This window comes from Coffea arabica, chromosome 7e (assembly GCF_036785885.1).
Source record: "Coffea arabica cultivar ET-39 chromosome 7e, Coffea Arabica ET-39 HiFi, whole genome shotgun sequence".
NCBI lineage: Eukaryota > Viridiplantae > Streptophyta > Magnoliopsida > Gentianales > Rubiaceae > Coffea > Coffea arabica.
Window position 1 is genome coordinate 7,163,250 of NC_092323.1, and position 60,948 is coordinate 7,224,197.

Consider the following 60,948-nt stretch of genomic DNA (forward strand, 5'->3'; position numbering starts at 1 on the left):
TTTGAAATTGATATGGATGTAAGTATACGTTCCACGATTGGAATCAGTTTCCGCTGCATTTGTGATATGTAATCATTGGAGAATTTGATGTAATTTTGAGATTTATATAGTAATTGGGTTGAGGACTGTAGTGTGCGACTGAGTCCCGGCGAGAGCTGGGCAGGCGGTCCGCCGAACCCTCTGGTTCGCCTTAGGGGAAGGTGGGGTCGTCACAGTTGGTATCAGAGCTTAGGCTTCAGATCTTTGTAGTGTATCCTAGGCTTGAAGTTTGGGATGCCGGACTGTGGGTTTGGTTTGAAATATCAGTGATTCTTGCGGGATGTTTTGACTTGATTAGTACAAGATGGAATGTCGAGGACGACATTCTTTTAAGGAGGGGAGATTGTAACATCCCGATTATTAGGAGGTTGTTTGTGAAGAAAATATTAAAGTATATTTCTTCGGGTTTGATTTAAAACCTTATTTTGTTTTAAAAGACTAGAAACCCCAATATTTTAGTCAAAAACCCTAGTTTACTTGTGACTAACCGGTTTTCTTAAATCTCTCACATTTTAATTGAAACCCTAATTTTAATCACTGGAATTGGAAAATTCCTCACGTTTTCTTAAAAATTTCCTTTTATTTGGAAATTATTATTTATTAAAGCCCTACTATCCAATTATTCCATAATAAGTGCAAATGAGCCTAGAAAGTAGGGTTTCACTCTTCATTTTCAAGATTGGGCAAATTAGGGTTTTCGTGATTTTCCACCGGATGAATTTTCGGTACTGACCAAGGATCAATTTGGTGATTAAAAGTGACTCGTAAGTGATAAATAATATGTGATTAGGAGCAATGAGATGAGGTTAGTGAATAGGAAGTAAAAACCCTAGTACGTGTGTTTTTAAGAAAAACGGCGCGAACCGGCGGGACCCGCGCATTACCGATTGAACGCACCAATTGACCACCACTTTCTTACCATATAAGTTTATTGATATTTGAGCAAAATATCTCCTCTCTCATGATGACTTCTTGACCAAAAATTTGTGGCCAAAATGCAAGGAGAAGAAAGAGAAATTCTTGTGGTTGTAATTAAACCAAGTGTTGGCCAAACTTGTGGCTTAGATTACTCCTAATCTCTTGTCTTCTTAACTACTCAAGAACAGCCTTTCTTCTTCATTTTTCTGCCCCATAACCGAAATTAGAGAGAGAGAGAAAGACAAAGAGAGTTCATCTTGTTCTTCTCCAAATCTTGAAAAGTTTCTTCTATTCGCGCAAATCTACTCCGATTAAGTTGTTATCTAGCACAAAGGCTACCTACCGGTGTAATTTTCTTGAGGAGCAAAGGCCTTGAACACTTGTTTCTAGTTTCCTTGGAAAGGTATACATGCTAGAACCTTGATTCTCCGATTAAATGCGTGATTAGTTGCTAAATATGTCACATATGGTTGAATTATTGATGTATGTGGTGAAATAGAGGCTTGGATCATGATTTTCCATTTTATTGGAATTTTTACAGTTTCCCTATGATTCTTCTAGTGCTTACAATTTGGGGCTTTGATGTTTAAAGTTTAATATGGGAAGTTAAGATGGTGAAGCAAGCCAAAAATAAAGAAATTAGCATTTGATTTCAAGAATTTCCAGATTTCAGGAACTTGAAAATTCAGTTCTGCCCGTTTCTGTATCACCTAGTTAGAGGCCGAATTTGGCTTGGAATGAAACATGAAAGTTGTAGATAATGGTATTTTATAGGTGCCTACAAAATTTCAGCTCAATCGGAGCAACGTAGGACATGAAAAGTCCAAAATACCCTTACTGTTTTAAGTATTTCCCAAGCAGTCCGTGTGATCAGTTAAGTCCAGTTTATCACGTTTTTCGACTAGGATCCATTCTGATTTAGCTTTTTGCCGAAACATGAAAGTTTTAGTATTCTTACTTAGCTTTCAAACGCCTCTAAGAACAACTGAATCGGACTTTTGTAACCTGAGATATGACCATTACAGTACAATGCGGTTAGACAGCCAACGAGTGAGATTTTGGTTCTGTAAATTGAGGATTTGACTATGTTGCATTGGAAACTGGACTAAGTGATTTTCATGAACATTGTAGCCTTGTGTCTTAGCTTCAAAACGGTATATGTTTCACCTCAATCCGATAAGCGTAGCCTCAGATGTACCCATTCCGTAAAAACCCATCAAAACTGTCTTTTGTAAACTTCGTTTCCACACTTGTTGTTAGCTTAAATTTTGTCCTTGTATTGTTATGAGCCTATGGAACGGCTATTGACTTGCATTATGATATATATGACTTTGGGATTGGCTGAGGAAAAATAATGAAGCCTAAATGGCTGGAAAATTAGGTAAACACAAAGGGCATGCTGCCCAAATTTACGCTTGAGGGAATGAATTCCGGTTTCTAGGGTTTAATTGGGGGTTTTTCTAATGGTGGCTTTTAAGCTTCTAATTAGCTTTGATTGAGGGATATTGTGGCCTAATTAGATATATTTTATTGCTTATTAACCGTATGTGTGATCGGTAATATATTGTAGGTTGGAAATGAAGCATTTATGGGGAAATGTTGTCCAAACTTTGAGAATGTATGATTGCTTTGAGTTTGTGATTTAGAGCTTGGACTCGGGCAAGGTAATGATATATGATGGATGGTTTCTGAGCCGTGGAGGTGAGTGACCTCAAACTACTTCTAAAGTTATTTATGAACCGTTTCTTACATTATTTACTTTTGAACTGTTTCCAAAGTTACTTTTGAAATGTTTTCTTGCATATCATGTGTGCTGGCATTTGAGTGTGCCTTGTTTGCTATGTTTCTTGACTTCATGACTTGTATTTTGGTTGATAACGTGTTAAGCGCTTATAATGATTTCCAAAACGAGTTTTCGAGGCGAGTGTGTACTTTATCGCACTCGACCTAAATAGCTGTGCAATTTTCAAGGATTTAATTATTGAAATGCTAGTTGCGCATGATGTAAGCCTTTTGGGCTGAACTGGCCATTGCCCCTTGTTACCGGTCGTCTTGAGCCAGAAGCGGACTCGGTCAGGCGATTAGGAACTTGGGTGAACGTTTGGTATACTCGAGTATTACCTATGTAGGTTGGTGGAGCCTGGCCAAAAGCCAGGGACGGGGTGAATGAAATAAAATGAATGACCAAATGAGCGAGGAAATGTCAGGAGAATGAATGTATCCTTTCATGAATGTTACTATCGCTTTCCATTGTAAATGTTTCTTGAATTATTGATAATCCATATTTACTGTTTTGCAAATGTTGTAGTTGTTTCCGGATTTATCATTGCTATATGACATCATTGAAATGAACTATTGTGAAACCGATTTGATTACTGATTTCAATGGTTACTCGCTGAGCTTCTAGCTCACCCCAAAAAAAATGTTTTATTTCCCCCCCAGGGCTCAAGGCGAAGAAAAGCTTGGAGTGCTTATTCACGTGACTGGATGGCTTATATCGTGTACAGTTTAAGTTTGGATCTATTTTATGTACGAATTGGTCTTGTATAAATATTTGAAATTGATATGGATGTAAGTATACGTTCCACGATTGGAATCAGTTTCCGCTGCATTTGTGATATGTAATCATTGGAGAATTTGATGTAATTTTGAGATTTATATAGTAATTGGGTTGAGGACTGTAGTGTGCGACTGAGTCCCGGCGAGAGCTGGGCAGGCGGTCCGCCGAACCCTCTGGTTCGCCTTAGGGGAAGGTGGGGTCGTCACAGTTGGTATCAGAGCTTAGGCTTCAGATCTTTGTAGTGTATCCTAGGCTTGAAGTTTGGGATGCCGGACTGTGGGTTTGGTTTGAAATATCAGTGATTCTTGCGGGATGTTTTGACTTGATTAGTACAAGATGGAATGTCGAGGACGACATTCTTTTAAGGAGGGGAGATTGTAACATCCCGATTATTAGGAGGTTGTTTGTGAAGAAAATATTAAAGTATATTTCTTCGGGTTTGATTTAAAACCTTATTTTGTTTTAAAAGACTAGAAACCCCAATATTTTAGTCAAAAACCCTAGTTTACTTGTGACTAACCGGTTTTCTTAAATCTCTCACATTTTAATTGAAACCCTAATTTTAATCACTGGAATTGGAAAATTCCTCACGTTTTCTTAAAAATTTCCTTTTATTTGGAAATTATTATTTATTAAAGCCCTACTATCCAATTATTCCATAATAAGTGCAAATGAGCCTAGAAAGTAGGGTTTCACTCTTCATTTTCAAGATTGGGCAAATTAGGGTTTTCGTGATTTTCCACCGGATGAATTTTCGGTACTGACCAAGGATCAATTTGGTGATTAAAAGTGACTCGTAAGTGATAAATAATATGTGATTAGGAGCAATGAGATGAGGTTAGTGAATAGGAAGTAAAAACCCTAGTACGTGTGTTTTTAAGAAAAACGGCGCGAACCGGCGGGACCCGCGCATTACCGATTGAACGCACCAATTGACCACCACTTTCTTACCATATAAGTTTATTGATATTTGAGCAAAATATCTCCTCTCTCATGATGACTTCTTGACCAAAAATTTGTGGCCAAAATGCAAGGAGAAGAAAGAGAAATTCTTGTGGTTGTAATTAAACCAAGTGTTGGCCAAACTTGTGGCTTAGATTACTCCTAATCTCTTGTCTTCTTAACTACTCAAGAACAGCCTTTCTTCTTCATTTTTCTGCCCCATAACCGAAATTAGAGAGAGAGAGAAAGACAAAGAGAGTTCATCTTGTTCTTCTCCAAATCTTGAAAAGTTTCTTCTATTCGCGCAAATCTACTCCGATTAAGTTGTTATCTAGCACAAAGGCTACCTACCGGTGTAATTTTCTTGAGGAGCAAAGGCCTTGAACACTTGTTTCTAGTTTCCTTGGAAAGGTATACATGCTAGAACCTTGATTCTCCGATTAAATGCGTGATTAGTTGCTAAATATGTCACATATGGTTGAATTATTGATGTATGTGGTGAAATAGAGGCTTGGATCATGATTTTCCATTTTATTGGAATTTTTACAGTTTCCCTATGATTCTTCTAGTGCTTACAATTTGGGGCTTTGATGTTTAAAGTTTAATATGGGAAGTTAAGATGGTGAAGCAAGCCAAAAATAAAGAAATTAGCATTTGATTTCAAGAATTTCCAGATTTCAGGAACTTGAAAATTCAGTTCTGCCCGTTTCTGTATCACCTAGTTAGAGGCCGAATTTGGCTTGGAATGAAACATGAAAGTTGTAGATAATGGTATTTTATAGGTGCCTACAAAATTTCAGCTCAATCGGAGCAACGTAGGACATGAAAAGTCCAAAATACCCTTACTGTTTTAAGTATTTCCCAAGCAGTCCGTGTGATCAGTTAAGTCCAGTTTATCACGTTTTTCGACTAGGATCCATTCTGATTTAGCTTTTTGCCGAAACATGAAAGTTTTAGTATTCTTACTTAGCTTTCAAACGCCTCTAAGAACAACTGAATCGGACTTTTGTAACCTGAGATATGACCATTACAGTACAATGCGGTTAGACAGCCAACGAGTGAGATTTTGGTTCTGTAAATTGAGGATTTGACTATGTTGCATTGGAAACTGGACTAAGTGATTTTCATGAACATTGTAGCCTTGTGTCTTAGCTTCAAAACGGTATATGTTTCACCTCAATCCGATAAGCGTAGCCTCAGATGTACCCATTCCGTAAAAACCCATCAAAACTGTCTTTTGTAAACTTCGTTTCCACACTTGTTGTTAGCTTAAATTTTGTCCTTGTATTGTTATGAGCCTATGGAACGGCTATTGACTTGCATTATGATATATATGACTTTGGGATTGGCTGAGGAAAAATAATGAAGCCTAAATGGCTGGAAAATTAGGTAAACACAAAGGGCATGCTGCCCAAATTTACGCTTGAGGGAATGAATTCCGGTTTCTAGGGTTTAATTGGGGGTTTTTCTAATGGTGGCTTTTAAGCTTCTAATTAGCTTTGATTGAGGGATATTGTGGCCGAATTAGATATATTTTATTGCTTATTAACCGTATGTGTGATCGGTAATATATTGTAGGTTGGAAATGAAGCATTTATGGGGAAATGTTGTCCAAATTTTGAGAATGTATGATTGCTTTGAGTTTGTGATTTAGAGCTTGGACTCGGGCAAGGTAATGATATATGATGGATGGTTTCTGAGCCGTGGAGGTGAGTGACCTCAAACTACTTCTAAAGTTATTTATGAACCGTTTCTTACATTATTTACTTTTGAACTGTTTCCAAAGTTACTTTTGAAATGTTTTCTTGCATATCATGTGTGCTGGCATTTGAGTGTGCCTTGTTTGCTATGTTTCTTGACTTCATGACTTGTATTTTGGTTGATAACGTGTTAAGCGCTTATAATGATTTCCAAAACGAGTTTTCGAGGCGAGTGTGTACTTTATCGCACTCGACCTAAATAGCTGTGCAATTTTCAAGGATTTAATTATTGAAATGCTAGTTGCGCATGATGTAAGCCTTTTGGGCTGAACTGGCCATTGCCCCTTGTTACCGGTCGTCTTGAGCCAGAAGCGGACTCGGTCAGGCGATTAGGAACTTGGGTGAACGTTTGGTATACTCGAGTATTACCTATGTAGGTTGGTGGAGCCTGGCCAAAAGCCAGGGACGGGGTGAATGAAATAAAATGAATGACCAAATGAGCGAGGAAATGTCAGGAGAATGAATGTATCCTTTCATGAATGTTACTATCGCTTTCCATTGTAAATGTTTCTTGAATTATTGATAATCCATATTTACTGTTTTGCAAATGTTGTAGTTGTTTCCGGATTTATCATTGCTATATGACATCATTGAAATGAACTATTGTGAAACCGATTTGATTACTGATTTCAATGGTTACTCGCTGAGCTTCTAGCTCACCCCAAAAAAAATGTTTTATTTCCCCCCCAGGGCTCAAGGCGAAGAAAAGCTTGGAGTGCTTATTCACGTGACTGGATGGCTTATATCGTGTACAGTTTAAGTTTGGATCTATTTTATGTACGAATTGGTCTTGTATAAATATTTGAAATTGATATGGATGTAAGTATACGTTCCACGATTGGAATCAGTTTCCGCTGCATTTGTGATATGTAATCATTGGAGAATTTGATGTAATTTTGAGATTTATATAGTAATTGGGTTGAGGACTGTAGTGTGCGACTGAGTCCCGGCGAGAGGTGGGCAGGCGGTCCGCCGAACCCTCTGGTTCGCCTTAGGGGAAGGTGGGGTCGTCACAGTTGGTATCAGAGCTTAGGCTTCAGATCTTTGTAGTGTATCCTAGGCTTGAAGTTTGGGATGCCGGACTGTGGGTTTGGTTTGAAATATCAGTGATTCTTGCGGGATGTTTTGACTTGATTAGTACAAGATGGAATGTCGAGGACGACATTCTTTTAAGGAGGGGAGATTGTAACATCCCGATTATTAGGAGGTTGTTTGTGAAGAAAATATTAAAGTATATTTCTTCGGGTTTGATTTAAAACCTTATTTTGTTTTAAAAGACTAGAAACCCCAATATTTTAGTCAAAAACCCTAGTTTACTTGTGACTAACCGGTTTTCTTAAATCTCTCACATTTTAATTGAAACCCTAATTTTAATCACTGGAATTGGAAAATTCCTCACGTTTTCTTAAAAATTTCCTTTTATTTGGAAATTATTATTTATTAAAGCCCTACTATCCAATTATTCCATAATAAGTGCAAATGAGCCTAGAAAGTAGGGTTTCACTCTTCATTTTCAAGATTGGGCAAATTAGGGTTTTCGTGATTTTCCACCGGATGAATTTTCGGTACTGACCAAGGATCAATTTGGTGATTAAAAGTGACTCGTAAGTGATAAATAATATGTGATTAGGAGCAATGAGATGAGGTTAGTGAATAGGAAGTAAAAACCCTAGTACGTGTGTTTTTAAGAAAAACGGCGCGAACCGGCGGGACCCGCGCATTACCGATTGAACGCACCAATTGACCACCACTTTCTTACCATATAAGTTTATTGATATTTGAGCAAAATATCTCCTCTCTCATGATGACTTCTTGACCAAAAATTTGTGGCCAAAATGCAAGGAGAAGAAAGAGAAATTCTTGTGGTTGTAATTAAACCAAGTGTTGGCCAAACTTGTGGCTTAGATTACTCCTAATCTCTTGTCTTCTTAACTACTCAAGAACAGCCTTTCTTCTTCATTTTTCTGCCCCATAACCGAAATTAGAGAGAGAGAGAAAGACAAAGAGAGTTCATCTTGTTCTTCTCCAAATCTTGAAAAGTTTCTTCTATTCGCGCAAATCTACTCCGATTAAGTTGTTATCTAGCACAAAGGCTACCTACCGGTGTAATTTTCTTGAGGAGCAAAGGCCTTGAACACTTGTTTCTAGTTTCCTTGGAAAGGTATACATGCTAGAACCTTGATTCTCCGATTAAATGCGTGATTAGTTGCTAAATATGTCACATATGGTTGAATTATTGATGTATGTGGTGAAATAGAGGCTTGGATCATGATTTTCCATTTTATTGGAATTTTTACAGTTTCCCTATGATTCTTCTAGTGCTTACAATTTGGGGCTTTGATGTTTAAAGTTTAATATGGGAAGTTAAGATGGTGAAGCAAGCCAAAAATAAAGAAATTAGCATTTGATTTCAAGAATTTCCAGATTTCAGGAACTTGAAAATTCAGTTCTGCCCGTTTCTGTATCACCTAGTTAGAGGCCGAATTTGGCTTGGAATGAAACATGAAAGTTGTAGATAATGGTATTTTATAGGTGCCTACAAAATTTCAGCTCAATCGGAGCAACGTAGGACATGAAAAGTCCAAAATACCCTTACTGTTTTAAGTATTTCCCAAGCAGTCCGTGTGATCAGTTAAGTCCAGTTTATCACGTTTTTCGACTAGGATCCATTCTGATTTAGCTTTTTGCCGAAACATGAAAGTTTTAGTATTCTTACTTAGCTTTCAAACGCCTCTAAGAACAACTGAATCGGACTTTTGTAACCTGAGATATGACCATTACAGTACAATGCGGTTAGACAGCCAACGAGTGAGATTTTGGTTCTGTAAATTGAGGATTTGACTATGTTGCATTGGAAACTGGACTAAGTGATTTTCATGAACATTGTAGCCTTGTGTCTTAGCTTCAAAACGGTATATGTTTCACCTCAATCCGATAAGCGTAGCCTCAGATGTACCCATTCCGTAAAAACCCATCAAAACTGTCTTTTGTAAACTTCGTTTCCACACTTGTTGTTAGCTTAAATTTTGTCCTTGTATTGTTATGAGCCTATGGAACGGCTATTGACTTGCATTATGATATATATGACTTTGGGATTGGCTGAGGAAAAATAATGAAGCCTAAATGGCTGGAAAATTAGGTAAACACAAAGGGCATGCTGCCCAAATTTACGCTTGAGGGAATGAATTCCGGTTTCTAGGGTTTAATTGGGGGTTTTTCTAATGGTGGCTTTTAAGCTTCTAATTAGCTTTGATTGAGGGATATTGTGGCCTAATTAGATATATTTTATTGCTTATTAACCGTATGTGTGATCGGTAATATATTGTAGGTTGGAAATGAAGCATTTATGGGGAAATGTTGTCCAAACTTTGAGAATGTATGATTGCTTTGAGTTTGTGATTTAGAGCTTGGACTCGGGCAAGGTAATGATATATGATGGATGGTTTCTGAGCCGTGGAGGTGAGTGACCTCAAACTACTTCTAAAGTTATTTATGAACCGTTTCTTACATTATTTACTTTTGAACTGTTTCCAAAGTTACTTTTGAAATGTTTTCTTGCATATCATGTGTGCTGGCATTTGAGTGTGCCTTGTTTGCTATGTTTCTTGACTTCATGACTTGTATTTTGGTTGATAACGTGTTAAGCGCTTATAATGATTTCCAAAACGAGTTTTCGAGGCGAGTGTGTACTTTATCGCACTCGACCTAAATAGCTGTGCAATTTTCAAGGATTTAATTATTGAAATGCTAGTTGCGCATGATGTAAGCCTTTTGGGCTGAACTGGCCATTGCCCCTTGTTACCGGTCGTCTTGAGCCAGAAGCGGACTCGGTCAGGCGATTAGGAACTTGGGTGAACGTTTGGTATACTCGAGTATTACCTATGTAGGTTGGTGGAGCCTGGCCAAAAGCCAGGGACGGGGTGAATGAAATAAAATGAATGACCAAATGAGCGAGGAAATGTCAGGAGAATGAATGTATCCTTTCATGAATGTTACTATCGCTTTCCATTGTAAATGTTTCTTGAATTATTGATAATCCATATTTACTGTTTTGCAAATGTTGTAGTTGTTTCCGGATTTATCATTGCTATATGACATCATTGAAATGAACTATTGTGAAACCGATTTGATTACTGATTTCAATGGTTACTCGCTGAGCTTCTAGCTCACCCCAAAAAAAATGTTTTATTTCCCCCCCAGGGCTCAAGGCGAAGAAAAGCTTGGAGTGCTTATTCACGTGACTGGATGGCTTATATCGTGTACAGTTTAAGTTTGGATCTATTTTATGTACGAATTGGTCTTGTATAAATATTTGAAATTGATATGGATGTAAGTATACGTTCCACGATTGGAATCAGTTTCCGCTGCATTTGTGATATGTAATCATTGGAGAATTTGATGTAATTTTGAGATTTATATAGTAATTGGGTTGAGGACTGTAGTGTGCGACTGAGTCCCGGCGAGAGCTGGGCAGGCGGTCCGCCGAACCCTCTGGTTCGCCTTAGGGGAAGGTGGGGTCGTCACAGTTGGTATCAGAGCTTAGGCTTCAGATCTTTGTAGTGTATCCTAGGCTTGAAGTTTGGGATGCCGGACTGTGGGTTTGGTTTGAAATATCAGTGATTCTTGCGGGATGTTTTGACTTGATTAGTACAAGATGGAATGTCGAGGACGACATTCTTTTAAGGAGGGGAGATTGTAACATCCCGATTATTAGGAGGTTGTTTGTGAAGAAAATATTAAAGTATATTTCTTCGGGTTTGATTTAAAACCTTATTTTGTTTTAAAAGACTAGAAACCCCAATATTTTAGTCAAAAACCCTAGTTTACTTGTGACTAACCGGTTTTCTTAAATCTCTCACATTTTAATTGAAACCCTAATTTTAATCACTGGAATTGGAAAATTCCTCACGTTTTCTTAAAAATTTCCTTTTATTTGGAAATTATTATTTATTAAAGCCCTACTATCCAATTATTCCATAATAAGTGCAAATGAGCCTAGAAAGTAGGGTTTCACTCTTCATTTTCAAGATTGGGCAAATTAGGGTTTTCGTGATTTTCCACCGGATGAATTTTCGGTACTGACCAAGGATCAATTTGGTGATTAAAAGTGACTCGTAAGTGATAAATAATATGTGATTAGGAGCAATGAGATGAGGTTAGTGAATAGGAAGTAAAAACCCTAGTACGTGTGTTTTTAAGAAAAACGGCGCGAACCGGCGGGACCCGCGCATTACCGATTGAACGCACCAATTGACCACCACTTTCTTACCATATAAGTTTATTGATATTTGAGCAAAATATCTCCTCTCTCATGATGACTTCTTGACCAAAAATTTGTGGCCAAAATGCAAGGAGAAGAAAGAGAAATTCTTGTGGTTGTAATTAAACCAAGTGTTGGCCAAACTTGTGGCTTAGATTACTCCTAATCTCTTGTCTTCTTAACTACTCAAGAACAGCCTTTCTTCTTCATTTTTCTGCCCCATAACCGAAATTAGAGAGAGAGAGAAAGACAAAGAGAGTTCATCTTGTTCTTCTCCAAATCTTGAAAAGTTTCTTCTATTCGCGCAAATCTACTCCGATTAAGTTGTTATCTAGCACAAAGGCTACCTACCGGTGTAATTTTCTTGAGGAGCAAAGGCCTTGAACACTTGTTTCTAGTTTCCTTGGAAAGGTATACATGCTAGAACCTTGATTCTCCGATTAAATGCGTGATTAGTTGCTAAATATGTCACATATGGTTGAATTATTGATGTATGTGGTGAAATAGAGGCTTGGATCATGATTTTCCATTTTATTGGAATTTTTACAGTTTCCCTATGATTCTTCTAGTGCTTACAATTTGGGGCTTTGATGTTTAAAGTTTAATATGGGAAGTTAAGATGGTGAAGCAAGCCAAAAATAAAGAAATTAGCATTTGATTTCAAGAATTTCCAGATTTCAGGAACTTGAAAATTCAGTTCTGCCCGTTTCTGTATCACCTAGTTAGAGGCCGAATTTGGCTTGGAATGAAACATGAAAGTTGTAGATAATGGTATTTTATAGGTGCCTACAAAATTTCAGCTCAATCGGAGCAACGTAGGACATGAAAAGTCCAAAATACCCTTACTGTTTTAAGTATTTCCCAAGCAGTCCGTGTGATCAGTTAAGTCCAGTTTATCACGTTTTTCGACTAGGATCCATTCTGATTTAGCTTTTTGCCGAAACATGAAAGTTTTAGTATTCTTACTTAGCTTTCAAACGCCTCTAAGAACAACTGAATCGGACTTTTGTAACCTGAGATATGACCATTACAGTACAATGCGGTTAGACAGCCAACGAGTGAGATTTTGGTTCTGTAAATTGAGGATTTGACTATGTTGCATTGGAAACTGGACTAAGTGATTTTCATGAACATTGTAGCCTTGTGTCTTAGCTTCAAAACGGTATATGTTTCACCTCAATCCGATAAGCGTAGCCTCAGATGTACCCATTCCGTAAAAACCCATCAAAACTGTCTTTTGTAAACTTCGTTTCCACACTTGTTGTTAGCTTAAATTTTGTCCTTGTATTGTTATGAGCCTATGGAACGGCTATTGACTTGCATTATGATATATATGACTTTGGGATTGGCTGAGGAAAAATAATGAAGCCTAAATGGCTGGAAAATTAGGTAAACACAAAGGGCATGCTGCCCAAATTTACGCTTGAGGGAATGAATTCCGGTTTCTAGGGTTTAATTGGGGGTTTTTCTAATGGTGGCTTTTAAGCTTCTAATTAGCTTTGATTGAGGGATATTGTGGCCGAATTAGATATATTTTATTGCTTATTAACCGTATGTGTGATCGGTAATATATTGTAGGTTGGAAATGAAGCATTTATGGGGAAATGTTGTCCAAATTTTGAGAATGTATGATTGCTTTGAGTTTGTGATTTAGAGCTTGGACTCGGGCAAGGTAATGATATATGATGGATGGTTTCTGAGCCGTGGAGGTGAGTGACCTCAAACTACTTCTAAAGTTATTTATGAACCGTTTCTTACATTATTTACTTTTGAACTGTTTCCAAAGTTACTTTTGAAATGTTTTCTTGCATATCATGTGTGCTGGCATTTGAGTGTGCCTTGTTTGCTATGTTTCTTGACTTCATGACTTGTATTTTGGTTGATAACGTGTTAAGCGCTTATAATGATTTCCAAAACGAGTTTTCGAGGCGAGTGTGTACTTTATCGCACTCGACCTAAATAGCTGTGCAATTTTCAAGGATTTAATTATTGAAATGCTAGTTGCGCATGATGTAAGCCTTTTGGGCTGAACTGGCCATTGCCCCTTGTTACCGGTCGTCTTGAGCCAGAAGCGGACTCGGTCAGGCGATTAGGAACTTGGGTGAACGTTTGGTATACTCGAGTATTACCTATGTAGGTTGGTGGAGCCTGGCCAAAAGCCAGGGACGGGGTGAATGAAATAAAATGAATGACCAAATGAGCGAGGAAATGTCAGGAGAATGAATGTATCCTTTCATGAATGTTACTATCGCTTTCCATTGTAAATGTTTCTTGAATTATTGATAATCCATATTTACTGTTTTGCAAATGTTGTAGTTGTTTCCGGATTTATCATTGCTATATGACATCATTGAAATGAACTATTGTGAAACCGATTTGATTACTGATTTCAATGGTTACTCGCTGAGCTTCTAGCTCACCCCAAAAAAAATGTTTTATTTCCCCCCCAGGGCTCAAGGCGAAGAAAAGCTTGGAGTGCTTATTCACGTGACTGGATGGCTTATATCGTGTACAGTTTAAGTTTGGATCTATTTTATGTACGAATTGGTCTTGTATAAATATTTGAAATTGATATGGATGTAAGTATACGTTCCACGATTGGAATCAGTTTCCGCTGCATTTGTGATATGTAATCATTGGAGAATTTGATGTAATTTTGAGATTTATATAGTAATTGGGTTGAGGACTGTAGTGTGCGACTGAGTCCCGGCGAGAGGTGGGCAGGCGGTCCGCCGAACCCTCTGGTTCGCCTTAGGGGAAGGTGGGGTCGTCACAGTTGGTATCAGAGCTTAGGCTTCAGATCTTTGTAGTGTATCCTAGGCTTGAAGTTTGGGATGCCGGACTGTGGGTTTGGTTTGAAATATCAGTGATTCTTGCGGGATGTTTTGACTTGATTAGTACAAGATGGAATGTCGAGGACGACATTCTTTTAAGGAGGGGAGATTGTAACATCCCGATTATTAGGAGGTTGTTTGTGAAGAAAATATTAAAGTATATTTCTTCGGGTTTGATTTAAAACCTTATTTTGTTTTAAAAGACTAGAAACCCCAATATTTTAGTCAAAAACCCTAGTTTACTTGTGACTAACCGGTTTTCTTAAATCTCTCACATTTTAATTGAAACCCTAATTTTAATCACTGGAATTGGAAAATTCCTCACGTTTTCTTAAAAATTTCCTTTTATTTGGAAATTATTATTTATTAAAGCCCTACTATCCAATTATTCCATAATAAGTGCAAATGAGCCTAGAAAGTAGGGTTTCACTCTTCATTTTCAAGATTGGGCAAATTAGGGTTTTCGTGATTTTCCACCGGATGAATTTTCGGTACTGACCAAGGATCAATTTGGTGATTAAAAGTGACTCGTAAGTGATAAATAATATGTGATTAGGAGCAATGAGATGAGGTTAGTGAATAGGAAGTAAAAACCCTAGTACGTGTGTTTTTAAGAAAAACGGCGCGAACCGGCGGGACCCGCGCATTACCGATTGAACGCACCAATTGACCACCACTTTCTTACCATATAAGTTTATTGATATTTGAGCAAAATATCTCCTCTCTCATGATGACTTCTTGACCAAAAATTTGTGGCCAAAATGCAAGGAGAAGAAAGAGAAATTCTTGTGGTTGTAATTAAACCAAGTGTTGGCCAAACTTGTGGCTTAGATTACTCCTAATCTCTTGTCTTCTTAACTACTCAAGAACAGCCTTTCTTCTTCATTTTTCTGCCCCATAACCGAAATTAGAGAGAGAGAGAAAGACAAAGAGAGTTCATCTTGTTCTTCTCCAAATCTTGAAAAGTTTCTTCTATTCGCGCAAATCTACTCCGATTAAGTTGTTATCTAGCACAAAGGCTACCTACCGGTGTAATTTTCTTGAGGAGCAAAGGCCTTGAACACTTGTTTCTAGTTTCCTTGGAAAGGTATACATGCTAGAACCTTGATTCTCCGATTAAATGCGTGATTAGTTGCTAAATATGTCACATATGGTTGAATTATTGATGTATGTGGTGAAATAGAGGCTTGGATCATGATTTTCCATTTTATTGGAATTTTTACAGTTTCCCTATGATTCTTCTAGTGCTTACAATTTGGGGCTTTGATGTTTAAAGTTTAATATGGGAAGTTAAGATGGTGAAGCAAGCCAAAAATAAAGAAATTAGCATTTGATTTCAAGAATTTCCAGATTTCAGGAACTTGAAAATTCAGTTCTGCCCGTTTCTGTATCACCTAGTTAGAGGCCGAATTTGGCTTGGAATGAAACATGAAAGTTGTAGATAATGGTATTTTATAGGTGCCTACAAAATTTCAGCTCAATCGGAGCAACGTAGGACATGAAAAGTCCAAAATACCCTTACTGTTTTAAGTATTTCCCAAGCAGTCCGTGTGATCAGTTAAGTCCAGTTTATCACGTTTTTCGACTAGGATCCATTCTGATTTAGCTTTTTGCCGAAACATGAAAGTTTTAGTATTCTTACTTAGCTTTCAAACGCCTCTAAGAACAACTGAATCGGACTTTTGTAACCTGAGATATGACCATTACAGTACAATGCGGTTAGACAGCCAACGAGTGAGATTTTGGTTCTGTAAATTGAGGATTTGACTATGTTGCATTGGAAACTGGACTAAGTGATTTTCATGAACATTGTAGCCTTGTGTCTTAGCTTCAAAACGGTATATGTTTCACCTCAATCCGATAAGCGTAGCCTCAGATGTACCCATTCCGTAAAAACCCATCAAAACTGTCTTTTGTAAACTTCGTTTCCACACTTGTTGTTAGCTTAAATTTTGTCCTTGTATTGTTATGAGCCTATGGAACGGCTATTGACTTGCATTATGATATATATGACTTTGGGATTGGCTGAGGAAAAATAATGAAGCCTAAATGGCTGGAAAATTAGGTAAACACAAAGGGCATGCTGCCCAAATTTACGCTTGAGGGAATGAATTCCGGTTTCTAGGGTTTAATTGGGGGTTTTTCTAATGGTGGCTTTTAAGCTTCTAATTAGCTTTGATTGAGGGATATTGTGGCCTAATTAGATATATTTTATTGCTTATTAACCGTATGTGTGATCGGTAATATATTGTAGGTTGGAAATGAAGCATTTATGGGGAAATGTTGTCCAAACTTTGAGAATGTATGATTGCTTTGAGTTTGTGATTTAGAGCTTGGACTCGGGCAAGGTAATGATATATGATGGATGGTTTCTGAGCCGTGGAGGTGAGTGACCTCAAACTACTTCTAAAGTTATTTATGAACCGTTTCTTACATTATTTACTTTTGAACTGTTTCCAAAGTTACTTTTGAAATGTTTTCTTGCATATCATGTGTGCTGGCATTTGAGTGTGCCTTGTTTGCTATGTTTCTTGACTTCATGACTTGTATTTTGGTTGATAACGTGTTAAGCGCTTATAATGATTTCCAAAACGAGTTTTCGAGGCGAGTGTGTACTTTATCGCACTCGACCTAAATAGCTGTGCAATTTTCAAGGATTTAATTATTGAAATGCTAGTTGCGCATGATGTAAGCCTTTTGGGCTGAACTGGCCATTGCCCCTTGTTACCGGTCGTCTTGAGCCAGAAGCGGACTCGGTCAGGCGATTAGGAACTTGGGTGAACGTTTGGTATACTCGAGTATTACCTATGTAGGTTGGTGGAGCCTGGCCAAAAGCCAGGGACGGGGTGAATGAAATAAAATGAATGACCAAATGAGCGAGGAAATGTCAGGAGAATGAATGTATCCTTTCATGAATGTTACTATCGCTTTCCATTGTAAATGTTTCTTGAATTATTGATAATCCATATTTACTGTTTTGCAAATGTTGTAGTTGTTTCCGGATTTATCATTGCTATATGACATCATTGAAATGAACTATTGTGAAACCGATTTGATTACTGATTTCAATGGTTACTCGCTGAGCTTCTAGCTCACCCCAAAAAAAATGTTTTATTTCCCCCCCAGGGCTCAAGGCGAAGAAAAGCTTGGAGTGCTTATTCACGTGACTGGATGGCTTATATCGTGTACAGTTTAAGTTTGGATCTATTTTATGTACGAATTGGTCTTGTATAAATATTTGAAATTGATATGGATGTAAGTATACGTTCCACGATTGGAATCAGTTTCCGCTGCATTTGTGATATGTAATCATTGGAGAATTTGATGTAATTTTGAGATTTATATAGTAATTGGGTTGAGGACTGTAGTGTGCGACTGAGTCCCGGCGAGAGCTGGGCAGGCGGTCCGCCGAACCCTCTGGTTCGCCTTAGGGGAAGGTGGGGTCGTCACAGTTGGTATCAGAGCTTAGGCTTCAGATCTTTGTAGTGTATCCTAGGCTTGAAGTTTGGGATGCCGGACTGTGGGTTTGGTTTGAAATATCAGTGATTCTTGCGGGATGTTTTGACTTGATTAGTACAAGATGGAATGTCGAGGACGACATTCTTTTAAGGAGGGGAGATTGTAACATCCCGATTATTAGGAGGTTGTTTGTGAAGAAAATATTAAAGTATATTTCTTCGGGTTTGATTTAAAACCTTATTTTGTTTTAAAAGACTAGAAACCCCAATATTTTAGTCAAAAACCCTAGTTTACTTGTGACTAACCGGTTTTCTTAAATCTCTCACATTTTAATTGAAACCCTAATTTTAATCACTGGAATTGGAAAATTCCTCACGTTTTCTTAAAAATTTCCTTTTATTTGGAAATTATTATTTATTAAAGCCCTACTATCCAATTATTCCATAATAAGTGCAAATGAGCCTAGAAAGTAGGGTTTCACTCTTCATTTTCAAGATTGGGCAAATTAGGGTTTTCGTGATTTTCCACCGGATGAATTTTCGGTACTGACCAAGGATCAATTTGGTGATTAAAAGTGACTCGTAAGTGATAAATAATATGTGATTAGGAGCAATGAGATGAGGTTAGTGAATAGGAAGTAAAAACCCTAGTACGTGTGTTTTTAAGAAAAACGGCGCGAACCGGCGGGACCCGCGCATTACCGATTGAACGCACCAATTGACCACCACTTTCTTACCATATAAGTTTATTGATATTTGAGCAAAATATCTCCTCTCTCATGATGACTTCTTGACCAAAAATTTGTGGCCAAAATGCAAGGAGAAGAAAGAGAAATTCTTGTGGTTGTAATTAAACCAAGTGTTGGCCAAACTTGTGGCTTAGATTACTCCTAATCTCTTGTCTTCTTAACTACTCAAGAACAGCCTTTCTTCTTCATTTTTCTGCCCCATAACCGAAATTAGAGAGAGAGAGAAAGACAAAGAGAGTTCATCTTGTTCTTCTCCAAATCTTGAAAAGTTTCTTCTATTCGCGCAAATCTACTCCGATTAAGTTGTTATCTAGCACAAAGGCTACCTACCGGTGTAATTTTCTTGAGGAGCAAAGGCCTTGAACACTTGTTTCTAGTTTCCTTGGAAAGGTATACATGCTAGAACCTTGATTCTCCGATTAAATGCGTGATTAGTTGCTAAATATGTCACATATGGTTGAATTATTGATGTATGTGGTGAAATAGAGGCTTGGATCATGATTTTCCATTTTATTGGAATTTTTACAGTTTCCCTATGATTCTTCTAGTGCTTACAATTTGGGGCTTTGATGTTTAAAGTTTAATATGGGAAGTTAAGATGGTGAAGCAAGCCAAAAATAAAGAAATTAGCATTTGATTTCAAGAATTTCCAGATTTCAGGAACTTGAAAATTCAGTTCTGCCCGTTTCTGTATCACCTAGTTAGAGGCCGAATTTGGCTTGGAATGAAACATGAAAGTTGTAGATAATGGTATTTTATAGGTGCCTACAAAATTTCAGCTCAATCGGAGCAACGTAGGACATGAAAAGTCCAAAATACCCTTACTGTTTTAAGTATTTCCCAAGCAGTCCGTGTGATCAGTTAAGTCCAGTTTATCACGTTTTTCGACTAGGATCCATTCTGATTTAGCTTTTTGCCGAAACATGAAAGTTTTAGTATTCTTACTTAGCTTTCAAACGCCTCTAAGAACAACTGAATCGGACTTTTGTAACCTGAGATATGACCATTACAGTACAATGCGGTTAGACAGCCAACGAGTGAGATTTTGGTTCTGTAAATTGAGGATTTGACTATGTTGCATTGGAAACTGGACTAAGTGATTTTCATGAACATTTTAGCCTTGTGTCTTAGCTTCAAAACGGTATATGTTTCACCTCAATCCGATAAGCGTAGCCTCAGATGTACCCATTCCGTAAAAACCCATCAAAACTGTCTTTTGTAAACTTCGTTTCCACACTTGTTGTTAGCTTAAATTTTGTCCTTGTATTGTTATGAGCCTATGGAACGGCTATTGACTTGCATTATGATATATATGACTTTGGGATTGGCTGAGGAAAAATAATGAAGCCTAAATGGCTGGAAAATTAGGTAAACACAAAGGGCATGCTGCCCAAATTTACGCTTGAGGGAATGAATTCCGGTTTCTAGGGTTTAATTGGGGGTTTTTCTAATGGTGGCTTTTAAGCTTCTAATTAGCTTTGATTGAGGGATATTGTGGCCGAATTAGATATATTTTATTGCTTATTAACCGTATGTGTGATCGGTAATATATTGTAGGTTGGAAATGAAGCATTTATGGGGAAATGTTGTCCAAATTTTGAGAATGTATGATTGCTTTGAGTTTGTGATTTAGAGCTTGGACTCGGGCAAGGTAATGATATATGATGGATGGTTTCTGAGCCGTGGAGGTGAGTGACCTCAAACTACTTCTAAAGTTATTTATGAACCGTTTCTTACATTATTTACTTTTGAACTGTTTCCAAAGTTACTTTTGAAATGTTTTCTTGCATATCATGTGTGCTGGCATTTGAGTGTGCCTTGTTTGCTATGTTTCTTGACTTCATGACTTGTATTTTGGTTGATAACGTGTTAAGCGCTTATAATGATTTCCAAAACGAGTTTTCGAGGCGAGTGTGTACTTTATCGCACTCGACCTAAATAGCTGTGCAATTTTCAAGGATTTAATTATTGAAATGCTAGTTGCGCATGATGTAAGCCTTTTGGGCTGAACTGGCCATTGCCCCTTGTTACCGGTCGTCTTGAGCCAGAAGCGGACTCGGTCAGGCGATTAGGAACTTGGGTGAACGTTTGGTATACTCGAGTATTACCTATGTAGGTTGGTGGAGCCTGGCCAAAAGCCAGGGACGGGGTGAATGAAATAAAATGAATGACCAAATGAGCGAGGAAATGTCAGGAGAATGAATGTATCCTTTCATGAATGTTACTATCGCTTTCCATTGTAAATGTTTCTTGAATTATTGATAATCCATATTTACTGTTTTGCAAATGTTGTAGTTGTTTCCGGATTTATCATTGCTATATGACATCATTGAAATGAACTATTGTGAAACCGATTTGATTACTGATTTCAATGGTTACTCGCTGAGCTTCTAGCTCACCCCAAAAAAAATGTTTTATTTCCCCCCCAGGGCTCAAGGCGAAGAAAAGCTTGGAGTGCTTATTCACGTGACTGGATGGCTTATATCGTGTACAGTTTAAGTTTGGATCTATTTTATGTACGAATTGGTCTTGTATAAATATTTGAAATTGATATGGATGTAAGTATACGTTCCACGATTGGAATCAGTTTCCGCTGCATTTGTGATATGTAATCATTGGAGAATTTGATGTAATTTTGAGATTTATATAGTAATTGGGTTGAGGACTGTAGTGTGCGACTGAGTCCCGGCGAGAGGTGGGCAGGCGGTCCGCCGAACCCTCTGGTTCGCCTTAGGGGAAGGTGGGGTCGTCACAGTTGGTATCAGAGCTTAGGCTTCAGATCTTTGTAGTGTATCCTAGGCTTGAAGTTTGGGATGCCGGACTGTGGGTTTGGTTTGAAATATCAGTGATTCTTGCGGGATGTTTTGACTTGATTAGTACAAGATGGAATGTCGAGGACGACATTCTTTTAAGGAGGGGAGATTGTAACATCCCGATTATTAGGAGGTTGTTTGTGAAGAAAATATTAAAGTATATTTCTTCGGGTTTGATTTAAAACCTTATTTTGTTTTAAAAGACTAGAAACCCCAATATTTTAGTCAAAAACCCTAGTTTACTTGTGACTAACCGGTTTTCTTAAATCTCTCACATTTTAATTGAAACCCTAATTTTAATCACTGGAATTGGAAAATTCCTCACGTTTTCTTAAAAATTTCCTTTTATTTGGAAATTATTATTTATTAAAGCCCTACTATCCAATTATTCCATAATAAGTGCAAATGAGCCTAGAAAGTAGGGTTTCACTCTTCATTTTCAAGATTGGGCAAATTAGGGTTTTCGTGATTTTCCACCGGATGAATTTTCGGTACTGACCAAGGATCAATTTGGTGATTAAAAGTGACTCGTAAGTGATAAATAATATGTGATTAGGAGCAATGAGATGAGGTTAGTGAATAGGAAGTAAAAACCCTAGTACGTGTGTTTTTAAGAAAAACGGCGCGAACCGGCGGGACCCGCGCATTACCGATTGAACGCACCAATTGACCACCACTTTCTTACCATATAAGTTTATTGATATTTGAGCAAAATATCTCCTCTCTCATGATGACTTCTTGACCAAAAATTTGTGGCCAAAATGCAAGGAGAAGAAAGAGAAATTCTTGTGGTTGTAATTAAACCAAGTGTTGGCCAAACTTGTGGCTTAGATTACTCCTAATCTCTTGTCTTCTTAACTACTCAAGAACAGCCTTTCTTCTTCATTTTTCTGCCCCATAACCGAAATTAGAGAGAGAGAGAAAGACAAAGAGAGTTCATCTTGTTCTTCTCCAAATCTTGAAAAGTTTCTTCTATTCGCGCAAATCTACTCCGATTAAGTTGTTATCTAGCACAAAGGCTACCTACCGGTGTAATTTTCTTGAGGAGCAAAGGCCTTGAACACTTGTTTCTAGTTTCCTTGGAAAGGTATACATGCTAGAACCTTGATTCTCCGATTAAATGCGTGATTAGTTGCTAAATATGTCACATATGGTTGAATTATTGATGTATGTGGTGAAATAGAGGCTTGGATCATGATTTTCCATTTTATTGGAATTTTTACAGTTTCCCTATGATTCTTCTAGTGCTTACAATTTGGGGCTTTGATGTTTAAAGTTTAATATGGGAAGTTAAGATGGTGAAGCAAGCCAAAAATAAAGAAATTAGCATTTGATTTCAAGAATTTCCAGATTTCAGGAACTTGAAAATTCAGTTCTGCCCGTTTCTGTATCACCTAGTTAGAGGCCGAATTTGGCTTGGAATGAAACATGAAAGTTGTAGATAATGGTATTTTATAGGTGCCTACAAAATTTCAGCTCAATCGGAGCAACGTAGGACATGAAAAGTCCAAAATACCCTTACTGTTTTAAGTATTTCCCAAGCAGTCCGTGTGATCAGTTAAGTCCAGTTTATCACGTTTTTCGACTAGGATCCATTCTGATTTAGCTTTTTGCCGAAACATGAAAGTTTTAGTATTCTTACTTAGCTTTCAAACGCCTCTAAGAACAACTGAATCGGACTTTTGTAACCTGAGATATGACCATTACAGTACAATGCGGTTAGACAGCCAACGAGTGAGATTTTGGTTCTGTAAATTGAGGATTTGACTATGTTGCATTGGAAACTGGACTAAGTGATTTTCATGAACATTTTAGCCTTGTGTCTTAGCTTCAAAACGGTATATGTTTCACCTCAATCCGATAAGCGTAGCCTCAGATGTACCCATTCCGTAAAAACCCATCAAAACTGTCTTTTGTAAACTTCGTTTCCACACTTGTTGTTAGCTTAAATTTTGTCCTTGTATTGTTATGAGCCTATGGAACGGCTATTGACTTGCATTATGATATATATGACTTTGGGATTGGCTGAGGAAAAATAATGAAGCCTAAATGGCTGGAAAATTAGGTAAACACAAAGGGCATGCTGCCCAAATTTACGCTTGAGGGAATGAATTCCGGTTTCTAGGGTTTAATTGGGGGTTTTTCTAATGGTGGCTTTTAAGCTTCTAATTAGCTTTGATTGAGGGATATTGTGGCCGAATTAGATATATTTTATTGCTTATTAACCGTATGTGTGATCGGTAATATATTGTAGGTTGGAAATGAAGCATTTATGGGGAAATGTTGTCCAAATTTTGAGAATGTATGATTGCTTTGAGTTTGTGATTTAGAGCTTGGACTCGGGCAAGGTAATGATATATGATGGATGGTTTCTGAGCCGTGGAGGTGAGTGACCTCAAACTACTTCTAAAGTTATTTATGAACCGTTTCTTACATTATTTACTTTTGAACTGTTTCCAAAGTTACTTTTGAAATGTTTTCTTGCATATCATGTGTGCTGGCATTTGAGTGTGCCTTGTTTGCTATGTTTCTTGACTTCATGACTTGTATTTTGGTTGATAACGTGTTAAGCGCTTATAATGATTTCCAAAACGAGTTTTCGAGGCGAGTGTGTACTTTATCGCACTCGACCTAAATAGCTGTGCAATTTTCAAGGATTTAATTATTGAAATGCTAGTTGCGCATGATGTAAGCCTTTTGGGCTGAACTGGCCATTGCCCCTTGTTACCGGTCGTCTTGAGCCAGAAGCGGACTCGGTCAGGCGATTAGGAACTTGGGTGAACGTTTGGTATACTCGAGTATTACCTATGTAGGTTGGTGGAGCCTGGCCAAAAGCCAGGGACGGGGTGAATGAAATAAAATGAATGACCAAATGAGCGAGGAAATGTCAGGAGAATGAATGTATCCTTTCATGAATGTTACTATCGCTTTCCATTGTAAATGTTTCTTGAATTATTGATAATCCATATTTACTGTTTTGCAAATGTTGTAGTTGTTTCCGGATTTATCATTGCTATATGACATCATTGAAATGAACTATTGTGAAACCGATTTGATTACTGATTTCAATGGTTACTCGCTGAGCTTCTAGCTCACCCCAAAAAAAATGTTTTATTTCCCCCCCAGGGCTCAAGGCGAAGAAAAGCTTGGAGTGCTTATTCACGTGACTGGATGGCTTATATCGTGTACAGTTTAAGTTTGGATCTATTTTATGTACGAATTGGTCTTGTATAAATATTTGAAATTGATATGGATGTAAGTATACGTTCCACGATTGGAATCAGTTTCCGCTGCATTTGTGATATGTAATCATTGGAGAATTTGATGTAATTTTGAGATTTATATAGTAATTGGGTTGAGGACTGTAGTGTGCGACTGAGTCCCGGCGAGAGCTGGGCAGGCGGTCCGCCGAACCCTCTGGTTCGCCTTAGGGGAAGGTGGGGTCGTCACAGTTGGTATCAGAGCTTAGGCTTCAGATCTTTGTAGTGTATCCTAGGCTTGAAGTTTGGGATGCCGGACTGTGGGTTTGGTTTGAAATATCAGTGATTCTTGCGGGATGTTTTGACTTGATTAGTACAAGATGGAATGTCGAGGACGACATTCTTTTAAGGAGGGGAGATTGTAACATCCCGATTATTAGGAGGTTGTTTGTGAAGAAAATATTAAAGTATATTTCTTCGGGTTTGATTTAAAACCTTATTTTGTTTTAAAAGACTAGAAACCCCAATATTTTAGTCAAAAACCCTAGTTTACTTGTGACTAACCGGTTTTCTTAAATCTCTCACATTTTAATTGAAACCCTAATTTTAATCACTGGAATTGGAAAATTCCTCACGTTTTCTTAAAAATTTCCTTTTATTTGGAAATTATTATTTATTAAAGCCCTACTATCCAATTATTCCATAATAAGTGCAAATGAGCCTAGAAAGTAGGGTTTCACTCTTCATTTTCAAGATTGGGCAAATTAGGGTTTTCGTGATTTTCCACCGGATGAATTTTCGGTACTGACCAAGGATCAATTTGGTGATTAAAAGTGACTCGTAAGTGATAAATAATATGTGATTAGGAGCAATGAGATGAGGTTAGTGAATAGGAAGTAAAAACCCTAGTACGTGTGTTTTTAAGAAAAACGGCGCGAACCGGCGGGACCCGCGCATTACCGATTGAACGCACCAATTGACCACCACTTTCTTACCATATAAGTTTATTGATATTTGAGCAAAATATCTCCTCTCTCATGATGACTTCTTGACCAAAAATTTGTGGCCAAAATGCAAGGAGAAGAAAGAGAAATTCTTGTGGTTGTAATTAAACCAAGTGTTGGCCAAACTTGTGGCTTAGATTACTCCTAATCTCTTGTCTTCTTAACTACTCAAGAACAGCCTTTCTTCTTCATTTTTCTGCCCCATAACCGAAATTAGAGAGAGAGAGAAAGACAAAGAGAGTTCATCTTGTTCTTCTCCAAATCTTGAAAAGTTTCTTCTATTCGCGCAAATCTACTCCGATTAAGTTGTTATCTAGCACAAAGGCTACCTACCGGTGTAATTTTCTTGAGGAGCAAAGGCCTTGAACACTTGTTTCTAGTTTCCTTGGAAAGGTATACATGCTAGAACCTTGATTCTCCGATTAAATGCGTGATTAGTTGCTAAATATGTCACATATGGTTGAATTATTGATGTATGTGGTGAAATAGAGGCTTGGATCATGATTTTCCATTTTATTGGAATTTTTACAGTTTCCCTATGATTCTTCTAGTGCTTACAATTTGGGGCTTTGATGTTTAAAGTTTAATATGGGAAGTTAAGATGGTGAAGCAAGCCAAAAATAAAGAAATTAGCATTTGATTTCAAGAATTTCCAGATTTCAGGAACTTGAAAATTCAGTTCTGCCCGTTTCTGTATCACCTAGTTAGAGGCCGAATTTGGCTTGGAATGAAACATGAAAGTTGTAGATAATGGTATTTTATAGGTGCCTACAAAATTTCAGCTCAATCGGAGCAACGTAGGACATGAAAAGTCCAAAATACCCTTACTGTTTTAAGTATTTCCCAAGCAGTCCGTGTGATCAGTTAAGTCCAGTTTATCACGTTTTTCGACTAGGATCCATTCTGATTTAGCTTTTTGCCGAAACATGAAAGTTTTAGTATTCTTACTTAGCTTTCAAACGCCTCTAAGAACAACTGAATCGGACTTTTGTAACCTGAGATATGACCATTACAGTACAATGCGGTTAGACAGCCAACGAGTGAGATTTTGGTTCTGTAAATTGAGGATTTGACTATGTTGCATTGGAAACTGGACTAAGTGATTTTCATGAACATTGTAGCCTTGTGTCTTAGCTTCAAAACGGTATATGTTTCACCTCAATCCGATAAGCGTAGCCTCAGATGTACCCATTCCGTAAAAACCCATCAAAACTGTCTTTTGTAAACTTCGTTTCCACACTTGTTGTTAGCTTAAATTTTGTCCTTGTATTGTTATGAGCCTATGGAACGGCTATTGACTTGCATTATGATATATATGACTTTGGGATTGGCTGAGGAAAAATAATGAAGCCTAAATGGCTGGAAAATTAGGTAAACACAAAGGGCATGCTGCCCAAATTTACGCTTGAGGGAATGAATTCCGGTTTCTAGGGTTTAATTGGGGGTTTTTCTAATGGTGGCTTTTAAGCTTCTAATTAGCTTTGATTGAGGGATATTGTGGCCTAATTAGATATATTTTATTGCTTATTAACCGTATGTGTGATCGGTAATATATTGTAGGTTGGAAATGAATCATTTATGGGGAAATGTTGTCCAAATTTTGAGAATGTATGATTGCTTTGAGTTTGTGATTTAGAGCTTGGACTCGGGCAAGGTAATGATATATGATGGATGGTTTCTGAGCCGTGGAGGTGAGTGACCTCAAACTACTTCTAAAGTTATTTATGAACCGTTTCTTACATTATTTACTTTTGAACTGTTTCCAAAGTTACTTTTGAAATGTTTTCTTGCATATCATGTGTGCTGGCATTTGAGTGTGCCTTGTTTGCTATGTTTCTTGACTTCATGACTTGTATTTTGGTTGATAACGTGTTAAGCGCTTATAATGATTTCCAAAACGAGTTTTCGAGGCGAGTGTGTACTTTATCGCACTCGACCTAAATAGCTGTGCAATTTTCAAGGATTTAATTATTGAAATGCTAGTTGCGCATGATGTAAGCCTTTTGGGCTGAACTGGCCATTGCCCCTTGTTACCGGTCGTCTTGAGCCAGAAGCGGACTCGGTCAGGCGATTAGGAACTTGGGTGAACGTTTGGTATACTCGAGTATTACCTATGTAGGTTGGTGGAGCCTGGCCAAAAGTCAGGGACGGGGTGAATGAAATAAAATGAATGACCAAATGAGCGAGGAAATGTCAGGAGAATGAATGTATCCTTTCATGAATGTTACTATCGTTTTCCATTGTAAATGTTTCTTGAATTATTGATAATCCATATTTACTGTTTTGCAAATGTTGTAGTTGTTTCCGGATTTATCATTGCTATATGACATCATTGAAATGAACTATTGTGAAACCGATTTGATTACTGATTTCAATGGTTACTCGCTGAGCTTCTAGCTCACCCCAAAAAAATGTTTTATTTCCCCCCCCAGGGCTCAAGGCGAAGAAAATCTTGGAGTGCTTATTCACGTGACTGGATGGCTTATATCGTGTACAGTTTAAGTTTGGATCTATTTTATGTACGAATTGGTCTTGTATAAATATTTGAAATTGATATGGATGTAAGTATACGTTCCACGATTGGAATCAGTTTCCGCTGCATTTGTGATATGTAATCATTGGAGAATTTGATGTAATTTTGAGATTTATATTGTAATTGGGTTGAGGACTGTAGTGTGCGACTGAGTCCCGGCGAGAGTTGGGCAGGCGGTCCGCCGAACCCTCTGGTTCGCCTTAGGGAAAGGTGGGGTCGTCACAGATGATACTGACATACAGGAAAAAAAGACAGGGGACCCGAAAATGACATGCATGTGATCTAATTTCGTGCCGAAACATCTTGAACCAATTTTCAACATGAAATTTAAGGCTTTTTACTCCTCCATTCGGCCAAAGTATTCTACGATTTCAAAAGCCAAATTGTTCTTGAATTCTTGACTTACCTGGGCTAAGTTGGTCAGGACAGACCTCATTAGTGTATATAACTCCGGCTAGTTAGTCTCCGTTACACCTTCGTTTTTTTTTTTTTTTTGAATTAAACCTCGATTGATAGACCTGTATTGTATGTCCAATTACGGCAATCAGACGGTAATTTTGAAACTCTATAGAGCCATTAAACTTGCAATTGCTTTAGCAGCCAGAATGGAACGCATTAAGTTATGATGATGAGAGGGTAGAGAGGATTATAAATTGATGAGAGGCAACCCTGTGGCCGCCTTTGCAGCTCCGATGATGGGGGACCTTCTTACCAGTCGCCAGCTCTGGTATTGTGATTTGGATGGAATGCAGAGTTTCGAGTCTAGTGCTGCAGCTGTTCATGGCCCAATTAGAGTTGTCAATCTCAGTGGCTGCTGAAACAAAAATTTTCAGATATTTTCCTTCTTCTTTATCCGTTGATATTTAGGAGAATCCACTTGCGGAGAACGAAATGCGAGTGATTTGAGTCCAAGAATTGTCACGAAAAAGCAGAAAGCAAAATACACTTTTGCAATCGTTTCAAAGTTGACTTCCTTGGGGACAAACCGTCATTAGATGAAAGTACAGTATTCACCGCTAGGCAAAAGGTAAGAAGGGTGGAGAGGTTGAATTGTTGAGATTTTTGGTTTATTTTTGCTGTTTTCTTTATCTCTGGAATTCCACCTCTTATTAGTTTGAATATAAAAAGGTGAGTTGGGAAATGTGTTTATGATACAAGCGAAATATTATTTGAGATAATTGTGCTATCCAAACGCTCGTCGGCACTTCTGACAGAGCCATTGGCCGAAAAACCAAAAAGCCAGAGAGTATTTTTGCTGTTGTCAAGAAATTACTTGCTACTATGTAATATAAATAAAATAATATCTTAAAAAGAAACCCAAGCACAACTTCTAGTAACTAGGAAGTTGGTTCAATGAGCTCATTTAGACGAGGTAAAAAAGAAAAGAAAAGAAAAGAGAATGATGCCTTCCCCTGTTTTCCATTAATTCTCCTAAGAAAAAGATTTTAGACTCTCTGCCTGCTCATGCCGTCCTTTGGGAACTCAAAAGGTCACACACAAGCCCAAAAAATCTCTTTTTTTTTTTGGCCTATCAGCATCATATAAAATGGAAAGAAAAAATTTCAGTCAAAGAAGATTTAAACTAATTAATGATCTCATCTTACAGTTGTTGCCGGTGATAAGTAATCCAACGCTATAATGCATGGACTGCTCAACTTCCGCAGGAGTACCAATATTATTTTTTTTGGTCATTGAGTGACGGAACAAGAAACCTCTTTCATGCTCCAGTCATTAATAAATCACACGTTAATTTAAGTATAAATGTTTACGAGGGACTCGAGATTAGAACGAACAGAAACGATGATATGCTACATGCAGCAGCACTGCACAACTGAACTAAAATAATACCTCTCGCCTAAAGTTTACCAAGAGAGGTGCGGTGCGGTGCGGTGCGGTGCGTGCTGCATAAGTCTAATGTTGAATTTGGAAGAGGCATCTGTGTGATTAGCATAAACCTGAGGCGAAGAGGAGAGGAGTAAAAGGACAGGGCAGAACAAGGTGGGGCAGGGCGTATAAGAAGCTGTCTAAAGTTTCCGGATCAGCGGCGGCCCTCCAGCTAAACAGCATCATATTCATATCTCCAGTTTTCAAAAGCCACATCATAATCTTTTTCACGTTCTGACAAAGAGGTGTTTTACCCGACGGACACCTCTCCTCTGCTTTCCTGCATCCCTTCTTCGACTTTATTATTACATTCTAAATATATACAAATATAAATGCCTGCCCGCAAAAGAAGCAAATTAAGCCTTACATAGATAGCACTCAGTCATCAGTTCATGCTCTCCTCCTCCACCGAGAAATAGACCACAATGGGGCCTAAGACAAGATAGCATCAGAGGAGTCAGCATGTGGGACAGCAGTCCCGCCCTTTCCTCCGTACCTTGACCCGGACACTAGCTGTACCTTTCTTTACCGCTTCTTCACGCTTGCACCTGCACCCCTACCCTTCCCATTTATAAATTCTCACCACCTTCTCCTCTTTGCTCTGCCCCCATTCCCCACTAGCAAGACGCTACTATTATTAGTTAAGTATTAGAGAGAGTTGGTAGAACTACTAACCGGTAACCAATTCTCTTATCCATCCCCACTTTCCCCAAACCTGGTTTATAATTAAGGAAAATCTTTGTGGTTCCCAATCTCTTCGTGTCAAAGCTTCAATCTTTTGATTTTTTCCGACCCTCGATGAGGGGAGTAGGGCGCTTATTGAGTGGCAGTAAAGACAATTGTTTGAGCGATGGAAAGTCCAGATTATTCACCTCCTCATGTGGACGCTTCACGGCCGTCTCTGGGATTCCCTCTTGGCACAGCCCTCCTCCTGATCGTCATTTTCAGCTTGAGCGGTATCTTTTCCTGCTGCTACCACTGGGACAAGCTCCGGTCCTTCCGCCGATCTCTCCCCGGCGCCACGGATCTCGAGGAAGATGGTGTTCAAGACGCCTCGAAACCTAAACTTGCCCACATGGTAACCGCAAATTTATATATATATATATATATAAAACCTGATTCCCCATAACTTCGCTCTAACGGAAAAAGAAATAAATTTTGCTGCGATAAATTGGTTTTGTGCTTCTGGTTGTCGATGTTACAAAATTCAATCAATTTGCAGCTCCTGATTGGATACCCTGATTTCTTTTGTTGTAGAACATGAAGCAGAATCAAAACCAGAGCTTGCCAGTACTAATGCCCGGTGATCAAATTCCGAAGTTCATTGCAATGCCATGTCCATGCGAGCCTCCGAGACTGGAGAAAATAGTTGTGGAGGTGCCCAAGAAGCCGCCTAAGCCACCGCGAATGGCGATCCCTTTGTACTAGAGAGCTCTCTCTCTGCTCCTACCTATTTCATGTACAGTACTGAAGAAATTTTATTACTCCAATAGTAACTAAAAAAATCATTTTGCTTACGTTTCAAGTAATTTAAAGCTGGCAATTGCCATCAATACCCAACCAATATATGACAGAATTTTGTGTGTTCTCAAGCACGCTTGCTTGGAAGACATGAGCAAAAAGAAAAAAACTTGGATCTGTCCGTAGGTAGCTCTGCTTTCGGTTTCTGGTATCCAGTAATCGACATCCATCCTAAAACTTGCTACCATATTACTGCGTCAATCAGGATATAATAATCTTCTAACGTAGATGATAAATGTGAACCCGGGTAGACAAGAGTTCAGAAATCACAGCCCATACATACGCAATCCTGTTTCCTTCAGTCGCTAAATTTGTTTACTATTTTGTTGCTTTCACTGGTGTAATAAAGAAATCCTCAAGGGAAGTTTGTTTGGATCGTAAATTATTTGGGATATTTTTACTGTAACACTTTTTGTGATGTGATGTATGTGAAATAAAAAGATAATTGAGAATATAAAAAGGTGTATTGGAAATTGTAATGATGATGTAAGCAAATAAAACTGGATAAATAATGCTCAATCCAAACAAACCCAGGTATGTCTCTGCTGTAAAAATACAATGGTAAAACTAGGAAAATAAAAGCCAAGTTCATTTTTTCGAGGTGGTAGCTACCTTGGCCTAAACAAACCATTTTCAGTTGCTCCAATTAGTTCTTGGACCTCTTGGTTGGATAACTTTTCTCTCTCTCTCTCTTTCTTTCTCCTCCGGCGGGAAACAGCACCTCCGTTCTCGGTTGAGCTTCTTGAAACTTGCTAGTACTCGTGTACCAGAGTTTGGAGAAATGCTACCGTGCATGGTACTATTTCTGAATTTCCAAAACCAGAGTATCGTCTGCTGGTTCCTGTGATCATGCTTACCTGTAAGATAAGAAGCGCACATGACGATATCTTTTCTGTCAAGCAGCCGCTGCTTTAAAGTTTCTTGCAATTCCGAACCAGGAACGCCGCTAAATGAATGTTCAAGACGATATCTTTTCTGTCAAGCAGCCGCTGCTTTAAAGTTTCTTGCAATTCCGAACCAGGAACGCCGCTAAATGAATGTTCAATTCGAGAAGGAACCGCATGTGATTCCATCGTAATAAAGAATACATTTTATTTGAGATATTTGTGCTATCCAAAAAACACTGCCAGACTAATATTTGCGATTACCATTCTTGAGAGGACTGTGATAATATGGAAACATCCATCACCCATTTAGGAACCAAAACAAAAGATAATCATCAATTACTCCGCTCTGTACCAGGATTAATCATCAATTTCCACCGCAAAGTCGCAAACAACTTAAATTAGCAATTACCTGTTGCTTTTCTATTGGCCAATTATATGATTTCAGAATTGAGGATTATGTATTGCCTCAGAATCCTTGCATGATTTTTAATAATTATTTTTTGAACGAAAAAGGAGTGAAATTTAACAGGTACTTAGAAGGAGGGCACATGGTAGGTGGCGTGAAAAATTATATATTATTACCTTTGCATGATTTAATTGGATCAAGGGTTCCACCATACGAAGCAGGACACGATTATTGCTTCAATGAATTTTTTTTCTATCGTTTGTTCTTTTCTATCAACTACCAGCAGCACTTTCTCTTCAACATTATTGTCATGACCTAATTTCACTGTACAAACCAAATCAGGCGAGTGCTTCGCTTTTGCTCCACCAAACACCTTCTCCAGTACCAGTACCAGTACCAGTACGAGTACGAGCACTAGACCAGCGGGTGTTTTGTACTGATACCCTGAGGCTTAGTCCATCCTTTCAGTACAAATCACTTTTTGTCCTTTGATTTGATTGGATGCTCTTTTCAAGTGCTGATTGCTGATCTCAGGATGGGACGCTGTCCTAATTTCGGCACATTCCATCTACCCCCTTTAATCCAAGCTCCCTTTACTTAACTACTCGTATTCGTCCACCTGGGTATCTGCATACTGCATTTCCATTACGACCAGATTCCTCAACCATCTACTTCAGTTCCCTTCCCGGCTGGATATTTTTTTCCTTCAAGTACCACTACCGCCTCGATGAATTTTAGTTCACGTGCATTGTAGTACGAAAAAAAACCTTTTTTTTAAATAAAAAAAAAAAAAAAAAAAAGAGGACGAGGAAACAAAATTTGAGCATATATCGATATCCATAAGGATAGGTTTTTCTCTCTTTCCCTCGTTTATCTTTTTTTTTTTTTTTAATTACTGTACCCACGATTAGAACCAGAAGTTGCCGTAAATTTATGAGAGATCTCAAGCTCCATTTGGATTGGTCATTTTTTCAAAAATAAGTTTTTCAAATTCAATGTTACAATAATACATAATAATTCAAAAAATATCTCATCCATACAATATATCAAAAAAAATTTATAATAAAAATTTTTCATATACACTATTACAGTAAAATTTTTCAAAAATATTTCAAAAAAAGCTAATTCAAACAGAGCTTCAGTATTTCCCAAAACCAACCCTCACATTGGCGCATCATCCCATTCCTTTCTTTATTTCCCGGAAATGCAAACGCAAAAATAACTAAAGAATGTCGTGGGAGACACGTAACTCACAAGGATTCTTACCACTGCACAGAGAAGAAAAATGAAACTAATGATGATGTTACGCAACTATTTCAGCACCTTCATCGTCCTGACTTAGTCCATTACGTTATGAGAGTATATTTTGGTCAGTCATCATCTTATCATGAATTTTGGGCTGTCATCAAGAGAAAGGAAAGTTCAATACTCCTGTCTGTCTATTTCCAAAATCGCTTTCAAATTCCATCGAACTTGAGATTTCGTAACTCGTACCATCCATTCCCCCACACTGTTTACTCATTTTCTCTATCTATGGGCACATAACGTCCACCAATTCGACATCCAACAGTTGGCATCAAAGAGGATGCAATTATCACCACATAACCTCGATCTGCTGACCAACTATTCTACACCATGTCCGCGTCTGCGCAAACATGATGGAATGGTAGTTGTGGGAACTGTAAACCATGTGAGAGGATTGATTGCCTTCATCTTAATACTACAGTACTATGCTCAGCTTTTCATTCATTTCTATCTACAGCTGCATCCATCATACTACTACTACTGATCTTCTGCTGGGGCAGGCAACAGATCAGCTTTTTTTTTTTTTCTTTTAATGTAAATTTACATCGTGATCGTGATCGTGATCGTGATCGTGAGTGGTTTTATTACACTAGCAACACATAAAGAATGTAAAAAAGAAGCCAAATCTTTCCATGGTGGTAAACGTACGGATGATAAGTAGAGAGACTCCTGATGATAGGGGGCCCTTTCTTTGTAGAAACCAAAATATGAGGAGGAGAGAGGGAGCACCTTTTGGGAAACAATTGTTAGTGGGAATATTAGTGGGCTTGCCTTATCTATGAAAAAGTGAAAGGTAATGAATGTGTAACGTTCCAACGTAACCTGATTCCATTGTCCGATTTCGTTTCATCCCATTTTCTCCCACCCCTTGTACTTTCGCTGCACTTCTCCGGTTTCGTTTCATCCCATTTGAGCCAGGAAGATTAATGTCCGCATCAAAGAGTTACACTGAAGTGCTTTTTATTTGTTGTAAACATATGCGTACTTGTTTGTTGATGGCCTGCGTGTCTGTTTTTCAGGACACGTACGGCATTCGCGACAGTTTCCTTCATCGTGAGGGACGGAGGGTTATCTTCTTTTAGGCAACAACTTCATAATGGACATAGCCAAAAACATTAGTTATATTTGCAGCTTTTTAGATTGTATCCTAATCAACGATGTGACTCAATATGAAAGCCAAAAAATAGGAGCCCCACGAAAAAAAAGAGATGTTCCAACTAGTCTCTTTAGAGGAATAATGATAATGCAACTTCACAGGCAAACTTCTAAAAGATTAAACAACAGGATATATATGGATTTCGTAGGTTCTGATCACCAATCTTCTTGTTTTCTCTTGTACTAATAGTTTGTACTATAATAATGATTATAGAATGCTTGGGTTTATTAGATTGGAAGTCGAGTCATTAGTAGTCGGTTGTACGTATCTTATTGGTTTGAGGGTTCCGACAGCCGATTCATGGATTAGGTAATTATTTGAGACCCCGAAACAACGTCATAAGGTAATCCAATCAATGTGCCCGAGGATTCATCTGGTGGCCCAAATTCGCTTTTCTGTTATACTCCAAACTTTGACCTAAAAGGTAATTAAGTTTCTTTTAATTAATAAACTTAGTGGGATATGATCATTACCCATTTGGCTAATTTAATTATTTATGCCACGAAACTATGGGTGCCTTTGCTGATGCTACTGTCATTAGTTTCCGTATCTTTCCAGGACAAAAGCTTCGATTATGCCAAGAAACAACAAACAAATAAATAAAATGGTGCCCCTAGGATCGCTACGGGTGTGCTTGGCATCCTGGTTGTTTTTTTTTTTGCATGTTTTTATTAGACAAGTTTTTTTTAATAATACATAAAAACACATAAAATTTTTAAAATATACACCCCAAAATACTTAAAAATACACGTTCATTTCCCTCTTCTACCACCACCCTGTCTAATCATTTCTATTCTACCCCTCCCTTTCTTAACCCATCGCCATTTGCTGTTGCTGTCGCCTCTCCTCATAACTTTATTTTTTTTCTCTCACTTCCTCTGTCCCTTTCTCTCTCCCTTCCTTTCTTCCTCCTCTTCTTCTCTCCTCTCTTTTCTGTCATATTTTCTCCTCCATCTCCCCTAATGCCCCGTGACCCCACCTTTCATCCCTAATCGAGATCAAGTCCTGATCATAGAACAAGGGAAGGGATGGGGATCATGAATCCATGAAAGTATTTCCTCAAATTCTACAGTAAATTAAAATAAAATTTTATACAAACACTTAAAAACACACTATTCGAACGAATGCTTTCATGACTCTCCTTTGTCTCCGTTACTTTTTCTTTTTCCCTTACCTAGCATAGATGAGATTATGATACAAGCTGTTAATTGAAAGTAGGGTAAAAAATTTTTAAAAAAAAACTCCCTATGATTTGTCAAATATTCATTTTAACTTCCTCTAGTTCGAAAATTTACATTATAACTTCCTATGATTTCGACTAAATTAAAAAGTGGATGGGAAGCATTCAATTTAATGGTTGTATGTGAAATTTCAATATTACCTTTGTTATACGTGAAATGCTTTCCATTCAAATTCCAATTTAGTCGAAACCACAAGGAGCTATAGTGCAATTTTTTAAACTAAAAAAGAGTTAAATTGAATATTCGACAAATTACAAATAGTTCATTTTTACAAGGGTAATATTGACATTTCACCTACAATTGTTAGATTGAATGCGTTCCGTTCAATTTTCAATTTAATTAAAATCACAGAGAATTATAGTGTAGATTATCAAATTAGAGAGAATTAAATTGCATATTTGACAAACCACAAGAAGTTTTTTAGTATTTTACTATTGAAAGTAAGGCAGCATGGCATGACCTATAAACATTCCCACAAGAAATGATTATTCATGAACATCAAATTCTCTCTTGAGACAACTTAGAACTTGACAATAGCTACAACTGAAGTAAAATTGATATGACCTGAAATCTAAAATAAAAAATAATAATAAACAAAAGTGTATGTAGTGTTGGGTGCCAACCGTTTTGCTCTATAGAAGTTCAAAATTTGTCACAAAGGTAAAAACTCTAAATGTGCATACCAAGAAACGTCACATAATTTTACCTTAAATAATATGTTTTTTTTTCATTTTTTTCAAGTGCAAGTAAGAAGTTTCAAATTCAGAACCTCTTACTTACATTAACACGTTTATGATTCATATACAAGTGATTGAATATACCATCTTTGTTACAAAAAATGCACAAACAATTTGTAATAAAATACAGCATGATCAAGCAGTTATACGTGGCCAAATCTTGTTTTATCCAATTGCTACTTCACGAGGCGTCATGCGTCGCGGAATGAATAGTTCGATTAATTTTACTCATCAACGATAAAATCAATAGCACTTGCCCCCCAAAAAAAAAATCCAAGGTCCTAAACTGCAAATATCGAAAACATTAAAGAAATTTCCGTACATATGTCCGTTAAACGCAGATTTGTACAGCAAGTTCACCATGGGGCCTCTAGTCAAGCCCGAGACTATCACTGTTGTTGCGTAGCCCATTACTTAACACGAACATCTCGTGCATCGAGTTTGGGCTTTGAGCCTTTTTATTGTATTCCATCCCTATATCTTTTCAGACTTTGAATCTTGTGCTTTCCCTCGCCTCTCTGCCATCATAATCTCTGTAACACCAACTGTTCGTTAAAATGCGCCAGAGAAACTCTACTGAGAACAGAGCGAAACCCGTTGTCGCAATTCGCAGATCTCCACGATTTCTGAAGCCAAATCAACCCGACTCAGGATACCTGCAGACTCCGAATCATGTTCCAGACAAGAAACGGGTCCCTCTCTCGGATCTCACACCTCTTAGCTCAAATCCAAGCGGGAATTCTTTAAAAAGAGGCCAACTTTCAGATAAGGCAAAAGAATCCAATGTCCGGTGTAGAAGTTCCACGAATGTGTGTAGCGAGCCCAGAAAATTGACAAGATTGAATGGTGGAGTTGACAACTCTCGTGTTGTTCGACGGTCTCCTAGGTTTTCTCAGAATGGCAATGTTAATAGAATTGTTTCTGATGAATCTAAGCTGGAGCGCTCATCTAAGGTGAGTAAGATAGGTAAGCCAGTCTGCATGAATGCAAAATCTGAGACAGAAAAGCGGGTGACCAGGAGTTCTTTAAGGAGGTGTAACAATGGAGGTGTGAGGGGCAATGGAAAGGGTTGTGATGGAGTCACTTTGAAATGCATTTCTGATAACGGAAAAGCTAAAGGGGATGTTAATTTGTCTGAGCAATGCATGTATAAAATTGAAAAGAGGGTTACAAGAAGTGCCACTCGAGGAATTAAAGATGAACACCGTGCAAGAACTGGTAACGCCGAGGGTAATGAGTCCATCCAGAATATTCCCTTTGGTTGTTTGTACAAAAAGGTCCTTTCAGTTGATGGAGAAGATAAACATGGTGCAAACTTACCTAGAGAGCCTATTAGTGAAAATGCAACTACTAATGTTCTGTCCACAGATTTAATAGGAGGGGAAGGTCGGAGTGTTGGCTTTGAAGCTGAAAAAAAGCAGGTTCCTGCAAAAAGGAAGAAAATCCAAGTTGAAGAAGAGCATAGGATGTTTCAGGGATGGACAGCAGAGCAAGAACTAGCGCTGGAAAGAGCTTATTTTGCAGCAAAGCCGACACCCCATTTCTGGAAGAAAGTTGCCAAAATGGTAATGTGCTGCCACTTGATTAATTTGGCAAAGAAATTTGGTTTCTTGTTAATGGTATCTGTGTTATTTTATTAGAAAAAATGTACTAGAATAACTTTTGGCCTATACTTTTATCCATCCATAGCTCTCACAATTATCAAATTAGTTACAAGCAATTGGAAATGCATGTTTAAATTAATTATCTTGGTTTCTTTTGAAAATATGCACTTGTCAAATATAATCCCTGAATAAAATTGTAACACAAGGACAATTATAGTTTGATGGAACTTATGATGAACTGATTTGTGCCCCCAATAGGCAGGGCTTCGCAAAACTTGATGTGGTTTCTTTTTCCCTTGCTTCAGTTCATAAACCCAATCGCTCTGCTTCTTAGAAGTGCAGCCAGGAAAATGAAATCCAATTGCAAGAACAAATAGATTGGTAACTTATAATATGCTTGACCTCCTTTAATTCTTAAATCTACGATTCTCGTTTCGTATAAGATTCAGATACTTGTTCTTAGTCTTCTTGTGGTATCAAAATTTTTTGCAGAGTTCACACATAAGCCAATGTTGGTCTGATAATCCTACTCGTTATTCACACACTAGAACAATGACGCCATTGCTAAAACTGCATTTCCAACTTTGAGGTTTATACAGATAGATGTTCTCTCCACCCTTTACTAGCTTGCATTTCTGCAGTCTTGATATGGCTTTAAATCTTGGAAGTTTGTTGCAGGTTCCTGGAAAATCTGCCCAGGAATGTTTTGACAAAATCCATTCTGTGCTTTTGACCCCAGCGCAACAACAACCACGATCCAGGACAAAAGGAGTGAATGCCTCCCTGTCACTCTCAGCAAGTAAATTGCTAAATGCTTCAGAATCTGACACGAAGAAGTTGAGATACAGCAAGCAGAAGAGTCGTGTTACACGTAGAACTGTCCGACAGCTACTACATAAACAGTATGCTGCAGACCAACATTATGAAGCAGATCTTTTCAATGTTTTGGAGTCAACATTGGATCCATCCACTCAATGTGTTTCCACCCCTGAATTGAATAGAGAAGGACTAGGATTGGACAAAAGGTGCCAGGAAATTTCTTCATCAGCCCACGGAAAGCTTCTTTCGTTATCGAATGACTCACGTGGATCTACTGTTATTAGTCCCGCTGTTCTAAAGAAGATTAAAAACAAAGCCTTGCATGAGAAATATATTGATCAACTACATTTGAGGGAAGCCAGGAGAAAGGCAATGTCACTAAGGGGAAAAAAATGCACGCAGGACAAAAGTGGTGGCAATAACGAAGATAACCTTCAGAAGAGCAAGATAGTAAAAGATGCAAAGAATGCATTGGTTTTTTGTGCAAGAGATGCCATCAAGCATTTTCACCATCTACAGAGCAGGGAGGCAAACAAATTTGACGATAGTGTTCGCGATTTTGTAGATAGTTCTGAAGATGAATTTGAAGATCAAAGTTGAGAATTCTCATTATCCTTCTTGATTGCATGGAAATGTGTCAAATTTCTCCTTTGTCTTATAGGATAAAGCTGTTTGCTTAGGAGTACATGTCACAAACTTGATGACTATTATTATTTCCAATTTTCTTGGACAATTAGAATTGACGCATTTACTGATTTCTCGTCAAAGATCTGCGTGGTCTATATCTGCTTTATGACCCATACAAATGTATATATGTGCTTACTGTCTTGTATAAATAGTTGACTGTTTCTATTCCTTGCTGTATTTGCTTTGTAGTTTGTGTTACTTGACTTGAAGCTCCATAAATCTAAGGTTGTAAGTTTATATATATATATATATGTGATATTACGTTGGCATAGACTGAAAAGCGAGTACAAGAAATTAAAGTTTACAAAGCTGGAGAATGTGAAAAACGTCATATGTTATGGAATTTGCAGTGGCTTCTCAGTGTTGATGCGGGATGGCTATTATGCTTCCGCTGCTTCATATGCTACAGAAAGAGACACCAAGGATCTTTTGGCTCCATGGATCTGGATGCCTGAAGATTGCCATCCTGTAAGATATTTCTCTGTTGCGTCAAACGACTCTGGAAAATGGGAGTTATGAGACTGAGAATAGCTGCCTAAAGCGTGGATTATCCATGGCTGTTTCCCGAAGCCATTTTGCTCGGTAGAGAACTTCTGACGTAGATAACAAAGACTTGCCTTTAGTCCTGGGATATGCCAAGTTTATTTACTACTTACTGCTGACTGCTGAAGTAGAGAGTATCGAACTCTTCAAATGTCAGCTTACGAAGCTCGTCTTTAAGCTCTAGCTAAAGTAGATTCTTTCTTTGTTCTCTTGTCTGAAAGCAACCAGACCTACTGCCTCGCCTTTCTACTTAGTCTGCTGAAAACCCAATTTCAATTTCATCTTTGCTGCAAGAAACGATATACTTGTACAAATATGAGATCCATTTCTGGACTCGAGAGACGAAAAGTTTGATTATTGCCAAATTACTTCCCCAGTACTGCTATTACCATTTGTTGTTGGTTAGGTTGTGGATTCATTCTTCATACCAAACAGGGTCAGCCAGTCAAAAACCAACCCTAAGTATAAACTCATATTTGACTAGTTTTGGAAACGTATCAAGATGTCAATTTCTGTATATTGTTCCAAGGATCTTTTCACTGCTCGAGACATTCCTTGCTGACATATGATCATTGCATTGGATATGTTTCCCAGGATTTTATAAATCCGTTTGTGTTTTATTTTTAATCTATATATCTATGATAGAATAGGAAATAATGGGTAATGACCGTATGGTTCCTCCATCAGATCGATTCACAATTTGTAGATCCAATTCATCATGTGTGTGTGTATTATAAAACATCATACTTTCATTAAATCTCCACTAATGGCAGAAATCATCATATACATCTAATGATTTAAAAATGAACCTCTAGAAAGCCTACACTATTAGAAACTAAAAAATTGCTAACACAACAGATCATCTTCCATGTTCCTCGCTAGGCTTCTGATAATGTCCAGATTTATTCTGCTGCAGCCACGCTCTCTATAGACATCTTCCTCCATAACCTGCATTCCTAAACAGTGCTTGCTTAACATCTTCAGATCCAACAATTCTGCGATGCTCCGCCACCTAATCAATTAATTAGAATATGAGATAGCACGAAAGGCTGGAGCAGGTCAATTACTAATTTTTTTACCACGCAATCAGCAAAAGATGATAATTAAGGTACTGCCCCCCACGCAAAAAAGAACCAAAAAGAGGGGAAAAAGGCGCAAAAGACGATTCTGAAGCATTTACCGAGCAAATGGTCAGATGCATACCTCGGAACAGGAGGCTTGTACTGAGAAATCATTGAAACAGCTGATAACACATTGTTGAATGTCAAGCCCCAAAGCTTCCATTGTGCTGACTGTTGACAACAACATCCCTGGCTTGGCAGTGCAACAAATTTCGATCCGCGTGTCTACACTTCTCCTTTCCACGTCAAACTGATGCATCATTGAAGCCTTAGACAATTAAATTTAGCTGTGGAAACTAGGAATTTACGATACTGCAGTGCATAAGAAGTGACAAATGACAATGTCCTGGATACTGGATAGAGAGTTGCATCCGTTGGGTGCAGAACTATACCTTTGGAGGGTTCCTGGCAACTACCTCATTTGGCTTTAGCTGTTTCAAGTTTCCTATTTTAGTCAGCTGGTTGATGTTCTCCTCCGTACTCTCTTCTCGCGACTTGTGGATTTTATCCAAAAGCTCCTTCATGTAATCTATGGTATCTCCAAGTATGGATGTTCTGTCCATCTGTTAAATCAAGCAGCACTTGTTAATTTCATCCTACACACCAAAAAAAGAAGAAATGAAGCAAAGGAAAAGCATGTGTAATGCCAAATAAACTTCTAGAGACGATGACCTTGCTAATCTTAGGAACAATTGATCGAAGCATGGAAAGCCGGTCATTGAGTCGCTTCCTTCGCCTCCTTTCTGCCATGAGATTTTTGGACGGTTGCCCCTCAGCCTTCTTGATCTTGCTCCTTTTGTCTCCGCACAAGCCCACTCTAGATGCACCGATGCTGGTGGCGGTTGGTTGTTCAACCTCCACCTTGCAGAATCCTTTCCCCTCTTGGAGACCACGGAGCCCAAGATTTCCTCCATGTTCCACCATCCCTTCTCCATAATCTTGTTGGATGGGAACTGGTGGTAAACTGTCAAAATTAGAACGATCGTACGAGGAGCCCAGTTCCGGTACTGCCGTACTGAAACCATCACCAACATGATCAAGAAACGGATAGCTGGTGCTTTCGCCAAAAGGGAATGCAAAGCCAGATTCGTGAGACCCTGCCGCTAGTAATGCTGCCGGTGATGAGAGGAGTCCTAAAAGCGAGTTGGAGTTTGTGTTTGAGGTTAGTAAATCTTGGTTATGATCATTGCGATCGAAAGACTCGCAGTTCCAACCATTTGGGAAGATTTCGATCCCTCCACCGGGGAAAGTGGTCCAGTAACTATCCAACTTTGGAGCCACTAAAAACTCCTCCAAAAGCCCATTTTGAGTTTGATCAGTATGCTCCATCTCTCTCTCTCTCTCAATGGATAAGAAGCAACAAAAGCAAGGGAGCTAGCTAGCTTAACGATAAGTTCTTGATGTTGCATCAAGTAGAAGGAATATGTAAACGTATATAATAAGGTTTGATTTGCATTATTAAATTTCGTTATGCTATTGTTTAAGGGTATAGATTGTGTGTAATGAGACTAATATCAATTATCACCCAGAGCACGGTCAGATTGAAAAAGGAATCTACTTTTTCTCCTTATACAGTACTAGTATGCGTGTGTGTGTGTATATATATATTGAATGTCTTTCTCACCGAAATCTTCAATTGGACAGACAGGCTACATAGTTAAATACCGCGACCCTGATTTGTGTTTTGATCCATCCCACGTCGAAAGATCGTAGGGTCTTTACTCTGGGTTTAAGGTCCATGGGAGCACCTTCCTGTCACCAATTGGGTGGATGGGTGTTTCTTGTGGGTTCCCCTTAGATTACCTTCGAGTCGCTCTTTCGGGTTACTCCCGTGTTTGTTCTAATTGAGTGCGTGTGTGTGTTTATTTCAGTTGATGAAAGACCATTAATTTGGTGAGGGTGTGCACGGGGGGTTGGGTCACCATCCCACATCAAAAGATCGTGGGATCTTTACTCTGGGTTTAAGGTCCATGGGAGTACCTTCCTGTCACCAATTGTTTGGATGAGTGTTTATTTCAGTTGCTGAAAAAAAGATTTGTGTTTTGACCACTGATCTGTCTGAACCTAAGAGGACGGAGCTAGCATCTTCAATCCTGTCATGTTTTAGTATGCCAATTAATCTGCTTAGACTTGGAAAAACAATATATGTGTAATACTATAGCTTAATTTTTTGGTGAAGAATAAACTACAAAGTCTCTTCTGATCAATGCCTCTGATTTCTTTTTTCCTCTTTCACGCTGCGCCGGGTTCCAAATCAGTATGTCCTTTGAATTGAATACCCTGATTAGCCTCTGGATTCGTTTGATGATTGATTGCAATTTTAAGCTTCTTAATACTTTTCTATAAATATATGTGTGTTAGACGACTTTTGTTTATGGCAGTGAGTTGTACTAGTATATATGCTTTTGTTGGTTACTATGTCACGATTAATTATTCATATATCCGTCCAAGTGAATACTGAATAGTGATGCAATCGAGGGTAAAAAAGGGTGTGAAAAGGGTGGAAGGATAAAAAAAAGCAGTAATGAAATGTTCACCTACTTTCATGACTTTAGGCTCCGGAGATGAATATATTTAGCATTCGTGATGGAGGCAAATTCTTGTAAAGAAAAAATGTAACATACCGACTTGTAGATCATCTCAATTTTTTGCAATGAAAATGAGTTGGATGGTACGAGAAAACGGAGCGTAAAAGAGAGATTTCGGATTCGAGCCCTTTCACTTATTAAAAAAAAAATTCATTTCTGGAGCTGCTGGTCTCTGTCTCGCGGCAAAAGATTCCCTCCCATCTTAAGTTGGTACTTGCGGTGTAAAAGTTGTTAGGCATAGGCATGCAGGCTCAAGGCACTGCTGACTTTGCCACTAAATAGAGTAATTGTAAATGGTTTTTCTAATGGGTCGCCTCGCCTTAAGAAATATTATTATTAAGTAAGGTGAGTTAAAGATTTTAGTATAGTTATCTATCAAACACTAAATATGACAATAAAATTGCGAACAATAATATCTCTACCAGAGAATCAAATACAAAGTACCAACTCAATAAAGCAAAAAACCCGCCCTGGATATAAAGCAGAACGAGAAAACATGGAGAAAATGAGAAAACAAAGTGTTTCTAATAAGCCAAAAAAAGATGAAAAGAAAAAACTGTTTCTAATAAAAGAAACCTTACAGTGATCAGCAAACCCTAGATCTTAAAAAGTGAAATGGTTAGTCTGAGATAATAAAAGAATTTATTATATGTTAAGAGCCTAGCTTAGCTAGCTGGAGAAGATTTGCTCATGTTTTTGTTGTCTTAGTAAAGACCAATAACCTCAAAGATCAAAAGCCTGGTACAAACAAAGCACACATCTCAAGAACAAGTCGGCCAGTGTCAGGTCAGGAAAGCAACCAACTACAAAAACATATAATTAATTTGCTCCAGATAGATGTCAAGCAAAATATTATACATTGTACAGAACAACATTTCTTTAGCAGAATCGATTAAATCTTCTTCCTGCATTCTCTTTACAAGCTGTTCAAACTTCAAAGATGTGATGGCAAGCTGTGAAACTATGAAGAAAAAGCAGTTGGTTGTTTTTGAGCAAGATGCTAACATCCAAACACAAAACGGTGAAGTGGTAATATTTTAGAAGTACGATTACCCAATATTTTAACGAATGAACCTTTTCTTGACAGATATAAATGCGTATCTAAATGTGCTTCACCGAATACAGTAATTAGGAGTAACCATGCACGTTATAAGGCAGTGAAGGACACGTCCATCTCTTTCACTTTGCTGTAAATACACCCATGTAGTACGAGTAATGACAACTGTCGTCATTTGTCAGCTAATCTCTTTGTATTATCATCCAGATCAGAGGTAACAATATGCCACTACACCAAAAAGTAAGGGTGCTGATTGCATGATTTTGCCATATTTGGGGACACTATAGTCTTTCTGAAAATTCATTGAAAGGTTATCAGCACCCCAAAAAAAGGGTCAAGTTGAAACTACTACAAATTAATTAAGGTCTTCTGGAATCCATCAGGAAAACAATAATATATCAGCGTAAATCCCTGTATTTAAATCCTTAATTCGAGGTGATATTTCACTCTTTACATATATATGTTGTGTAGCAAATTGATGGTACTTGGCTTGGTTGTCTTTGAACCCAAAATACCACCTGCCTGTGTAGTGTGTGGGCGTGGAACTTTTTGATTTTGCCAGTAACTCCTCAAATGGTCCATTTTCACTTCACTCGGTCGAGGGAGAAAAAACGTTCAAATTCCAATGTTGAAGCGTATGAAACAGATCTGACACAATAGCAATATTCGCAGCAACGAAGGGAATATACATCCACCGCCATCTTTGCCTTTTCCGGCCAAGCGAGAGAGAAGGGAAAGCAACAACAAAACAGATTGTGAAGCACCTGCACCTTCCAAAGGAAGTGGAACTTTAAACCAAGAGATGGGGTAACTTCCTGACAACACTGAAGGACTAACGCAATAATTCACCAGCTAGCCTGTCAAGCAATGCTTTTTGATTCAATAAATCAATGAAAAATGAATAGATCAATAAACAACAAATAACCAAGAATAGATCAATCCTGTTAGACATATGTTCAAGAAGAAATGGTAATCAATCAACTATATATGTATCTCAGCTCTTATAAGATATGAAAATTGGAAGTCAACTGCAATATTGTGCTAGTTACAAACCACATTTAATTGAAGAAGAAGGCCTTTGAGAACGAAAAGCAACATCTAAAGGTTCACCTTTTCTTTTGGCGCCTCATTGGTAGTAACTATGCTCACGGATGGTGACAAGACTGCGTCTCCCAGACAGGATCGCCATATTCTTTTAGATTACACTTGTACGGCCTTATTCCAATTCCGATTCCAATCCCATCACGCCAATTCAGAAGCAAAACCACGGCGTCCTACATTCCCATCCCAACCTCCCTTATTCTTTAGAACGGTTTCTCTCCATCAGGCATCCACCGCTGGCTTTCCTACTTTTTCTTCTTTTTTTTCAGAACGGATGGGGTGGAAAAGAAATGATAGAGATGGTAACAGAACAAAATTCCTATTTCTGTCGAATTGTGGGTTAAATCAGACAACAAAATGAGTTGAAATTCATGCATATGTCATGTTATGTTTGTTGCAGTTATTTCCAAATTAAAACTTAGGGAAATTCTACAACTTTTTTTGAATACCATCCCCATTATTGTAAAAAATTTAGTAAACGCTTATCATATCATTCCATAATTTAAATTTCTAAAATCATATGGGGATACATAACATTATATCTCATTGAAAAACTCTACCATTTCTTTTGAAAAATACTATACCCATGATTGTAATCCACAACAAATTCTTGCTGTATCATTCAATAATGCAATAGTAATGATAAAAAAAATTAGGATTTTTTTAACGAGTGTTTATTGGGTGCTCGATAACACTAAAATATATCTTAATGAATGTTCAATGGACACCCGTCAGACAGATCCAAAAAATTATATAATTTTAGAAATTAAATAATCTATTGAACCAGCAAATGATAACAATATAGAAAGAGAGAGGAGTTTTTTTTTTTCCATAAGTGAGAGGTTTGGAATACAAAACCTCAAATTTACCATTCTTTCAACCTTACCAACCAATCCAACACCTCCTCTCTTTTTGTTTCATTCTTTATAATTCTATTTTACCCTTCAAATAAAAAGCAAAATGGTATTGTCCTCTCCCATGAATAGGTACACTCTATCACATTTATACACTTGTTTTTCAAGTCTAACAAAACATCCACTAAAGTGACAAATGCCAACAACTTCTTATTCCAATTGGAAGAAAAAAAACACAGTACTTCCATGCACATATCTGGAAAAACCTACAACTCAATAACTTTTTTTCATTTTAAATCTGCACACAAATAAGTGTACCGTTCCCATTAACATTTATGTTATTAACAGTATAAGTTCTAATGATATCAAGTAATCATTCAATTGTTGCCATCATTTGGCAAACAGAAAACAAGAGAGACCAATAACTCCAGGGCGAGCAGCAGGGCAGTACTTCGGGTCGCTCTTTCGGGTTACTCCTATTTTTGTTCTAGTTGAGTGTGTGTGTGTGAGTTTCTTTCAGTTCTTGGGAAAAAGAGCAGCTGGGCAGCCCACAATATTTTGGCAAAACCGCTTTCCCGCTCTCCATGATTGTTTGATGATCAGCTGGGTCCCGTTTGCCCATCACGTACGTACCTTCATTATCAGATAGACTAGACTCCGCTGTTACTCATATCATTATATGCATCTTTTTTGGATTAATCTCACTTTACCCTTAGCGATGTTTAATGCTATTATCAATTTTTTTCTTAACATATTATTTTTTAGTCATTTTACCATCAAAATCAACTGTTAAATTTAATGAAATTTATTAATTCAAGTAAAAAGACAGATTTAGTTATTAAAATTATTATCACTTCTTCCCCATAAACTATAATTTTATTATCAATTTACCCGTAGATTTATTTTTGATCAACTTAGTTTACCGTTAAATCAACTTAACAAGTCAAAAAATTTTAGAGGAAGTACCCTCCTCTTTGTAATAAACATAATAAAATTTTAAAGCATAATAAAAATTTTAAAGTTTTATAATAAACATAATAAAAATTTTAAAGTGGCTCTTCTCCTTTTTAGTATCAAGAAAAAAAATTTAAAGCATTAATCTCTTTCTTTTTAGCAATCTTATTAATATTAAAAAAAATTGAAAGATAGGGAGAAAAGGGGGAGAGACAGAGAGAGAGTTCAATTCTTTTTTTAATACAAGTTAGAAAGAATTCAATATTTTTTATTATTTTAAAATTATTTTGCTTTTCTGTTTACCACCAAATTTCACGTTAAAGTAATACAATAATATTATATTTTTTTATTTTCTTTCTTTGTAAAATTTAATTTTTTGTTTCCTCTCCTATCACTTTTTTTTTTCTAGTATTAATAAGTGTGAAAAGAGGAATTTGATAAAAAAAATTATTTTTGTAATTTTGAAACTCTTAAAGTGAAAAAAGGAAGAATAATCATTCCAACTATTTTTTATTTTTAATTATATATAAAGAAGGGTAAAAAGTTTTAAAATTTTTTAGATCATACTGATTAGATTAATGATGGGGTAACATGCCTAAACAATAATGTTAGGAAGTAAAATGATTGTATCACTGTAATTTAAAGGGATAAAGTAATAATAACAATGTAATAATGCTATAAAATAAAAGAGTTTTTTTGTCCAAAATTTGTTAATATGTTGAATTGAATTACCTATGAAAATGAAATGACTAAAAGATAATGGGTAAATTGATAGTAATGATATATAGTTTAATAGGGTATTGTGATAATAACCCTTCTTTTCTTGCTTAAATTCTTTCCGCTATCGCATTTAATTTGCTTACCTTCATTAGTTACACAGATACATACTACATTATCGATTTTAAAAGCAGGGAAAAAAAAAAAAGAAGAAGAAACGGAATTGGGACATAATTTTGTTTGTCCATTTTTTGACCAAATTTGCCCGTATAATTAATTCTGCTTTGAGCGGAGAATTTACTTGGATTGCCCGTGAGTGCAATGGGTAGGTGCTTCCTTCCAGCTCCTAAGCCATTGCCACTAGTACTGAGTGCATCGTCAGCGGGACTTTTTATCGTAGAATGATGGAGGGAGGGATTCGGCTGAAACGTCTAATACTACATGGAATAATGGGACGTTGCTTTTGTTTCTGACCAGGAGAATATTTCTTCTTCTTTTTTTTTTTTCCTTTTTTGTTTTCTGGTTGGAGCTTTGATTCGACCAACAGATGAAGACGTGTCTGCGTCTTTCACCGGTCCAATCGACCGAGGAGATCTTCTTCTTCTTCCTTTTCGTTCTCACCCCAACAAGTAAATACAGGCAAATGAATGAATAATAGGATACAACGTGATTGCATGGATGCTGAATGAATGTGCAGTGCATTCCTTACCGTTTTAATAACTGGGCGACCAATAGTCTTTCTGTTTCTTTCATGGGATTAAATGCCAGACATTCAGGATTTTTTTTTTTTTTTTTGTCGACACAGGAGTGGTATAATCATATATACTTAACTCTCTGTCGTTTTTCTTTTTCTTTTGTACTTATAAAGCAATGCAATTATCCTTAATTTTTTTCCTTTTTTTTTTTGGTCATCTTCGCTCCAGATCATCACGTCTATGTGGTTGGCAGTCGAAAGAATTTCATCAAATCATTTCGTCAGTTATCGTTCAGAATTTCAGTTGCGTTACGACCAGAAGTGAAAAATTGCACTTTAAGAATGAGCTTAGAGTTTCCGAGCAAGATAGTTGCCTAAAAATAATTTTAGGGAATAAAACGATTATATCACTATAACTTAAAGAGATAAAGTGATAATAACAATAATGTAATAATGCTATAAAATAAAAGAATATTTTTGTCTAAATTTTGTCAGCATGCTGAGTTGAATTAACTTTAGGGGGTGAAATGACTGAAAGATAACGTTAGGAGATAAATTAATAATATAATATAGTTTAGGGGATAAAGTGATAATAACCCTAATTGATTTGAAGGACAGCTGCTATGATCTAAATAAGTTAGCATGCGTGGGTAGGAAAGAGACTTATAATTACGGAAATAAAAGAAGAAAGTCCTTAATCCCAATAATAAATCACCAGAAAGATGATTTGAGTGGCTTATTACTGTCCAATGCGAATGTAACAAACAGTCGGATTTGACGTTCCAAAAACTTTATTCATGAATTTGTGTCTGAGGGACGGTTCAACTAGAAAAAAGAAATTTTTCTCAAAAAAGAAACTGCAACCTAATACCCTTTTATAGTCTAGTAGAAAGAATTCAAAAGCTGACCCAAGGGACCAAGACCCTTAATTTGAGCCCAATGACAAAAAACAAAACAAAAGAAAAAAAAAAGAAAAGGTTGCCACAAGTAAAACTAGTCGACTGTAATTGACTCCTTAAATCCTGTAGACTTTGTTGGACATTAGTCAGACTTTTCTATTAGACGTAATAGTGAAGAAATTTGAGGTACAGATATCTCATGCATGCCTAGCTACAAAATCAGGGCTAATCAGTTACGTTTTTCTTTCTTTCTTTCTTCTTAACCAACACATATGATATAATTGAGGGGCGGACAAAGAAAAAAAAAAAAAAAACCATCCATCAATATCGTTCAATTCACGAAAAAAGATTTTAGTGTTTCCGTCTTGGATAAGATTAGACGTGCTGATGAGCAATTATCCAAGTAAAAAAACAAGAAATGATCCCCAAAATTGTGCAATTATTTGTGGTAATGCAGACAGGATTATGATATCTCTCACGCATGAGGCTGACTACTGATCATAACTTGACAATAACTTGATCATCTTTCTCTTATTCACGTCGATCGAAATTTTTAAATATTTTCTTTTGCCGAAATCACCTAAAATCACGTATCCGGGAAGAACATGAAATTAAATCATTGTCATGCCAACCCATATTTCTCTAACTAGTGTATATTTTGTTGATCCCACTTTCCAAAAAGAGGGAAAAAATAAAAAAAAATTGCTGATGCCAGTCGAAGCAACAAGGCAATCAGATGCCGGATGATCTTAATAGATCTACAAACTACTACGCAACCAAAATTTTGCCTGTCATCAATTTTAATTGAAAAAAAGAGAGCAAGAAAACTAGTGGAGGGCCTTTGTATATATATATATATATGGTCTGCATGCACTAAATAAGATTTTGACTAGTTAGTGGATCGTGGCTTTTTTTTATCTCCAGAGCCTCCTGGAAGTTTTATGCTTCGTTGACTCTCATGTAACAGGTCAAAATCTTGGTAATGATGGCAGAGGACAATCTTTTTGAAGTGCAGAGGAGGAAATTGAAGGTCCGTGGTTGGTTTTTAACACTCCAACGTTTTCAAGGTTTACGCAATTTTTAATTTTTTTTAAACACTGCAGTGGTACTACTATAAAAAGCAAATTGAGCCCTATAGGCTATAGGCTATAGGGCCTACTTTCGTCGTTTTGTTTGCCTCTTGTGACTACGTTCTCACACTGGGCCATTGGCTCAGTGGCTGCCACCTAGTTGGTGGGTCTTGTCTCCCATCAAAATATCACATTTAAGTGTTTTATTTTCAAAAAAAATTCAGGCGGGTATGCTATGTATCCGTTTGGTCTGGTGGTGGTTCAGTCCCCTCCGAGTTATTCCTGAGTCTCCTTAGGTCCGTCCCCTTTCCTTAGTGTAGGATAGATTAGATTTATAGCCTCTGAAAAAAAAAGAAAAAAGACTACGTTCTCACAATTTGTCGAATTCTTTACCTTCTTTTTTTTTTTTTGGGTGGTGGTGGTAAGTGGTAACTTCCGTGCTTATTATCATGCTCAGGCTTCTTTTGATAATGGTTCCAGCCGACCAACGCAATCATCACAAGGTTTATTGATCTTGTCATCTTTTTTTAAGCATCATTAAAAAGGTGAAAATAGTAATTATTCACGTGACAACAACACTACGGCTGAAAAAGCCACACTATATTTATTACCATGCGGCAGCAGCTTATGTTTTACTGGTAGTAATTGTAAGCCACATTCATCCAGCTCTCTGTTTTCTTTTTTTTTTTCCCCTTCCATTTACGTTTTAATCCTGCTGTTTTACCCCAACATTTCTTCCAACTGCCCTCGACATGCATTCTGCTTTGACCTTAAACCAGAATTGCAATGTTACCGCCTCTGAATGGATATCAAACTATAGAGTTTATAGACAGAGTCAAAAAATATATATATATATATATATCTCATTTATTATTTTGAAGGGTCGAACTTTAATATGCCTAAACTTAAACTTATGATCCAAATATTTTTTGGATTTTTTGTGGGGGCAAAATTTTAAATCGTAAAGAGCGTTTTTTTTTATTTAAAATTTTTTAAATTTCGTAAGGGAAAAAATTGAAAATTATCTCCCCCCTGGTTGCATCCATGATAAAGTGTAGTTTCTTTTGGAGCTTTTGTCTTACGGCATAAATACATAATATTAAAAATTGAACCCTTTTCTTTTTTGTTGCATCTAAATGGTAATTTTAGATGCAATGAATATGGCTGTAAGTAAAATCTTTATTCTTCTTCTTCGGTTTTGAACTTCAAAGTCATTAGCTTTTACGGCAAGAATTAACTTCTGTAGTCCGCCTCATAAGCACTAGTGTATGTTACTATAGGTTCAAAAGTGATTCCGAGCCTTGTTTACGGGAATAGGTGATTCGTCGGCCTAAAATCATGGCATGGGCTGAACATATTTTTTTATTAAGCCCAACGACTGAATTCCGTTTGGACTCTGAAGAGCGGAAGTTACATGTCTTGACCAAGGCCTAATAGCCCATTGGATTGGGTGATTGAGCAACCTAATAAGTGTGATTGAGCGAAACATTGAAAAGTTGGGGAAGGGATCGCGAAACCAAAACAGAAGGGAGGTTTGGGTGAAAGGAGGGTGAAATTGATGAACAGAGCTCTCCAGAGCAAAGCTCAACCGGAGATATAGGAATGCCAAGGGGGAGTTGTATTGCAGAGGTCCTAAGATTGAAATATGCCAGACGATCAGAAGATTTGGTACCACTGAGAAGTGGAGCTTCCCGAGTATGGTATGGCAGGGCGTAAGAAAGGGTGATGATCTGGTGTCAGAAGGAATTAAAGAGGATGCTAGGAAATGGGCAGAAAATTTCCTTCTGGACTGACAAGTGGATTGGACGGAAGACACTGGAGGAACTTTGCATAAGGGAACTGCCAGAACAGGAGAGGATGAAGAAATTAAGAGACTGTTGGCAGGAGGAGGACGGCTGGCAATGGAGCATTCTGGAGAAATACTTTAAAAAGAGGAAGAGCTGCTGAAGTCAAGGGAGGATGCACTGATCTGGGGGCAGGAAAATATCGGTAGGTTTACAAATTGGCAATGCTTGTTATGGCTGACCAGACAAAGGAAACTACTTACACATGGAGAAATATGCAGACGTCACCTGCTGTCCTATTTGCCACAATTCTTTGGAAACAGCATTGCATGCCATTAGAGACTGTGCATGGGTGGAGCAAATCTGGAAAGCTCCGGTGAAGCAGAATCAATGGCAGAAATTCAAAGGCGTACCTCTTAGAGAGTGGATTGACTAGAATCCGAAGGAAAAAAATGTAGGCAAAGGATCCCTGTTGTTGGCAGTTACCCTTTCAGTTAGCGGTTCATCATGCATGGCTTGCTAGGAATGAGGTTAACGCAGGGGAGGAACCTTAAAGATCAAAGTACCTCTGGTCTGGATTGTTCAGCAGGTGGTCAAGGCTCAGGAGGTGGTAAAAAAGGGATGCAACCCCAGGAGAGCTGAGTTTAGATACGTCAACTGGTCCAAACCCCCACTAGGGTGGATGAAGATAAATGTGGATGGGTCTCTACAGGGAATCCCGGCAGCTGTAGGAGCAGGGGGGCTCATAAGGGACGACAGAGGAACATGGAAAAAAGGATTCTGTGTGTTATCCTGGGAGAGGCAGCTAATGTCTTAGCTGAGCTGTGGGACATGCTGCATGGGTTAGGATTAGCATGGAAGGAAGGGTATAGAAAGGTGATACTGGAATCAGATTCACTGACAGGCATAAATCTGGTCAAGAAGGAGCTGAGGAGAGTCCACATTGCAATATTATCTACAGGATATGGCAATGGATGGGCAAAGAATGGGAGTGTAGCTTGACCCACACCTGGAGACTGGAGAGAAGGAAATGTGCGCGCAGAGCACCTTGCAAAATGGAGCCACTAACAATTCTCAATGGGCCACTAGATTTCTGTAGAGGAAGTTTATGTAGTGATGTAAGGGGGGTCTCATCCCCACGTTAGTTGTTGTGTATTGGGCCTTTGACACTCCAATGCACTCAAAAGAAAAAAATCAAACCGAGTCATTGAGCTAAACACCAGTTGACATTAAAAGAGAGAGAGAGAGAGAGCTAAATACATATCAGACTATTAGTTCCCTTCTTAATTTAACTTTAATCAAACAACACAAAAGTCACAACCGTCCAATATATATATATATATATATATACACATACATCAAAGTAGCTATTTTAATCACAGTTTTTCTCACTCCTACATAACATGTCTAATTGAAAAGAATTAACGGGTTATGGGTTACCCATACTAATCCTATTCGGATTATATTATATGTTTAAAAATTATCTCTAATTTTAAAATAACTTTAAAAAATAACTAATCTTATTTTAGTGATAGCTGCTTTCTATCAAATTATTATAATGATTATATTATATGTTTAATATTATCTTTAATTTAAAATAGTTTTTAAAAAATAACTAATTTTATCTTAATAATATCTGCTTTCTACCTAATTATTAAATACAAGTATAGTCAAACCTTTTTTAAACCACAGTTATTGAAATCTTACATTCCCATAAATTATTTTCTTTCACCACTATAATCTTATCTTAATGATATCTGTTTTCTACCTAATTATTACATAGAAGTATAGTAAATCCTTTTTAAATCACAATTATTGAAATATTATATATCCCATAAATTACTTCCTTTTACCTCCATATCATTGATTAGTATTCAAATTGTTCATCATCTTTTCTCTTATTTTTTAGTTAATTTAGTGTAAAAAAAGAATTAGCTATTACACTTATAGATTTATCAATTTTATTAGAAACTTAATATTTATTGACGAAGAAAAAATGGATTGCTAGATCTTTTTCTACTTAATTAAATATGAATATACAGTTCTAGGTGTGTGGTCATTATAAAAATTTAAATTATCTAAAAGAATATTTATAAAAAAAGAATATCCACCAATTTTTGATACGGGGTACATTATTTGATGTATACTATCATATTATAGTAAAAGTATGTAAACATATTTTTAAAATTAGTAAATAATCGAACATTTAATAAACATTAATTTTTTAAAATTAACACGAATCAACATGTAGAATTGTTTTTAATTTTTATATTTAAGTTACTACTATTTGTATAAATTCACCATAAATAAAAAAAGTTTTAAAAAATTAGTAAATAATTCAATATTTAAAATGCATTAATTTTTTAAAATTAATATGAACAAACAGGTAGAATTGTTGCTAATTTTTATATTTAAATTAATTATATTTACATAAATTCATAATAAATAAATAAAAAAGACCATGCTAAAGCAGACAAAATTCTAGTTATAACTTATAAAGGATAGGTCTTCATCTGATTACTATGATCTCATCTGATGGCATGTTAACATTCTATCATTGCTTCTACTACCAAAATTGCTTATTTATTCGGTTTAATATAACATAATCTTATCCCGATGCTTTGATTTCGATTATTCAACCACCATTTTGTAACTTTTTTGTTAGGCAACTACAAAAATGTCAAAGAGTATAGGTGACCGAGAAGTACAGTGATCTGATTTCGACTATTCAACCAACGTTTTGTAACCATTTTGTTAGGCAGCCACTTGAATATTTTGTTTGGCAACTACAAAAATGCCCTTCAAAAAAAGGGAAAAAGGCGAACTACAAAATTGTCAAGAGTATAGGCGACTGAGGAGTACAACCTTAGAGTACATCCCTGGCTGGAATATGTTCTACTCTTTCAGATTCCTCTTTCTTTCAATAATCACATGCTTTTATGTTCTTGGACCAAGCTGCTCACAACTTCAGTACCCATGTAAACCACCATACGACAAGTACCAATTCTGCGACACATCTCATCCGATCAAAACCAGAGCAAAATCCCTTATCTCACTTCTCACTCTTGACGAAAAAATCCAGCAGCTTTCAGATAATGCAACACAAATTTCAAGACTTGGCATTCCGGCCTATGAATGGTGGTCTGAGTCCCTGCATGGAATCGCCACCAATGGACCTGGAATCAGCTTCAATGGCACAATTCAATCTGCTACAGGTTTCCCACAAGTCATTCTCACTGCTGCAGCATTTAATAGAACTTTATGGCGTGAGATTGCTAAGGCTGTTGCCGTTGAGGCTAGGGCTATGTACAATCTTGGACAAGCCGGGCTGACATTTTTTGCACCTAATATTAATATTTTTAGGGACCCCAGATGGGGAAGAGGCCAGGAGACTCCAGGGGAGGACCCTATGGTGACTTCTGCTTATGCAATTGAGTATGTGAGAGGGTTCCAAGGTCAGAATCAAAGAGGGAGTAAGCACCCTTACAGGGAGAGGAGGTTCTTGAATGATGATGATCAGAGGAGTGGTAGTTTGATGTTGTCTGCTTGTTGTAAGCATTATACAGCTTATGATTTGGAGAAGTGGGGTGGGCATACCCGATATGACTTCGATGCTAAGGTGAACTTTGAAAACTTTTTATTGTTTCCTTTCTTGAATGGAGTGATAATTTTGTGCTCTGAAATATAATCTTGTATGTGTGTGCGTTTTTTATTTTTTTCTTTTCGTAGGGAACTCGTAGCTGTACCAAATAAAGGACTCATAATTGAAAAGGACAAAGCATTATGTATTTCGTTAATTTTAGCTGTTCATGGATAAATTATTTTACCACTAGAAATCAAGTTCATGAAAAAAGTTTAAATCTTGATCCAGGAAAATAAGTAATTCTTGTTTCTGGTTTAGTGACCATCCTTGGAGCAATGTTAACTTCAAGTTTCTTTTATTGATATGCCATTAACTGTATATTTGGCAGTTGCATTGAACATATTCATTGACATCATTTTAGTCATTGAATTGGTTAGCAAAAAGACAGAAATTTGTCTTCGAGGATGCAATTCTGGTGCAAGTTTAAGCCTTTAAGGTCTGTGTAGAGAAAAACATGATATGCCATTGGTGTAGGTACATTTCAGCAGGGATCTGATGCTTTGAAAATTATTGAGATGATAATGACTTGAGCTAATTGTGTTTCTACTTGAGCATTTTACTGATTTTCTATCATCATTTTCAGGTTACAAATCAGGACATGGAGGATACATATCAACCACCATTTAAAAGTTGTATTGTGCAGGGCAGAGCTAGCTGCTTGATGTGTTCATACAATAGAGTAAATGGAATACCTGCATGTGCTGACCGGGATTTGTTGCACAAAGCCAGAAATGACTGGGGATTCAAAGGGTGACTATTCTCCTTCTTTTATGATAGACATATTTTCTTCGGACTGACATGGATGTAAAAGGACTCATGTTCTGATCCCCTCAATGGCTAACAACAGATACATCACCTCTGACTGTGATGCTGTGGCTACGATATTTGAGAATAACAATTTCACTAAAACTAAGGAGGAAGCAGTTGCTGTTGCTCTAAAAGCAGGTTTGAAATATTTCTCATCTTAACTAAACCTGCTAATGTCTACCAGATTTATCAACCTCTGTTTTCATTAGGTACGGATATCAACTGTGGAACCTATATGCTGCGACACATGAAATCCGCAATTGATCAGGGGAAGGTGTTAGAAGAAGACATAGACCGAGCTCTCTTCAATCTATTTTCGGTTTTACTGCAGCTTGGACTCTTTGATGGAAACCCTGCAAGACGTCAATTTGGAAATTTGGGATCTCAAAATGTATGTTCATCTGAGCACAAAACATTGGCACTTGAAGCAGCAATGCAGGGTATTGTACTTCTCAAAAATAACCAGAAGTTCCTGCCTTGGAACAAGAATGACGTATCTTCAGTAGCTATAATCGGTCCAATGGCAAACACTACGAACATTGGCGGTGACTATACAGGTTTGATTATCCATGTACAAGAGATGTTACCATATTGATCAGTTTTCTTGTAGTTTTTGCACAGAATTTTTCTGTTTGTAAACATGGTAAACGATTTGATTTGAGCTGACATTGAAAAAGAGAAATGGCTGGCATAGAAGAGTTGTGGAAGAATTATTTTAAGAATTCGTGCTCTCAGGATTATGATGATGACAGTGTTATGAACCTCTTCTAAAAGAAATTTTTGCTAACCCTGATGAACCATATTACAGTCTGCAATTACAGATGTTAAAATTTTCACTTAATCTGGTTTAGTAGAGTTCATAGCAATCCCTATTCAACCAAAAATATTAGAAACATTTAACTCCTCTTGCCCAGAAAATGATTTTAAAAAGTTTAATTTCTTATTACACCTTATTACTGTTTTCAGGATTTTCATGCAACCCCGAAAGCATTCTTCAAGGACTTAAAAACTATGTGAAAGACACATTTTATGCAGCAGGCTGCCAGGATGTTCCTTGCAATTCAACTGCTGGCATTCCAGAAGCTCTTTCTATTGCTAAAGAAGCTGAATATGTAATAGTAGTGGCTGGGCTGGACTTATCTCAAGAAACTGAGGACCTTGATCGATATAGTCTATTATTACCTGGTCATCAAATGGCTCTAATAAGGGCTGTGGCGTCTGTATCCAAGAAACCAGTGGTGCTAGTTCTTACTGGTGGTGGCCCTGTTGATGTATCATTTGCTGAAGGAGACCAACAAATAGCCAGCATTATTTGGATTGGGTACCCTGGAGAGACAGGTGGCAAAGCACTTTCGCAAATTCTTTTTGGAGAGTACAATCCTGGTGAGTATGATTCAGAAAGTACTTTTAGAGCGTGCATAATTGTGGACGATGTTCTTGTGCATCAATATGCTGCAAATTACATGTCATTTCTTGGAATGAACAAGGATGTTACTGCCAGAAATTTGATGAAATAGAAAACTGATTAGTCAGAAACATTACATGAATGATTACACTAACCACCTAAAGAAAGGGAACAGAGTTACTTTATGTAAAGCAGCTTTCATGTATAAAGAAAAGATTAGAACAATAATCTAAGGCATGAATTATTGTTGTCTCTGAATCAAAAACAGGAGGTAGACTGCCTATGACTTGGTATCCCGAATCATTTACCAGCATACCAATGACTGACATGAGCATGAGAGCTGATCCTTCTCGTGGGTACCCTGGAAGAACGTATAGGTTTTACACTGGAGAGAGGGTATATGGGTTTGGACATGGACTAAGCTATACAAATTTCAATTACAAGATCTTATCAGCACCAGAAAGGCTGAGTCTATCCGGACAAGTTAAAGGGAAATCACGAAGATATATCCTTCAAGGGGGAGGCAATGGGCTTGACTACGTTCATGTTGATGATGTGGCATATTGTGATTCATTGAGATTCTACATGCAGATTTCCATCATTAATAATGGGGACATAGACGGAAGCCAGGTTGTGTTGCTATTTTCTCAAGTGCCAAAGTCTTTTACTGGTGCTCCGGAGAAACAAATCGTGGGATTTGATAGGGTCCATGCTTTAGCTTATAGATCTGTTGAAACGAGCATCTTGGTGGATCCTTGTGAACATCTTAGCATCGTCAATGAGCAAGGGAGAAAAATACTGCCTCTTGGTGATCATACTCTAATGGTGGAAGATTTAAAGCATACTTTGTCAATTGAGGCGTGATGGAACGGGAAGGTAACAGAAATTGCTGGCATTGCGGTGGAGTACATTTTCACTGCTAATTCGCCTCTGTTTTCGAGAACACAGAGGCTGTATGCTGATGGACAGATTCTGAGGACGTCAATAACTTGTACCATCCTTGAGAATTCAAAGGTCCATTTGGTCTATTTTGGTGTTGGGGGGAAAAAATTCCTTTCTGTTTGTCTTGTTAATTTTTTTTATGTATGAGAACTGAGAAGGCACTACTCCAAGTAATCTTGATGTGGAAACTTCTCTGCAATCTGCCTTAAACCAAGTAAAATCCTTGCAATTACGTTCCTATACCTTACTTTGATGAAGCGTTTCGTTCCAGGTATCCTGAAACGAGTCTGCCACCATGCATCAGTGCAGAATGTTAGAAGTCAAAGCAGCGCCACGGTTGGAGTAAATAATGTGCAGTAGTTACATTCTTGTTGATCTTTTTTTTTTTTTTTTTTGGTCGACACAGGGATATCCGGGTCAATTCTTACGGGGCCCGACTAATTCCCTGCCGC

General features: G+C 37.4%; 4 protein-coding genes across 4 annotated transcripts; 3 read left to right on the top strand and 1 right to left on the bottom strand.

Moving 5' to 3' along the window:
- The first annotated feature begins 30,307 nt into the window (after positions 1-30,307).
- Positions 30,308-31,471, top strand: LOC140011408 (uncharacterized protein At5g65660-like). The gene is made up of 2 exons (XM_072060206.1): positions 30,308-31,032; positions 31,212-31,471. Exons 1-2 carry the CDS (start codon positions 30,805-30,807, stop codon positions 31,380-31,382), a joined length of 399 nt encoding a protein of 132 aa, XP_071916307.1. The 5' UTR covers positions 30,308-30,804; the 3' UTR covers positions 31,383-31,471.
- Positions 31,472-37,559: 6,088 nt separating this feature from the next.
- On the top strand, positions 37,560-40,494 carry LOC113698954 (uncharacterized). The gene is made up of 2 exons (XM_027218934.2): positions 37,560-38,772; positions 39,490-40,494. Exons 1-2 carry the CDS (start codon positions 37,765-37,767, stop codon positions 40,228-40,230), a joined length of 1,749 nt encoding a protein of 582 aa, XP_027074735.2. The 5' UTR covers positions 37,560-37,764; the 3' UTR covers positions 40,231-40,494.
- A 1,095-nt stretch (positions 40,495-41,589) lies between these two features.
- Positions 41,590-43,447, bottom strand: LOC113705540 (transcription factor bHLH61-like). The gene is made up of 4 exons (XM_027227431.2): positions 42,654-43,447; positions 42,374-42,544; positions 42,064-42,231; positions 41,590-41,872 (listed from the first exon to the last, which is right to left on the bottom strand). The coding sequence occupies exons 1-4, from the start codon at positions 43,308-43,310 to the stop codon at positions 41,786-41,788; spliced, it is 1,083 nt and encodes a 360-aa protein (XP_027083232.1). The 5' UTR covers positions 43,311-43,447; the 3' UTR covers positions 41,590-41,785.
- A 13,027-nt stretch (positions 43,448-56,474) lies between these two features.
- On the top strand, positions 56,475-60,738 carry LOC113707199 (probable beta-D-xylosidase 6). The gene is made up of 6 exons (XM_027229402.2): positions 56,475-57,318; positions 57,926-58,092; positions 58,190-58,287; positions 58,359-58,706; positions 59,116-59,532; positions 59,823-60,738. The coding sequence occupies exons 1-6, from the start codon at positions 56,494-56,496 to the stop codon at positions 60,416-60,418; spliced, it is 2,451 nt and encodes an 816-aa protein (XP_027085203.1). The 5' UTR covers positions 56,475-56,493; the 3' UTR covers positions 60,419-60,738.
- The last annotated feature ends 210 nt before the right edge of the window (positions 60,739-60,948 follow it).

Excerpts from the sequence above, each read along its gene's own strand:
- LOC113698954 (XM_027218934.2), top strand. The coding sequence starts at position 37,765 with ATGCGCCAGAGAAACTCTACTGAGAACAGAGCGAAACCCGTTGTCGCA. Across the intron at positions 38,773-39,489 it reads GGAAGAAAGTTGCCAAAATG|GTTCCTGGAAAATCTGCCCA; the intron begins GTAATGTGCTGC and ends AGTTTGTTGCAG.
- LOC113707199 (XM_027229402.2), top strand. The coding sequence starts at position 56,494 with ATGCCCTTCAAAAAAAGGGAAAAAGGCGAACTACAAAATTGTCAAGAG. Across the intron at positions 57,319-57,925 it reads GATATGACTTCGATGCTAAG|GTTACAAATCAGGACATGGA; the intron begins GTGAACTTTGAA and ends CATCATTTTCAG. Across the intron at positions 58,093-58,189 it reads AATGACTGGGGATTCAAAGG|ATACATCACCTCTGACTGTG; the intron begins GTGACTATTCTC and ends GGCTAACAACAG.
- LOC140011408 (XM_072060206.1), top strand. The coding sequence starts at position 30,805 with ATGGAAAGTCCAGATTATTCACCTCCTCATGTGGACGCTTCACGGCCG. Across the intron at positions 31,033-31,211 it reads AACCTAAACTTGCCCACATG|AACATGAAGCAGAATCAAAA; the intron begins GTAACCGCAAAT and ends CTTTTGTTGTAG.
- LOC113705540 (XM_027227431.2), bottom strand. The coding sequence starts at position 43,310 with ATGGAGCATACTGATCAAACTCAAAATGGGCTTTTGGAGGAGTTTTTA. Across the intron at positions 42,545-42,653 it reads TTGTTCCTAAGATTAGCAAG|ATGGACAGAACATCCATACT; the intron begins GTCATCGTCTCT and ends TTGATTTAACAG. Across the intron at positions 42,232-42,373 it reads TTGCCAGGAACCCTCCAAAG|TTTGACGTGGAAAGGAGAAG; the intron begins GTATAGTTCTGC and ends ATGATGCATCAG.